Here is a 63,355-nt window from a genome sequence, read left to right as displayed (position 1 = left end):
TGATGAAGGCCACCCCACTCACAACGTTTGTTGATCTCACTCATCTCTCCCAGCCTCTGCCACAGCAGAAACTGCACAGGTTAGATTTGCAAAACAAAGTTATCTCTTCAAATATGCTGACAACTCAGCAATTTGATGAGCAGTATTTCCTGCAATGAAACCTCCTCTTGTAGGTATGATTCCTCCCCTGAAGATACATCCTTGTGTACTGCAGATTAATCTCTGTCCTATGGTCATGGTATTCCTTCATTTTTATTGTAGCAAATTATTTCCAGGAAAAATATTGTATAAGGAAATTAACTGTGCTACAGATGCTAAAAAATGCATCTTGTATGGCTTAAAGCAATCAGCATGGTCATTTTTCTACTCTACCCATTTTCAGTTCCTTGCCACCCTTAAAAATTATTGAAGAAGTTGTATAATAGAGGTGTGGCAATTTTGCCTTGAGGTCTTTACCTGTTCTTTAATTCAGTTAAATCCTCCACAGAATATTTTTTCAGTATCCATGACTTCAAAGCACTCTTGTTAAGTGCATCCTTTATAGTGTTCCTCACCATATAGGTGTCCCATGGACTTCACAAAGATTTTGGGGGGCACTTGGCAGCCCTTCCGCAAGGTTTAGCAGAGCCACACAGCTGGAGGGGCAGCTCTGGCCATCTCACAGGAAAAAAACATCAGCAGAGCAGTGTGCCAAAAACTCATGCTTCAGTTCCAAGCAAGAAAATCCAATAACATGCCACAAACATCTGTGCTCTTGCCTTGGCCAGGTGAAATGGGCTTCTAATTGGCCTCTCCCTGAAAATGATCCATGGCAGCAGTCCTGAGGATTGTGCAGTACAGATGGAGCAGCGGTTTTGTTCCTCAAAGTGCTCCCATCCAGGCAGTCCTACTCCTATGTGTTCACCAGTTGGGCTTGCAGTGGGCCACCTTCAGGCCTCCTAGATCAGCCAGGGTCACCCTATCTCCACTGAGGTCTGTCAGCCCAGGTCTGTCTTTGGAGGAGGTCTGATGGGCTGAGCCATTTGTCCTCCACGCTGTCCACAGAGACCCACCTGGGGCTGTCTGGAACACAGGGAACAGATCCTTCCTGTGATGGCTCACCTTGTCCTGCAGACACAGATCTCCTTTTGCTGGGGCCTGGTGATTAGAGAACTGTTCCCAGTGCCAGCTTCTCCTTTGTTTCCTGGCTGTATGCTGGGACACGCTGGCTTCATGTTCAGATTTTTTAAATATTTTGCATTGTGGTTTTCCATGCAGTGCTCAAGATATTTTGCAAAAGGCACCTTATAAATTGACTCAATAAATACACATAAAACACCATGTTTAATCCTTCCTTTCACATTCTTCTCTTCATTATTAAAATGTCCCAAACCTACTGACTCCTTCCCCACCCTGTGTTTAGGCCAGCCCAGTCCAACTTAAAATACTTTTGGCCTCCACAGGAAGACTGGAAAATGACTATTTTGTTTCAAGAAAGCTTGTTTTGGACTAAAATCAGACCTTGTTAATGGTCAAAGCAAAGAATGGCTGTACGGACTCTCACATCAGGTGCACAAAATAATCACAGCATTGGTGGTGTTTTCATGCCAAGGGACATGCCGAGGGACATGCCAGTGCCATACAGCAATGCCTCCACTCAGCAACCCTTCCTCATTGGGGCACTCTGAATGGGAAATCATCCGTACAAAAGAAAAAATTCTGAAGAATGGAGAGGCGAGCAGTATGGATACAGCCTTGGGGACAGTCAGGGCCTGCCACACCTCTGGAAGCATCAAAAAGGTGTCTGACTGCAGTGCATGAGTCCTAAAAAGTGGGTTCAGCCACTCGAAAAAGCAGGTGAGATGGGCATTGGTTTAGAATTGTCTTTTGAGGAAGATCTATCAAACCTGCTTTTGTTTCCTCATTTGTGTGATGTTTGCACTTTATCCAGCACCAGGGATGTTCAGCCATCCAACTCTCTGCTTTCAGCAGTCTCCAGGTCCCATTTTCTCCTTGCAGCCCAGCTGTGCTCAGCACCAAAAGCCCCTGGTTCAAGCACCAAGGACCAAGGTTCTCCATGTATTAAAAAAATGAATGGGCCGAGGAAACAAGAAGTGGTGAAGGTCAGACTGTGATGGTGGCACTTTATCCTGCACTGACCTGTGCTCTGCACCTCAGAGGTTTTCTTCAGCAGCTGAGAGATGGAGAGCTAAGTATCAGAAGAGCATTTTGTATATCATGGGTAGTACCTGAGCATTCAGGATTTGTCACCAGGGGACAGAACCTCATCTGAAAATACATGAACTAAGCTATGCTATCTGCAGCACAGCCACAGGGCACAGTGGGAGACTCACACCACCTATAGGGGCAGGAGGGCACCCTCACCTGACAGGGCACAAGTCCCAGAGGATGATATCCATGCTCTTTAACAAAACTGCAAATAAGGTCTCATCAGGTCACAGGTCTCTCGGAACAGCTGAGAGACCACATGAGCCCAGATTTTGTCCTGGAGCCCTAACCCTGTGGTTCAACTTTCTTAAGAGATTTCTCTAAGGATCACAATGTTCTGGACAAAAGACCTTTGGGACCTCTTGGGTAAATGTGGGCATTTTTTGTATTCATTACCAGCCTCTGGCTGCATTAATACCTTAGCTATTTCATCACAGGCCTCTCATGCCTGTTAATATGTCTTTTGGACTCATTTCAGCCCACAAGCCTTCCAGTTCCACAGTTCTGCTGTACAGCCTTGCCCTTTTTCAGAAGAAGCTGAGCGCTGTGGTCTGGAGGTTAAGGCCCTGGAGACTTGTGCATGGGACAGCTGGCTTCCATGCCTGGCTTGCTACAGCCTTTTACCCTTTGCATCCCTCTGAGCCCAGTGGAGGAATTTTGGTGTTGGAAGGAGAGGGAATTACCTGTGCATGAGCACATCCATCTGCATCCAACGTTCTCGCTTCTTCACGGATAACCCCAAAACATCATGGTAGCAGTGAGGCCAGGCAGAACGCTGGCTCAGCCAGCCATATCCTATACTTGTACAGCTTTAGTGTACAAGACCTGAATAAAAGAGAGATCAGGCTGTTTTGTTTGATAAATGAAGGGACAGACTCATCTTTTGACATAACTCGGTTTAAAAATGGCCACAGGCCCAAATGGAGCTTTGTATTCAGCGTCTAAAAGGGAAAGTTCTTTTCACAGTATTTTTTTTTACTTTTCTTTGCAGAAATATCTTGGTCCAGGGGTTAGGAAGAGCCTGTGTGTAGAGCCGGAGATAGCAAACCCAGACCCATGCACTTAATGAAAACCAAGCCTTGAGGAGAGGGCATGATGATGACCTTCCATGCCTTCTGTGGGAGGAAGATGCACAGAGCAGCAAAGAACCTGCTCCCTGTCCAGTACAGTCCCTGCTCCATGAGCTCCTGGCGGTTTCCCTGCCCATCTCCCAAGACAGATGGAGATGATGCATTGGAGGTTTTGTTCCTCTTCAAGGCTTTTAACAGTATTTTAGTGAACAATTAGTAAAGCTGTTCAGGAAAAAAGGTTGTTAAAATGTTGCTTTTTGCTGCTAAAAATTGTCATTACCCTTGACTTCTTTTTAATATGTTTCTCAGGTTTAAGATGAAGAAATAAAACCTACAAGGTTTTCAGCAAAGGCCTATAAATTTGATTTAAAAGAAAACAACCTCAGAGTTGGGTTATTTGGTCAGTTTCCCATGGAAAATCTATGGGAAAAGTCCTCAGAGAGAGATGTACCCTGTTGAAATGCTTAGTTTCACAAAAAGGACTGGTTTTCATAATAGGAAAACAATTTATGTAAGAAAATAAGAAACATATCTGATGAGAGAGTTCATATGGGTTTGGCTCAATAGGAGCCACTGGATCTGGTATTCTTATATTCTTACCCTGTCACACTCTTTCTGAAACTGTCAGTAAAGGATCTTGAATTCTATAACCAGGTAACTAAACAAGATTGACATGTCTTTCCTCTTTCCATTAGAGGCATGGATTTGTTGTTGTTCTTGAAGGCCTTCATTTGCAGTATTCAACAATTTAACAATTTCCCCATGCCTTCTGCTCATTAATTACATCAATGAAAGGAATGTATTTGATTTGATGCAGATTATATCCATCTACATCAAAAAAACAACATGAGTGACACTTTCTAACATGAACAATGTATTCAGCAATAAGAGAAATGTCACAGTCCTTTCCAGGATGACAATAAACTGATAGATCTTGGAGTTTTTAAAGCAGAGATAAGGTAAATTAATTCAGATTGTTCCTCCCAGTGCCAAGTCTGAAGCTGATGCCTTGCCAAATCTACTATAGAAGTGCAAATTGGTGAGGAAAAGCAATGAAAGATATGAACTTGTCACTTGTTTTCCTGTTGCTCCAGACAGTATTTCAAACCACCTTCTCCAAAACAGCTGCCTCTGTGGCACACACATCCTACCCATAGAGAAATCCTTGAAGGAAGTTTCCAACATGGTTTACCCAAGCACTCCTTTTTTCCTCAGCTTCCACCAAGGGAACAAGTACACATCTCTCCTGAGAGTGAGCTGCAGGTGATAATTTCAAGGACCTTACCTATGGGTAGTAGCACAAGGAGGGAGGAACTGGAAAGGATGTGGAGGCACCTGGAGGCCCAGTGAAACCTCTCACAAGACCAGAGAAGCAGATAAACTGACTTACTGCTATCCAAAAGGTACAGCACTCCTGCCCTCACTTTTCAGGAAAGGACCAGAGGTAGCACTAGGCAGACAATGTCTGGTTCAAAAGAACTATCTGACCATGCTTTTACCTATCAGCAAGCTCATAGGATACCCTATATCTGCTTGCCTTTCTTCCCATAAATGTTGTTGTGCAGGTCCAATCACAGCAAATAGTTTCACAGTGGTGGCTCTGGAAACTTAATCCATTTTTGCCTAGAGGAGAAGTCATCCAGTTGAGCCAGCAGAAGTTTCAGTGCAGCCAGGAACAAAGAAAGAGGAACCTGTCTTTTACCAGTGCTTCTGCAGACACATTTGTTGGGCTGAGTTTTGAATGTGGGTCTGAAGTACATGGGAAAGAAAATTACTGAGGACAAAAGACAGGGGAGGAGAGATTCCTTATGAGATCTGCTCTTACAGTCCTGAAAAATTCCAGCTCTGGAACTGTTCAGAAGACTGGATGACCAGTGTCCCCTTCATCTTACCTGAGCCACTGCCCAGCCAGCTGTGGTGGACCACTTGAGATGACCAAGACAATCAGTCCATTAAAAAGAAATGGTCATCTACATTTTGGTGAGGGACTCTGATTCAGCACCAGGCTCCTGAACAATGCAGCTTGCTGCCCAGGTATTACTCTCCCTTTGCCTAACCCATAAGCACAGAAACCAGCCAGAAGAGACTAGAACAATCACTCAGTCTGAACTCTTACACAAAACAGACCACAGAGCCCGCCCCAGTAATTCCTGCATGAATACACTGCAGTCCTCTGGAGCCACTGGGAATACAGGGATGGAAACAATAGCTTCGAAAGAACAAATCAAACTTATAAAACAAAACAAAAAGGGGGGGGATGGGAGCAATAAAAGTCACAATGAGTCAAGGAGGTAATTATGTGTGATAGCAGGGTTCCTTTGGCTGGGGACCAGCAAGAGACACTGTCTGCATCCAACCCCTGGGATGAGCATGACAGAGCAGTTTGAGCTGCAGAGAATTAAGTCTCCAGACAGGAGAAAGGCAGCCATCCGAGACTGGGCCAGGCCTAACTCAGACACGCACAAGTCATTAAGCTAATGTCTCTTAGCTAATTGCACACACAGAGACATATCCTGCAAGGAAAACAGCCTGAGAAACAGCCTCACGGAATGGGCATTAAACAAACGCATTAAGCAGGGGAACAGTAATCCTTCCTTGGTGCCAGCAGGGTGTGAGGCATTTCTCATCCACAGGACCACAGCCATTCAGTCATGCTCAGCCCACAGGAATCCCACAGAAGCAAGAAACTGCAAGAAGCTACAAGCCCCTCATCACTGCTTTGTGTACAAAGGCTCAGGGCAAAGAGGAAGAGATGTGGCTGACGATACGTGTATGCTGTTAAACACACCTCCCTGGAAGGGACTGTGAGCCCCAAGTTTAGATTCAGTAATGAAATCATGAAACGTGAGCAGCAGAAGGAGCCCAGGACTTCTGGCTATTTGCAGCTCTGCCTGTTTGCTCAGTGATTCAACACAGCATTACTGGGCTTCTTAGAAAAGGGCCATGAGTCATCCACACCATTGGTTCCTTCCCTCTCCAGAAAACCCCCAAACCAAGAGAGTGAACATGGGAGAACAACAGTTTTCTGAATGGAACCAGCTGGCCTCCCAGATTCCCCCATCTTTTGTCATGCCAGTTATCTGTGAGCCTCAGTATCCTCCAAGCGGAAAAGGAGGATGCATAGCCTGATGTGCTCAAATGTCAGTGCTTGAGAGTTAAGAGCTGATGGTTTTTAAAGTCAAAACCAGAAGAGACATCAGAAGGACATTCTGCTTTCCCTCCTTCAAACACTGACAGCTCTCCCCAAGCCACTTCTGACAAATGCTTGCCTAATCTCCAATTTGGAACTTCCAAATGTGACATTACTATCGCCTCACTTCATCACTGTGTTGCCATCCTTATTGCAGGGAAATTGTTCCTATCACAGAATTTCAGAATTTTATTGCTGGAAAGGACCTCTGGAAGGCTCTGCTCCACCCCCAACTCAAAGCAAGGCCAGATCTACTTGGCCAGAAGATGTCCAACCAAGACTTAACTCGCTGCTGGAGTTTCAGTCATCACTTCTTGCCAGGTCTGCAGTGAATACAGAGAACCAATGAGGCCATTTCACCTTATAGCAAAATATCTTGTGTATTTAAAAACAAATGTTTTCAAAAAGGCTTTCCTTTTTCAGATCCTTTAGCCTTTCCTCATAGGTCAGGTGTTTGAGACTGATGATCTTTTATCCTACTTCCCACAAATAATTGCCAGTCTCCAGCCACACAGATCCTGGAGCTGCCAACCTCATGAAGACTGCTGTGACTGTAGATGAGAAGAGTCAGATGCCTCCATGGTCTCCTCCATGGAGAGGAGAAACAGAAGAAAGGCTGGCAAAGCAGAAACAGCTCATCAGATGCTCTGAACACCAGTCATCCCTTGGATCCCTTCGCCTCACATCTCTGACAACCTCAAGCATGAAGATGTGCGAAAACTCCACGTGCTCAGTTCAGCTGTTGTACTTCTTGCTGTGCCAATGTTCCATGTGTTCCAGCTCTTCCCCAGAGCTAACATCATAGAAGAGTGGAAAACCTAACTCATGAGGCCATAAATGTTACTGTTATCTAACTGGACCATGCTAAAAAACCCTCCAGCCAGAGGAGAGTCCTTTTGTCCCATGAACAGGCCGAACACAGGCCAACTGCTGACCAGCAAACTGGGAGGAGAAATACTCCTGGCAAGATGTGTTCCTCGGGACCCAGACAAACTAGGACCAGGTTTCCCTTGGCTGTAAGCCCACTCTTGGGTATCCCCTGCTCTGCAAATTCCTTTGTGGCATAACCCTCATCCTCTTGCCAGTCCTGTCTTGGGAGGTGTGCTTCACCATCCCTCCTTGCCTGCTCCTATCCCCCAGAGCACTTGTTACTTTCCCGACCATGAGAAAAACCCTCATTCTACTACTCTTCAACCTACCCTAGTCCTGTGTACTCTCCACATCCTCCCCCTCCCCAAACATGTGCATTTTAGGACAAAGAAATTCCTCTGAAACAGGAGGTGCTTGAGGACAACAGGACTTTGAAAAGAAAGGGCCTTGCCACGTTAACTAGAGGTGCCTTCCAGCCAACAGCCCAGCCTCTGAACACAAGCAATTTTGACCTCACATAGTGAAATTTCCTAGAACTTTAAACCTTTGTTGTTGTTGTTGTTGTTGTTGTGTCATTGTCATCCTCTCTCTGGCTCTGTCTTGCTTTTCAATTTTCCACTTGGCAACCGCGTTGAAATGATGCAAGGGAGCAGCCGCTGCTCAACTGCAAATTATTAATTAGCTGCCAAGGAGTCTGTGCATGACTGCACGCAGGGCAAGGGGGGCTCTGTCCTACATTACAAAATCAACTGACTGGCTTGGCACTGCTTTTCTGCCCAGAGATATAATTTAGTGGTGAGTCTCCATTTGTTCCAGAGCTGATTCCTAAAAGAGAAGGCACTTGCACAGTCTGCTGAGGGGGAGAGGGGGAGGATAAAACCAAAACAACACCCCGCCCTTGGTGACCAAGAACTGATCCTTTAGCTGTTGAAACTCTTTCAGAAGAGCCTCAGTTGCTGTTAGAACAAACACTAATTGTTCTCAGCTAGGGGCTGGCTATATATAGCCTGAACAGGCCATTCTGCTGTGAAATATCAATCTGATAAAGCTGGGAACGACTTCAGGTGCTCAGAGCTACTCAAGTCTCCAAGTTTTCCTAAGACTTATTGCCACCCCAGTAGGAGCAGACACCCCCGTGCTGAGACAGCATGTCTGGCCACATGTGCCCTCCTGAACTGCTGCAACACAACTGAGAGTAGGTTTGCACAAGCCGTGGCTGAAGGCACTGAGGTTTTCGGTGCTGTACATACACTTTGCCCTAGACACGTCTCTGCTCACAGAACCTCATAGTTTAAATACTGAAGACCAACAAACATCCCAGGGGGGATCTGTTCCAATGGGTAATTGCCCTTATTGTTAAAAATTAACAACAAAACAATAATCGTAGACAGCTGGGCCTTTCGTGACTTTTATAGCAACATTCCCACAGCTCCGAGACATTGTTTGGGATTCACAAATAAATTTTCACCCCAAATCAGGATAAATCTTTAGTTGACCGTTTCAAATACCTTCCCAAGAGGGAACGGTCACTTCCCATGTCACTCACCATGGAATATCTTCCTGGCATGCACATCTCTGACAGCAGGGCTTGGGGGCTTCAGTGCTTGTAGGAGCCAACCTCCAGACAATTCTTGTACCCCCAGAGCTGCTGCATCCCTCGTTTTCTTTGTGTTTTAACTCACACCATTTCCTGGCCTTGACACCGACAGAGACTTGTGAGCTTTTGGTCTCCCCATTCTTCCAAAAGATCACCTGGTGGCAGATGGCCCAAGGCAAAGGGAGGCTCAAGGGGAAGCGTAAGCATACAAAAAGCTGCAGCTAGTTCATCTTCTAGGAGGCAGGCAGGGGTGACCAGGAGATGGACTTGAACTGAGCAGAGAAACAACTCCAGCTCCTGCAAGCCAAGCTGGTACCTAGGAGAAGACTAATGAGAAGGGTGGAGGGAGGTTGGTCAGCTGCGATGATCTGCATCCTACAAAGCCAAAAAAGCACCCTTGGCTTGGAGCGCTCCAAGTACCAAACCTGAAGTGGTCTTGAGACTGTTATTCGAAGGCAGACCTCAGCTGCACCCTGCTTGTCTCAGGCTTGGGTGTCTCCATCTTCTACCACTCATAACAATTTGTATTTCTGTATGCCAGGAAGTGCTAACCAAGACTGAGGGCGCAGGCTTGCAAAGCCTCCTGCAGCTCCCTGAGATGCTGTGGCTGATGTCTGACACCCCACAGCCTGACATGCAACCACAGCAGGGTGATGCAAACCATCACATAGAACCCTGTCGGCATCAGCAGGAACAGCCAGTCCTCAATTCCTGCCCTGAGAATCAGAAACTTGGTAGTCCAGACCAAGAAACATCCCTGGGGAATCTGCTCCACTGATTAATCGACATCACACTTAAAAATTAATAAGAAAATAATAGTAGTAGGCAGCTGTACTTTTCCTGCCTTTTATAGTAACATTCCCACAGCACAATGGGGGACATTGTTTTGAGTTCACAAACAGCTTCTGGGACATTTACACACCTTTATCTCTTTTTCCATGGCTTACCTCGTACCTGCTGGACCAGCCTGCAATAAATCTAACTGTCTGGCAGAAAAGTACACGGGTTTGCATGGCACGGTTTTGATAGCAGGGGTGGCTTCTGTGATAAGCTTCCAGAAGCTTCCCCCGTGTCCAACAGAGCCAATGTCAGCCAGCTCCAAGATGGATCCACCTCTGGCCAAGGCTGAGCCCATCCACAATGGTGGCAGCACCTCTGAGATAACTGATTTAGGAAGGGAAAGAAAAGAAGTTACTGCACAGCAGCATTTGCTGCCAGAGAGAGGAATGAGAACATGTGAGAGGAACAGGCACCCAGGTCAGTGAAGAAGGAGGGGCAGGAGGTGCTCCAGGTCATGGAGCTGAGATTCCCCTGCAGCCCATGGGGAAGACCATGGTGAGCAGTGCTGCCCCTGAGGCCATGGAGGAGGGAGAGAAAATCAGTTATGCTGGGGAAAGAAGTGAGGGGTGGGAGGAAGGTGTTTTAAGAGTTTGGTTTTCATTTTCTCCTTACCCCACAATGGTTTGACTGGCAATAAATTAAATTAATTTTCCCAAGTCAAGCAGCTTTGGTGGGCACCTGGCAGCCAGCCAGAGTTGGACCACCACACAGACACATGCAGCAAGCTTGGTCCTAGCTTGGGTGAAGATTAGCATTCCTTCACATCCAGGGATATGGAAAGAGTTGCTCAAACCAGGCTCATAGCAACCTTTTAGACGTCGCACTCAGAGTTATGTAAAATATTTTTCCTGCTTTGGTAGCTGGCAAACTTTGTTTTATAAGACAAATGGAATTTATTAATGCAAAATATTTATCAAGTCTTTTTACTTATTTTCCCAAGGGAGTAGAGAGGTTGACCAGGAGTCTTTCATCTTTGTTGGCTTCTGAATGTTAAAAATGCAGTTGATTTAGAGCAAAACCACAAGTCAGAGTCTGTCTCATTTCTATGCAACCCCTTTTTCTGCAAGTGATGGCAAGTTTTCCTTTTGACAAAGGTACCACCTTCCTGCTGCGATGGCAGGGAGTGCTCCTGAAATGTCTTCTCAAAGGCTTGGGTGACCTCCATGCTCCAGATGAACAGAGGTAACAGGGAGCATGCAGGATCCTCTGCGCTCAGCTTGCCCCAGTGGGCAGAACAAGAAGATATTCCATGCCTTAAGGGCCTCACAACATGGAGAAGAGTCCATGAAAGGTGAGAACACACCAAAGAAAGAAGGGATGCAGTGGGAAAGGGCAGGAAAGTACATTGACCAAACAAGGTAGTCTGATTACCATGTACAATCACTCTCTACCCTTTGAAAGCAAAAAAGTAACAACCAGCCCCTCTACCACCATTTCTTATGCCTTGGATTCTCCAACTAAGCAATGTGAAATGACTTATCAGTGATTAAGGTTTATATTGTAAAACCTTCCTCACCTGCTAAGCACTGGTGCAGTAATAATGGTCCAAACCAAAGTAATGGCCAGGCTGCTGATGGGCTCAGATAACAAGCCTGGTTTTAGAGCTGTGAATCTTCCATATCTGTTTGACTGCTTACCATCTTCTATCTTTTCCTTGGACTTTTTTGTTCTTTGTTTTGACAGGTACCAGCATAGTCTTCACCTGAGGTTCCCAAGGAGCACCACAGCATACACAGCATTTCTGTCAGAGGTGGACCTACTTTGGAACAAGCATCTCCTGCTTCCTACAGGAACTTGCATTTCTTTGTTTCATATTCCTCATGCACAAAGGAAAATACATCTTCAGCTGACTAAGGTTAAAAATTAATTGTTTAATGCCTAGATTATTTATTTGTTCCTCTTCTTTCCTTGCATTGGGTTGCATTCCCCCTTTCCTTGGGTCTATTTTTCATTTAAGGATTTTTTTAATGTTCCCTTTACAGATTTGCCTTTTAATCTCAAATCTAATCCATCATAGTAATAGTAGGGACAGTTTCAAATGCATAGTAAGGACAGTTTTAAATGCAGCCGCTTGAATGGAAACAGACATGACTGATAGAGCCCAAGATCCTATCTTCAAGCAATCAACTTGGCCTCACAGCTGGGATATCAGAGACAATCCCTCCTTGCATCAGAACTTCTTCCTTCAAAGGTGAGGCCCCAGTAGTGGGTGGCAACTTGAAAGAAGAATATTCAGTGAAAAAGGCAGGTGTCCTCTTGGCCCATCACTTAGCATCAAGTATATTTACTTGAAGGAATCAGTTTCCCTCTCCACATTTGCAGAGAGCTGAAGCTGTTCCAGAATTGCCTGAAGGGCAGAGCAAAGCTGTGACTTGCAGGACATGTGTCTCAGGGTGGGGAAGGACTGCAAAATAAAACGCTCCTCTTACAAAAGGAGGTTTAATCAAAGAAATGGAGAAGAGTCACAGAGCAAATTCCTGAAACTAAACTCATGAGTTATAAATAAATATTTCTCAGTGTGAACAGAGGTCCCTTCAATAACACCCACTGCTCATTCCAGGCTGCAGTGTGATGCACTCAGGCCCTCTGGCCCCACAACTCAATTCCTCTGCAGCACATTCCCTGCATCCCACACTGAGCATCCTCTCCATGAAGACGAGGTAGGACTGAGCACAGGGAGGGGAATCCAGCATCCCAACCTGAACACAAAGGCTTGCTCCCAAGGTGTGTCCATCAGATGATTGAAGGCCAGGAAAGCAAGTCAGGGGCAAAGCTCTCCAAATGCTTGTGCAAGATTGTCTGCAGTGAAGCCAAAGGGAGATGTATAACCTCATACTGATTGATGAATGGCCATGTCCTAGGGTAAGCTTCCTTTAGGGAAACATTGAGGTTTTCAGAGGTGCTGCACTGGCTTCTCACTGCTTTCTTTGCTTTGTAAATTCCAGATGCCAGAGCAGCGTTGCTCTTTGCCTGGGGCAGAGGGAGAGGAGCAGCCCAGTCTGAAGCTCTAATCTATGGGTCCTGCCCGGCTGCAGGCACCACCTCCAGGGCTGCTTCTGCACCCGGATAAGCACTGGGGAGGAAACAAAAGGGAAGCATGACAGCCTCATTCACTTGCTAATAGGCTACTGGAAGAAAGACATCAAATCTACGATTACCATGCAAGGACACAGTCCAGCTTGCTAAGAACAGAGGAAAAGCAAGAATGGCAAAGGAGGAGAAGAAATGGATTAGGTTTTCCACAAGCACCCCAAAATCCACGCTTCCTACTCAACAGGAGCCCCGGGAGGTTGAGCAGGGCTGTGACACCAAACTGTTGAACACGAATCAAGCACTTTTTTTGGCTCTGGTTAGAAAAATCCTTTCTTGCAGAGCTGCCATAGTTCATGTGCTTAGAGCAACAGTGTACAAAAAGAAGGGTTGGGGTTTTTTGGGAAGGAAGGTGGAAAAAAAAAGAGCACAAACCCTGCACTGGGAAAGCCACACCGATGAGCTTGTTAACATTTGAAGAGACTGCTTGGCATGATTCCTTACACAGATTCCTGCCAAGAATTTGCAAGAGGAAAGTATATTTAGCAATCCAAGGCATGCCAAAGCCTTGACAAGAGAAAAAAAAAACCCTTTTTGAATATGTGGAATAGCAATTAGACATTTTCTAAGCAGCCATTTTCAAAATGCATCCAGGCATCTAATAAGGGCACCTGAGGCATATCCACAACTCTGCCACACTCCGTGGCTCAAAAGACATCCGCTGAGATCAAATACTTGGAGGAAGGATGTGTTACTGATGGCAACTGCCCACTTCCAGAGCACTGGGGCCAGTTTCAAGCAGGCACCTCAAGCCGTTGGAAATACACAATCTAATGCCACTGCAAATCATTGTGTAGCATCCTTTAAGGAACCATTTCTCCAAGGAAAGCTGGGAGTCCCACTGCATTGCTGGGCAGCAGAGAGTTGTCACCCACCCACTTCATCCATAGGAGCTGGGCCAGCTCTGTAATGCAATTTTTCCCCATAGGGAGCTGCTGAAAATCTAGGTAGGATGAGCAGCAGGTGGAAGCTGGGATAATACGTAAAATCAGATAGTGTCTTGCAGCCCATTAAAGTGCTGCTCACATCATTCTCTAAATCTGGCTGCTTCTCTTGTTGTCTGAGTGTTCTGAGCTGCATGCAAAGCCAGCAATAAACTTCATCCCTGCTTTCTTTCTAGGGAGAGACGTAGAAGATAGTCCCAAGACAGGGTTAGCCTGCACCAGGAAGGTGACTCACCTGCATCAGTCACTCTTGTTTCTGAAGTGCCATTGCAATCTCCTTGGGATGCAGCATGGAGGAAGGAGCTGACCATACAAGAACAAAACATTTAATGGTCATGAAAGTTAGAAATCACACGGGAATATGCTCCTTAAAACATGGTGCCCATTGCTTATAACTACCAGGCTGTGTTGCAGTCAAATTCCTAAGACACCAAGCCAAAAGGGAGCACCTGCACACAGGCTGAGTTCACACCACCCTTAAGTCAGGACATGCAGGAAGGGCAACCAACCCCTGTAGCTGGGGTTTCTCATTCCTGTAAGCCCTAAATTCCCAGTCTTTAATATGGGGCATAACACCAGTTATGCTCCCAAGACATGGCATCATGATCCCCTACAGACCAAACAAGGTGTCGGTGACCAAGAGGGGGCAGGAAGCACAAAGGGGGTAAAGCCAAAACAATTATTTTGTTTTGGAAACAAAGAAATATTTAACAGAAATCAGAATGAGGGTATCTGCCCTGAGCTTGTTCAGTTTTTATTTCCAAGTTTCTTTGGGCTCCTGAAACACCTTTTGGTACCTGAAATGCCATGCTTATTACAGCTATCATCCCCTTAGGGGGATGATATCCTTGATCCTGAAAGAAAAATCCCATGGGACTGACAGATTGCTCTGAGAAGGAAGTGCCCTTCTCACTTGCTCTTCAAAAGCAACCAAGATAAACTAACCTGCACAGCTACATCTACAGAACATTCAGTCAGATTTTAAAACCTCAGTTTCCATCAAACCCTTCTGCAATATCCAGAGCTGTTGTAATCCAGATGGGTCTGGCATTCCCATAAACTCACACCTTCCAGAACAGGTATCAGCTCTCTGCTTCTACAACATCTAAGACAACTCTATCCAAGTTCCTGACTAAGGCTTATCAGCAAATGTACTGAAAGCAGTAAGCAATATTGTTTAGAATTCTTGTTTTCACCCTAGATTCCCAGAGGAAACAACAAATTTGGAGGCTCACTTGGCCGAATCACATTGTTGTCAACACAAATTTCTCCTAGTATATACACAGCATTTGGACTGAGCACTGACAAATTCAGCTTTGCTAGAGGTGACAAATGACTGCAAAATCCTCACGTCCAACCTGCCCGTTCCTATTTTAACCTCCTGATGTCTTTTGTCACAGACAATGGAAAAGACTGCCATGGTCTGTTTTGGGGGGGAGCAGGAGCCGCGGAGCTGGGCCGCTGCGGCAGGAGCGCAGAGGCGGGCGGAGGGGATGCAGCGCCGCGCAGCAGAGCGGCAGTGGCGCCCGCTGGCCGCTCGCTGCATTGCCGGCGCATCCCTCCTCCGCCCCGCCTCGAAGAGTCACCCACACAAAATGCCTCTGCCGAGGAGCACGCCGGGCTACCACGGCACAAGAAGCCCAGGGATCTGCGGGCACAGCCCATCCCACAGGGATGCAGGTAGGACCACACAATCCAGGTCAAAAAGGTCGTCTGCGGTGAATACTTTATGGGTGGAGACGCGAATCTTGACTCTATGTTTCAGAAGGCTGGTTTATTATCTTATGATATATATTATATTGAAATGCTATACTAAAAACTATGCTAAAAGAATAGAGAGAAAAGGATTCATCAGAAGGCTAGAAAGAACAAGAAATGGAATGAATAAAAAAGACTTGTGACTCTCGAGAGTCCGAGTCAGCTGCATCTGTGATTGGCCATTAATTAGAAACAACCAAAATGCACCAATCACAGCTGCACCTGTTGCATTCCACAGCAGCAGATAGTTATTGTTTACATTTCTCTCCTGAGGCTCCTCAGCTTCCCAGGAGGGAAAAATCCTAGCAATGGATTTTTCATAAAATATCATGGTAACATTCATCTCACATCCTTATCTTCTCTTTGTATTTCTACCCTGCCCAGCTTCCACCCTCTGCAAATATATATCCAAAGGGTAACTAATAACCTCCTCAACAGGAATAGAAGTCATCTCAGATAAGATACCAGCGCAGCCATCCTGGGATATCAACACAGTGAAACACATCCTCTGCACCTGTTAATGAACAGCCATTCATACTTCACAGCAGTTGAGACAGCTCCATCAGAAACCTGTAATTCAGTTACGACCTCTGCATTAATGAAGAAAGCACAGAGGTGTGCAGAGTCATGTCTCACCACATGGAAATGTGGCCCAAGCACACTGAATCAAGAATAAAAAGCAATATGCAGAACCACACTGTCCTCCATGAGAGGAAGCAGAGGGGCAGGGGCTGATCTCTCTGGTGATCAGCAATAGGACCCAAAGGCATGTAATTAAGTTGTGTCAGGGGAGGTTTAAGGTGGATATTAAGAAAAGGTTCTTCACCCAGAGGGTGGCTGGGCACTGCAACTGGCTTCCCAGGGAAGTGGTTACATCACCAAGCCAGGTGGGATATGAGGATATGCAGATTGATATCAATGACAGCAGATACCTGAATACATTAATTGACTTTAGTAAGGGAAATCTGAAGCACCAAATTAAAAGGAAAAACAAAAAGTTTGGAAAACAAGTTCAGGGTCACTGAAGTCAAACTTGTGAGCCACAGACTTTTTGCAACTTGGGAAAAAGTTCCTACTTAGGTCCAGCTTTGAATTAATCTTTTGAAGATGTCAGGCTCATTAATGAATCATTATTGCTGTGGCTTATCACTACCCAAATCCATGTAAAGCTTAATTTGGAGTAAGAATAAGCAACCCCTCTGCTACTTCCTTGCTATTTTCCCTCCAGCAGAAAAATTTGTTTATAAATTTTGTTAATAACCGAAGTTATTAACAAGACTTTCTTTTTCTGACCTGTATTGTTAGGGTTGGGAGATGCAGCCACCAAAAACCCCCCTGATAAAACCAAATTGAAAGTCACAAGTCAGACCATAAAAGATACTCCAGCATCTTGACAATTTAAATGGATTATTTGGAGGCAATTATTAACTCAAACAGCAGCTTTTTCACCAAGACTGAATGTCCAAAGGATGAAAATTTATTTTTGCAACTCAGTGTGGATAAGGTGACTCAAACATCTGGACATGAGTGTGAGATTCACATTTTTTGAATTTGAAAGAAATAGTGAGAGAAGTAGAGAAAAGAATGATTAAAATAATTTTTATATTGTATTCTACTTTGATACAAACACAGGTGTAGTAAATGAGATAAGAATTGTTTTGATCATTCTTTTCTCTGCTTCTCTCTCTGCTTCTTTGAGGTTCAGAGAATGTGAATCTCACATGAGAGCCACACAACAGAACATGCCACAGGCTGTGGTACACAGCTATCTGTGGGTGGTGCTGAAGGATTAGCAGCACCAGCCAGCAGCAGAGCACGAGTTGCTTTTACCATTCCAGTCAAAATGCTCTTTTTCTCTCCATCTTGCAGCACATGGCCCAGTCCCTTGAGGAAATGGGAGGGCAGAGAGATGTTTTATCTGTTCTGTCTTCCCCACCTTACATCTGCCCATTCTTCCACTCGTGGAGCTCTATGCTGTTCCTCAAGGCACAGATGTGAAGGACATACCAAGATGAGCCAAGCTTCTTTAAGTTAAGCTTTCCTCAGATTCACCTCAGCGCATTCAAGCAACAAAATGTGCAATTAACTAGAAAAGAAGTGGATTTTAATGGCTTCACCAGTAGCCAGGGCCACTCAAACTACTGGATAGCACTACTAGTGTCTCCATTTACACCTGTAAATACAGAACAGTGCACTGGGTTTGCATGGCAAGGTTTTGGCAGTGGGAGGGCTACAGGGGCAGCCTCTGGGAGAAGCTGCCAGAAGCCTCCCCTGTGTCTGACAGAACCAATGTCAGCCCACTCCAGCACGGACCACCACTCACCAAGGAGGAGCCCACTGGCAGTGATGGTAGTGTCTGGGGTAACAGATTAAAGGAGAAAAAAAAACCAAAAGCAATTGCAGCCAGAGCGGAGTGAGAGAGGAACAGATCTGCAGGTACCCAGGCCACTGCAGCAGAAACAGGAGCTGCTACAGGCACCTTTGGGAGACTGAAATTGTAAGGGTTAATGATGCAAACAATCAGCCTTTTCAAAAGCAGCTGATGAGGTGCACAACTTTAAACCAGCTTTTGTTTAGCAACAAACTGTTTTTGAGCCAGATGAGGGAGAAGGGCATTAAGAAGCAGATCCTTCGAGATGGGAATACGCTTTTTATAATGCAAACACCCTCCCTTACACCACTGGCAGAGATGTAAAACTCCTCCTCCCTTCCCCCTATCCCCTGGAAGGTACTGGGACATTCACAAGCACACATAGACATGACAGCATTCATTCCTGGCTCAGCTAGGATGATGTGAGGCAGCTGTCATGGCTTGGTCATAAACCATCAAAAACCCCAGAAGAACCCCCAGACCCATTTAGGGCCTGGACTGCACACGACCCACGCTGTTACATCAGACACTGGAAACCCCACCCCCTTCAGGGGAGGAACCTGGGCATTCATTCCCACCACACCTGAAGGTACTCACCCAGCGAACTTTTGTTTCAGAGGCTCCTCCACCTCCCACAGACCAACACTGTGACCATCACCTAGACTAAGGGACACTGAAGTCACCCACAATCAAGTCTTTGTCACTGGATCCCTGGGTGGTGGTATTTTTTGTATTTTCCTCTTTTTTACCCATTATTTGCTTATATATGTATTTTTTATATTTTTATGTTGCTATTTCTATAGCTGACCAAAACAGCTACATACCTCGATTCCACTGCAACCAAATGATTCTAGAACAAATCTGCCATCCCAGTCCTACAGCCCAGGAGGGCTCCATGCTGAAGCAGGGCTGTCCAAAGGAGGCTGTGACACTGTAGGAAGCTTTAGTGCAGCAGGCCTGTGGCAGGACCTGTGCCTTGCAGAGAGAGGAGCCCATGCTGGGGCAGGTTTGCTAGGACTTGACTCCATGAGGGACCCACGCTGCAGCAGAGGAACTGAGAGGAGCCCTCCCTCTGAGGAAGCTGGAGCAGCAGAGTCAGCATGTGATGGACTCAGCCCCCATTCCTCATCCCCCTGTGCAGCTGCTGAGGAGGGCAAGAAAATCAAGAGTAAAGTTGAGGCTGGGAAGAAGGGAGGGGTGATTGGAATTAACATTTGGTTTTATTTCTCATTATCCTACTCTGATACAACTGGTAATAAATTAAACTGGTTTCCCCAAGTCAGGTCTGTTTCGCCCATGACAGCAGCTGGTGAGGCATCTCTCCCTGCCCTTATCTCAACCCACAGACCTTTCATTCTATTTTCTCTCCCTTGTCCAGTAGAGGAAGGCAGTGATGGTGCAGCTTTGGTGGACACCTGGCACTCACCATACATAACAGACAGGACTTTTTGCAGAAAAGACAAAAATTATTCCACGCCATCATCACCCTTTTATTGATAAAAGGACAGATCTTGACAGTGCAGAAAAAAGGATGTTTCACAAGGAGAACAGGAAGTAGCTTCTACTGGTCTTTCAGTTCCTTCAGTCTTCTGATGGCAGATTTGACTGTCACTGCAGAGGTGGTACTGGAGGAAGAAGCAGAGTCATTAGAATGTGGCAGAACGACGGTGCTGGTGTTGTTTATTTTTGAGAAAGCACTTCTCACTTCAAACTGTTATCATCTGACTGTGCTGTCAAACAGGGTCTAACTCCACTTTTACTTTCCCGACAACAAAGCGTAGGCCTGGGTCCACAAAGCACAGGAACTTCACAGGCTACACCCCAACCCAAACCTCCCAGTCATGCACCCACCACGTGCACCAGCGTGTGGGCTCAGATCCCTCACGACTGCTACGCGTGGGGCAGGAGTGTCCTCTACAGAACTGTGGGGGAAGGAGCAAGGATGGGGAGTAAGCAACAGCACCCTCACAATAAAGGTTATTTATAATTCCATTTTTTTTGCTTTTACAACGAAAGGAAAACATGAAAATAACTTTTCTTGGAATAAATCTGGCTTTGTCTATTGCAAAGAATAGCAATCAAATTGACTTTGATCCACAGCAATGAAATTTTACAGAACAGGCAACTTCCCCCATCACTATCTCAAGACAGATCTACTTAATGATCAGTAGATCAAAATTAAAAAAAAAAAAAGAAGATAAAAAGTCAAAAGCTGTATTATGCTACAGCTATGTGAGAATAAATACTGATTGGAGCTTCTTCATTTCCTTACTTGTAAGTCCAGGCACCACCAGCAACTGTCTTCATGCAGGATCCACAGTGCCAGATACCCACAGCCTTCCTCTTCATTTTGGTCTGGAACAGAAGAAAAAAGGAAAAAAATAAAGTCACTCTCCATCAGCTGAAAAAGCCAAACAAGAAACTTCAGGCAAGGCCTTCACAGCACTCCTATAAGCCAAGTTTAGACAAGAAAGGGACAGGCAATGCTTTTACTCAAATTCTGCAGACGCTTCTGAAGCACTTTCCTATTCCGATATGAACCGGATCATTTCCCAAGGCATAATCAAAACTTCAGCTTATTTTGAAGGAGAAAAATAGCAAGGAGCTACCTTGGTTATAACAACTGATATTCTCACTGGTTTGGTGCTCAGGTAACACCACTGTTCCCAGGACCCCCCCTGGCAAGCCCAGCCTGCTCAACCCAGACCCACTTCCAAGAGCATCTGAAGAGTGAGTGGTGGGTACAGAACTCCCTCCCCCAGGCAGGGATCCCTCACCTTGCAGAGGTGACAACAGGCTTGCCCACACCTATGCCTGATTTAGGCAGCTCTGCAGACAAGACTATCAACATTCTCACTTCATACATGAAAGGCACCAAGTTAAAAACAAACAAAAACCCAACAACAAATCAAAGCAAGTAAAAACCCCATGACGAGAATATTTTAAAATTTCCAGACACTTTAAAGATTCCTACTCTACAGACTGCAATAAAAAATATCTGTGCAAAGCATAAGCTGATGGACCTTTCAAACTGTCAGAAACTAGATTTAACAGCAGATTTTAATTATGTACACACACAGTTAAGATTACTTCCTATCAGAACTTCTTCCCCATCCAGAGTTACACAGCACACCAAAGTAAGCAACTGCCACCAGAACTTTAAAGTGGGAAAAGCAAGCTCTGTTCCTCTGCCAGGTATGCTGTAAAAAGTTACTGAAGGGGAAAAAAAGTCCAAGTCAAGCCTTAATTATCAAGATAACAACTGTGATGCTTTAATTCTGCCAGGTCAATTTTATTAATTTTGTAAAGCATATAACATGGCAACATTGCTCACTCTTTTGTATCATGAAATGTAATAATGTTTGTTTTCATTTAACTGCTACTAAACATACATGTGAAGTGTCTACTCTCTTTTTCAAGGACTCTGACAGCAGCCCAAAGCTCACGACACACTAGTCCCTGCCTTGGAACTAGGCACGTTTCTCTTCAGTGCAAAAATTACTGAAGCATCAAATCACCTTTCTAGCATCAGTAACAATGTGATTTTTAAAGACATTTGGCGAGGGAAAGAGATCTCTCACCTTGCCGCAGAAGGAGCAGGTATACTTGGCATGCTGGCTGATTTCAATCTTCTTCACCATTTTCCTAAGGGATGCACCATAACGGGTCCCATATTTACCGACGATCCCGACCTTCTTGGTACGCTTGGCCTGTGGGGAGGCAAACCAGAATGAGCTCCAGCTCTACAGAGACAGCCTTCTCCTCGCTGCTCCCCTCTCCCAGCACGGCAGCTGAGCGCTGAGCACCCTACAGCCGGGCTGCAGCCTCCCCTGCCGCTGGGAAAACTGAGGATTCACAGCGTCAGGGAATGCCTCAGGCTGGAAGGGACCACCTGGTCCAACCTGCCTGCTCAAGCAGCATGGGCCCGGGCACACGGCACAGGACTGCATCCAGACGGGTCCTGAGGATCTCCACTGAGGGAGGGAGACCCCACACCCTCCTGCGCAGCCTGTCCAGGGCTCGGTCACTGCCAGGAAAGTTCTGCCCCGTGCTCAGGTGGGACTGACTCTGTGCATGGGCTTCTGCCCGTTTGTCCTACGGCTCGGCACCACCGAGAAGAGCCCGGCTCTTGCCTCTTGACAGGAGATGAGATATAGATTCGTAGGCTATTTTAACTATTTAATGATATATATTTATAGTGAGATCCCCTCTCAATCGCCTCTTCTGAGGCTGAACAGGCCTAACTCGCTCAGCCGGTGCTCGTGAGAGCTGTTCCAGTCCTCCAATCCTCCTCGCCGCCCTCCCCTGGAGCATTACCGATGGAACGCCACCGGGCTGGCGCCGCTGCAGCCCCGCAGCTCCTGCCGGGGCACTTGGGGCCGCCGGGAGCGAGCAGAGCCCCGTCCGTCCCGGGGCCAGCCGGCGGTGGCACGGAGCGCTGCAGCCCCTCTGTCCCCCGCGCCCCGGCTGCCATTGCCCTCACCCAGGCCGCCTCCCTCCGGCCGCCCGAACCGAGCGAGCCGCTGTCGCAGCGCGGAGCCGGGGCCGGCTCGGTGATGCGGCGCACCCCCGGCCCCGGCTCCGCGCTGCCCCGGGCGCGCCCTGCGGCGGTCCCGGCGCGGATGGCGGCGGATGGCGCCGGACGGGCCCGGCCTCACTCACCATCTTCCGCCGGCGCCGACACGGAGAGGGAGAGAGAGCGGCAGTGCGCAGGCGCGGGAGGCCGGCGCGGGCGGAAGTGACGCGCGGAGCCCGGCGGCGGATGGCGGCCCGGCCTGGCGCGGGTGGCGGCGCGGCGCAGCCCGGCCCGCGGGAAGGACACGCTGCCACCGAGCGTGAGGGGCTCCGAGAGCCTGAGGGGCTCCCTCACTGCAGACACTGCCAAACGCCTGCGTGCAGTCCCGTGCCGTGTGCTCCGCCATGGCCCTGCTTCCAGCCTGGCCCAGCCTGCGGAGCCCGCTGTGACACCAGGCCGTGCGTGAGCGCCAGCGCCGCCCGAGCTCAGAGACCTGGGGCTCCAGCGAGGCAAGTCACAGCAGAAAAGGAGACGGGGCAGTTCCATTCACTCACCTCGTTTTTAAAGAGGATAAACAGCAAGTCAAAACGGACAGAAAACGTGCCCAGAACTGCAGAAAAAGTAAATAATAATATATATGTAAATCAGAAAGGATGAATTCTTATCATAAAACATACCAGCCCTAAACCATGAGGTTTCAAGAATTTCCACATCAGGTCAGGTCTTAACCTGATTTCCTAATTTCCTTGGGGTTACCCAGTGCTGAAACACCAGCCCTGAAAGCCCTCGTGTGCTGCTTCAGAGGTGATTCCCAGCACCAAAACACGGAGGGAAAAATACACCAGTGCCACTGATAGCCTGAGAGCTTTTCCATGCACAGAGGCAGCTACGGCTCATCCCCTCCTGGCAGGAAAGGGCCAGAGCTTCCCAGTACACCTAGAGAATTGTCCCCAGGTAATCGCTGCAGGTTGTTTTTCTCCATACCCACCCTGGCTGCCTTGAACAATGACAGCACTCTTCACCTGCAGTCTGTTTAGTGAAGAGGGAATCAAGGAATCGAGTGTACCCAGCCACTGTGTTCCCTTCCCTGGCTGGGGTCTGTACTTTAAGAGATGCTCATGGACAGATGTCACATCCCTTCTTGGCTCTTGCTCTCAGGGTTTGAACACCAACATTTTTAATTCCCTCTGTCATGCCAGGCTTCTCATTCCCTGATCATCCCTGCAAGCTCTTCTGGGAGCTGGTGGGCCAGAGCAATGTTTGAGATGAGGGCTCAGCAAGACTTTAGGCAATGGTATTTTTATCTCCCTCAGTTGAATCAAAATTTCATTTGATATATCCTACGAATATATCTGCCCTTTTCAGATCCTCGTCACAATGATGACTCACAGGATACAGCTTTGTTACCAACGTATTAGAAAACAGAAAAAAGTAATTTCCTTTGGCTGCCTAGTGACGATATGGTTAAAAGAAATATAAACTGTCAGTCAACACATCCAGAGAATCTACTGCTACTCTCTGGTCTGTATCTACAGAGTTCAGGTTTGCTGTGACAGTACAGCACATGGTCATATCCATCATCCACCAGTGTCACAGAGAGCTCTGGCAACAACCAAACCCAGCCACCCTGGGAGACAGCTGTTCCCAGCACTGCCAAAGTAGACACACATTTCCAAGGGACTGAGAAGATAAAGGACACAGACAGGCCACCCCCTTGAACTCTTCAGCTCATGAAGCTAGCCAGCCTGGGGCATACAGAACACTTAGTTTAACTGCTCCAGCTTATTGTTGATATATTTTAACTTGTTGTTGCTGTTTTAGCATCCTTCTTGAAAACACACAGGTGGGAGCACTGATGCAGGTGTACACGCAGGCATCCAGCCACAGTAAGATGCTCCAAGATCCAGTGAGATGGGTCCTTCCCTTTCTCTGCTGGTTTTAGATAGTGCCAAAAAGATACAGCTCTATCATCTTCAGCTGGCAGGTGCAAGAGGCCCAGGAGTGCTCCATGTTCCTGAGCCTGCTGTGAGTCTCACTGGCATCCTGCACACTGCCTTGCAGAGGTTCTTCAGCAAGCCTTGGAGATCCTGTCTGAGCCTGCTGCCAGCTGCCCAGCCACCTCCTCACCACATAAATGATGGACTAATGGTGCCATTGGGATAAGGCCTGCAGTCTCTCCAGTCCCTAGAAGTTATCACTAACAGCACTTTCCTGCTAGGTTCTTCTCCTCTTTTTCATGTAGTAAGGATAATGTAGATCTCAGGTGTGTTTGAAAAACCTCTGTATCTGGGCAGCAAACCAGCTGAGATTTTATATGTCCTAACAAAGGGAAGGTTTCTCTGGCATTCCTCCAGCAGGGCTGGGATTTATCAACATACAGACAAGATGAATCAAGTTAATAAGAAGCAGAATTCTCCAAGGGTACTTTCAGTGTATCTCAGAAAAGTACTGTTTTGAAACAGCTGCAGCTTTACAAAGAACTACTTCTACAGGAGACAACAATATGGGTACACAAATAATGCCTTTTGCATTTTTTTTTTAGACAGCAATCAGACCCCTTACTCAGAACAACCCACTTTGCAAGTAGAAATATCACTCATCCTACAGGCAGATTAAATACTCTGTGTTCAAGATGACAGACATTTAAAAATGTCAAAAAGCGTGTCTTCATCACCTGGCCAGCTGTTGAAGTAAGAGCAGTGATGGTTAACTCAGCCTCAAACCCAGAGATAAAACATTTCTTCCAGCTGCCCAGTCACAACACCCCTTGCTACTGCTCACACCCCAATGCACCATCTGCAGTCACAAATGAAATGCAGTTCTCCACCCAGCACAATTGTACATGCAGCCTGTGGGGCATTTCCATGACGACACCAGCTGAAAATGGAACAATCAAACCCTTCAATGCACGAAAAAATACCTAATGTTACCAGGTTGATCTTACAGCACAAACATTTTTCTCCTCTGCCTTGCAAGAGAGGTATTTTTGTCAGTGTCTGGTACTTGCACAGAGCCAAGCACATCACCTCCACAGCACGTCAGCTACTGGCCTCCAGGAGCTAAATGTAAGCCTTCAGTTTGCCACCTTTTCTACAGATCAGCTGTAAAACACAGCTAGGTGGGAGATGGAATGCTAAAATACAGAAAGTAGCAAAAGCTTGGGAATCACAGCTTAGAACAACTTATTATTTAAACAAGAGCAGAAGTCTGCCTGTGTCCCCTTCTCATTCACCTGTAGAAATCAGTCAAGTCTTGAAGAAAACACACACCCCCCCACCCCATCTCCCTGAGAAGTCAGGGTTAATCCCTGGCAGTCAGCACAAGCTTCCCCCTCCACTGACAGAAGAAGCACTTGCCATGGAGCAGGTCCTAATACTCAGCATGAGGCCAGAGATGAGTGTGCAGAGGCAGGCATGTGCCTAAAACAGGCAATGCACACTTACTGGCACACAGCTACATTACTTAGCTCAAGGTGGTAACTTCCTCTTTTCCCTCCTCTTCCCCACCTCCACAAAACATCAAGGTCTGTTTGGATCTTTTTTCTTCATGGCCAAACGGAATACCCAAGAGCCAGTCTGTGAGTGAACCAAGTAATGGCCCGATTTGCCAGTGAACAAACTCCTAGAAATACAGACTCTTGAAAATTGAAAACATTGTTAAAAACACTCTGCAGCTGCAGACGAGTTAGTTTTCTCAAGAGTTCTGCCCTGGGGACAGACAACCATTATCTGCTTTTTAAACAAAACAACTGTGGAAGCTGATATGCTGAAACACAGCAGAATGATATTTGCCCATGTCCATTCAGTCACTGGCAAAACCAGGACTGCAAACCCTGCAGGCTGCCAGGTGTGTGCTGCACATCTGTCACACTGTCAGACTGCCTTCTCATCCTTTGAGATGAAACATGCCAGAGATACAGAAAATTTGAAGTCTTTTATTTTCAAAAGTTCAAAAAATAATATGTGATTGCTTTTGGTTTTTCTTTTTAATAAAAAAAATATATGTCTTAGCTGCTATTTTTAGCTGTGACCATTCACACTTCCTCAATACGCCGCTTTTTTTTGGGACTCACTGAACATGTCTCTGCTTCTCTGTCTTGCAAGGCACTGCCAGAGTCAAACTCACAGCCAGCATCAGCTGCCTCCAAAAACAAAACATCATCAGCATCATCTCTGCTCTCAGAGAAGGTCGTCTGGAAAAGGTCATAGATAGTCTTCTGCTTTGGATCTGGCTGAGGAAACAGAACAGAACAGGATCTACATCCACACTGTCACGTAAAACACAGTGAGCAAAATCAGAGGACACTCCCCTTACACAGTGCACATGTGCGTATAGATCATGCTATACATCATACACACCCATATGTATCTCATACATTATATACTCAAAGACATATATACGACATGGATGCTAACAGGTCTCCTTGCAAGCAGCAGGCTTGGAACTTCTGTGGAGAGTGCAAGCCAAGGTGTGGATCCTGGGAGGAGTTGAACAATCTGGTCTGTGACATTCAAGGCAGAACAGGTGTAAGGTCACCTGTGCCAATCTAGATGTACACAAGCCAAAGCCCATTCAGCCTCTCCCAGGGACCACCAATGTTCTTTCAGGTCAATTACCTTAGGACAGTAATTAGTTGACTCAGCTGTTTCAGAGAAATTGGTTTCTGAAAGACCAGCTTCACCCAGCACTTTGATCTTCTCCTGAATCATTGGCCTAGGAGTGATAAACGGATATTACTGAAAGGAAAAAAATCAAGGACACAGCTTCATTTACTATGTGTAGATTAAAAAAGGATACAACTGGGAATAAAGATGGCTTTTCTACCAAACTTTGTTGGTTCCTTGACCTGTCCTGCTCTTGGTTATAATCACTGTATGCTGTCTTGAGATATCAATCCATTAAATTGGTAACAATTAGAGGATTTTGGGCTATAAACATTTGGAGAACACATATGTCCAATAGAGAAACTAGCTGACTGAGGTAACACCAATGGTATGAAGCCAGACTGAGACGATGCAGCTAAAAGGACTTCTAGTAGCCTGTGTGCTCAGTCTCTAAGGCAAGCAATGGTAAACCCCAAAAACAGATGCACCAGCATTTCAAGGATAATTCCCAATGTACAGCAGGAGGAAGAATCCATCACTGGCTCAAGAGGCTGAGAGGTCCCGGCCACACCTGCACACTGGACACTGAAAGATGCCAAGGCCACAGCACAATTAGTGCATTTACCAAATAGCCTTGTCCTCTTGTTCTTTTTCTTGTCTTTAAAAAGATGCCACTGTCCTTTAAAGAGCCATATTTCTTCCCCATTAAGCACTAATGACTGCACAGACAGCATTTCACAAATAAAGGCAGAATTACTGTCATTAACTTTCCATGAAATTTGGGTGATGCATCAGTTTCCAGATCCTTGCATTGTAGGGTTATAATTACTTGCCATCATGATATTCTGGGAACTGCACAAGTTCACTTAGTTCATTCATTCCTTTAAACAAGGTAATAAAGATGTAATTTTGGATTTAAATGAAGCAGCTGGTAGATAATTTCTTGTCATCATTTGCAGGTCAGCTCCCTTGCAGCACTAAAAATTCCTCAGATCCTGTCCACCCCCAGATGTCAGATTCCCCAGTCCTAAGGACTAATGTCCACTGGTAACTCTCACAGGAGGCAAAAAGCCTCACACCACAACTATCCAGAGGTGGGTCAATAGCACCTTTTTAATCTGTCTGAAGGGCTCACTGAAGAGCAAGAGGAAGGCAGCAGTGCAGTCCTCCTCCACAGCTCCCTGTCCGAGCACACAGCAGCCCGACTGCTCATCAGAACTGATCTACAATACAATGAACCATCTCCAGTGTCTGCTGACTTCGTTTACAGAACCCTAGCACAGGAATGTTCTGGGCTGGTATCTAAGACAATTCCTCCTCCTTACACAGAGACTGTGAAGGTTTTAGATGCATCAGCTCTCCCACAATTTCTCTTGAGAGCCCTTTCTTTGTCAGATTACTACTTTTATTCCTCCTGCTTGTCAGCCACTCAGTCATGTCTACTGCAGCCAGGCCATGCCACCAGCTTGCAGCAGCCCTGGCACATCTTGATCCTTCCCTCACAGGCTGTGGAAATCAGCATTAACCCCTCACACCAAGTATGTTACAGTGGAAACACATGTCAGGGGAACCAAAGTTTCTTTCTCACTTCTTACCATAGGTAGTCATCTGCTGTGCCTTTAGCCACCAGGTAGTGAACATTAACAGAGCTGGTCTGTCCAATTCGGTGTGCCCGATCTTCTGCTTGGATCAAAATCTTAAAGTAAAAACATGACAAAAAGTGAAAACTGCAACATCTGAGAAACAGTGTAAGCACCAGAGAACAGAGGATATCATTTCTTCTGCTTAGCAACTCTTTCTTATCTGGATCCTGTTAAGACCTGTATTCTCAGAGTAAGCCAAGAAGTAATCTGGTACACCAGGTTCCCAAAAGGCACTGAACAGTTTTCCAAAGCAGAGGGTCAGCGCTGATGTTGGACCCTTTCAGGTGTTGGCTAGACAAACCCTTAAGAGCTCTGTCAAATAAAGACAGAAGCCTGTTTCCCTTTTGTGCCACCTTCCCCTGCCAGCAAGCTGTGTAAACCAGCCTCACAAGTACAAGCCCAAGAACCTGTGGTTGCAGAGCCAGCAGACATCATAAAGAGACAAACCCTAGAGAAAGTTACCTGCCCGTTATATCTCTTAATCAGCAACATTTCTGCTCTCCAGGGAACATCCCACCCTTGTCCCCTCCAGGACACTCACCCCTGGGTTCCAGAAGAGCTCTGCAAACACCACCAGATCTGCAGCAGACAATGTCAGGCCCATGTTTGCAGCAGTGAGGGAAAGGACAGCCACAGCCTGCTTCTCTGAGAACTGGAACTTCTGGCACAGAGACTGCCGCTCAGCTGAAGATGTGGAGCCGTCGATGCGAATGTGCTCGACATGCTGTGAAAAGGCAGAAGATGCTGTTTAGAGACCTGGTGTCCTCCTTCTTGTATACTCCTTCCATGTTTTAGTGCATCCCACGTCCAGTGCTGCCACTGAGCTAAGTCACCAGTGCCACTGTTGGTTATAGTCCAGAATGTTATCTTAAATCATTCTTCACACTGCTCCAGCATGCTTTAGGAGCATCAATGGAAATCTCACATGAAAAGTTAGACAAACAAGGGAAGTCAAGAGAAATGACTGGCAGGTCTATCAACTCTCCCTACAGTATCTCAGTTCAAAAATGTAAGAGCATCACAGAGGTAAAGGCTGGCAGGGATGGTGGGCTTGGTTAGTCTCATTCTCCCTCTCAGGAAAGCCTAGAGAACGGCTACACAGGGTAACACAAGAATTCACAAGCTCCAGTGCAGACAGTGGAATTAAAGAACATTAAATACAATAAAAGCCATTCAGCTAATACAGAGTGCATGTTGTGAGGCATTCACCCTGACAGCTCAGCTCCCTTGGTGAAGGGCACACTCAGCAGCACAGCAAGTAGAAATCATCTCTGTCACTAACTGCCCTAAACTATCTGACCAGCCATAAATCCAGGGGGCTGTTCAACAACTTTGAAGCTGGAACAGTGATAAAGTTAAGACAAACCAGTCACTTACTTTCTTCTTCAGCTCTGCAACTACTGCATCCAGCATTATCTTGTGATGAGCAAACACCAGGAATTTATTATTCCCGCTTTCCAGTAACTCCAGGATGTACTCTCTACATGAAAAAGGAAAAACACCAAAACACTATAAAATTACGTGCTGAGAGAATACAGACTCTGCTCATAACAAATTTTGAAGATACTGCCCATTTATACACAAACACTAGGAAACAGGCTAGCATAAAAAGCTGCAGTAAAGTGCAAGCAGCAAGTCAAGTCTTCTATAGATTAAAATACAGAAAGGAAAATTCCCTCAGTTTTTCTTCATCACAAGCAGACAGCTGCCTACATTATACTTGGGTGTCAAAGAGAATCAGTTTATTATAACCTACTTGGAAGATGACATTCCAGGCCAATCGACTGAAGGTCATCTATACTTAATTACAATCTCACCCATCTGTATTTCTAACTTCTGTACAATCACAATACACTAAAGTAATCTGTATGCAGTTAAACTTCCTGGGTTTACTTGGGATTGTTTTTACATCAGAAGAAAACACCTCTAAACACACTGATCAGAAAAAAAATACCTTTTCTTGCAAGGGTTCCCACTGACAATTTACTCCAGCTTAAATATCTAAATTTGTCAGCTATTTCTAGGAGTTATCCACATGCATATAGGCTAATGGCCAATAAGAGGCAACAAGGCTCCTTTTAAATGACTTAAATGAAAACATTCCCATGGACTGGCAGCAGAGCTACAGAACCCATTTCTATGTAGTAACTTGCATTACAATCAGGTTAACTGGAGCCTGAGGAACACTTTTAAGCCCATACAGATGACGTCATTTTTTTCTTTGGAACAGCAAAGTTGTTGAGAAGATCAGGAATACCAAACCTTTACTAAAGTCAACACACCTAGGTCAGCAGCATCTTTCACAAAAGTCCTAGAAGGATTTCTAGCACTTTATTAAGACAGCAGACAACTTTGCAGGGCTCATAATATTCAGATGCCCATTACATGACAATATTATTTTAATAAAGAAATCTGGGAGAGAAGTGGGGCTGCAGTATTTGAAAACAAGTATCAAAGTAAACATTCAGAGTAGTAAGCAGACGCCAACCAAAACATCACAATCATTTTATATCTCATTCCCACATTCTATTTAACAAGTGGCAAGTAATTTCAGTGGAAGCAATGGAAGATAAGACATTAAGGGTAGGAAGTGCTGATGATCACAGGACAGTATCATTAGATGTGACTGAGAAATCACACAGTGCACACAGTAATTGGTCCTTACATTCCACAGTAATTGGTCCTTACATTCAGAGAGCTGTGGAAAGTAAACTATTTTCATATTATTACCATATTACTTATTAGAAAGTTATGCTATGACCTAAAGCAACTCCTTTGCAGTCTCAGCAAAAAGGCTAAGGATGAAAGGACACAGAAAGGCATTACTTGTAGGGAAGAAAGAGTTAAAAGCACACCTGTGGTACAAAAATTTTACTACTGAGGTCCCACATGAGCCCTGTGGAAGAGCCAAGAACTTCAGTGGGAGCTGTGAGATTCCTAAAGCACACTACAACTAAATCTAAGCCCATCTCCTAAGCTTTTTGGTTCAGGATTTCCGCTGCAGCAGAACTGCAGTGTTTGTCTTCTCAAATTCTGTTGATGCTTTTAGTTTCATTATTTCCCTGCTCCTTAAATTGAAAAAGGGTCCAGGGAAAAAGGGTCCTTGAAAAAGACCAGGGAATTTGATCCAAGCCCCATACACAAAGTCATTCTAAATGGTTCAAATGACAGTATAGATTTGTATCTGGAATGAAATCAGAAGACTTATTTAGCCAAAGAACCCCAAGAGAAGAAAATGCTTAGTGCATTGTAATTACAATCAAGTTTTTCTAGGCTGACTTGTGGCTATGCTTCATGTCCCTGAACTGTTATCTCTAAGGCACCATCTCTCTGTTCTCAGCAGAAAACCACATTTTACTGGGCAAGAATGAAGCAGTGACACGGAGCTTACACGACTGAGTGGATTTTAGCTTCTGCTGTTCTGCTGAAGTAGACGAGAAGAGCTTCCTTCTCCTGTTGTTTCTGTAGAAGGAAGAGATAAACAAATCTGAGTCTCAGAAATGCCTTTTCTCCTTCTTGCTTACAGATATTTCTGCTGCTGCCAATAAACACTTTGCTAGGAAAAAAAAATCAGCCTAAAAAAGCACAACAATAGAGGCCTGGAGGGGAAGTCTCCTACTCGCCATTAGGTACAGCAGATACTCACACAGCCCTGACACCTCCCTCCCTACCTCCTACTCAACTCCTACCAGCTGGATGACAAGTGTATCACAAATGGAGCTGTAGTTGAGAAAGCGTGTCCCAGCTAAAATGGCAAGGAAAAACACCCAAGTTCTTACAGAACTGTATTAGCAACCTAGGAGCCTAGAACATGCATTTTTCACACAAGGAAAACAAACAAGAAAAGCAAAAATAAACTCTTTGCATTTTTGGCTACTGCTCAGTTCACAACACAACTCAAATAAATCTGTTTTTGTAGGCTGAATGAGATTGCAAGGCTAGACAGGAGAGTAGGTAGAGAGGCAGGAGATATGAAAGACAATTAAAAATTACTAACAAGAAAGAAAAAAAGAGAGGAAATGGTATTTCATACAAAGGGACAAAGTAGACCACTTAGATCAAAAGCAAATCAGGCTGAGCTAGTTTTGGTTGTGCTGTACACTCATTTAAAACTGTGCCTTCACATAAAGGTGTGGGTCTGACCTTTGGAACTCAGGGTACCGTTTTTTCACAAAAAGGTTTTTTAAAATAAAAGTACCTGAAGCAGCAATGGCTCATTGTGAAAATAAGTTTCTGACTTACACTGTCATATCCTTTGGCCATCTTCTTTGCTTCAGCTGCCAAGGCAGCTTTGGTCTTTGCACTAATGCGTTCAGGAGCCACCACAACCATTTTGCGTTGCTTTGCTGGAAGCTGGGAAAGCACATCTGATTTCAGACGTCGGATCATGATGGACTCTTCCAGCAAAATTTTCAGTTCAGTTAAGTTGGATGATCCAGAATAGTCCCAACCCCATGGCATCTGGGAAAGATCAAAGCAGTTATCGGTGTCAAACCTGTAAGACACTGCTCTGCATACAATCCAAAAGCAGAATAAATTTCTAGGGAATCCGGACAAGGCAAGAACTGGATGGTCAGCAGGAGATTTGACAACAATGGCAATAAGGTAGAAGCATACAAACTAATCCACTCAACATGAAAAGGTTACTTACAAGCTCCCCTTCTTCCTACCTACAAGAGCCCAGAGAGGTGCAGGAAAGAAGACTATGCAGAAAGGTGGCAGGAATCCCTTCTCCAGCCCTGTGTCCTGATACTCACTTTCACATAGCAAGGAATTGCTGCTCTCCACTTGCAGCTTTGAGCAGGCCAAAAGAATTCACCGCAGTTCTATGCATGCACATTTATCTCAGCTTTAAGCAGAGAGACACACAAAAATATTCTCTAACAGCATGAGGACAAACATCCTTAACCCAGATGCCTTCACAGAGTTGTTACACTTGTCTGACATGCTAGGTCAGAAGTGTCTGTTCTCCACTGTGACCTGACTCCTGCTCTGCTCCCTGGCATACTCTATTTCTGCCATTACTGTGTTTGGCTCAGACTCAAGCTAAACAGAAATAAACTGTGGCCCAGAAGACATTTCTCCAAACATTGTTTCTTCGAAGCATCATCACTTCAAAGCTCCTCTGAACAAGACATTCATTTACTCCTCCTTGAAGCACTCCTCTGAACCTGGCCTATCCTCCAAGATCCTGTGTGCAAGCAATATACACCTGTTCAATTAATCTCAGCTCATCACTTCTCCTACCAGCAACCCCACAGCCTATCTTTTGTTCACTGAGAAAGAACAACAGTGGCATCAAAATTGGTACATTCTCCAAAAGAAGCATCTTTCAAACGTCTGTCTTCCAGAGAACAGACCAATACAGTTTTAATGCTGAAGCAAGGGAAAAAAAGGAAACCTTTCTGCTGCAATTTCACAAATAAGTATAGGGAATACAGCTGCAGGAATACCAAAGACCAAGGTGGGGAGAGAGGTGACTTCTCATAGCTCTAGTTCTAAATAATATTGGCAGTGTCCAAAAATACAACCTCTGGTCTTGGAATAACAATCCAAAGTAAGCCACTACATACACCCTCCTGAAATGCATATAATGGAGATTGTGAGGAGACTCAGCACCTTGATCAGCTACATTAATTGATAAAATAGACTTAATATCTATATTGATTTTGTCTTCCCCAAGAGAAAACTGCTACAACACATAAAGAAATGGAAGTAAATGAGAAAGATTCACTGCATCCTCCATCTTCTCCTAGAATGCATGAGGCAAAAAATAAAACATACCAGCCATAAGGTTAGTCATGCTACTGACTGTATTAAGGGGTGGTGCTTGGATGAACTGGGATGAGAACATGCTGTGGGACAGGACGAGGAGGAATCAAAAAGCTTATAGGGAAGTAAGACCTCTCTGGTATCCAAAAGTGAATGCTCCTACTTCAGGTTGAGATAAAACAATCTGCAATCCTATTGCCATATTGTACTGATGTGAACCATTAACTGACTTCAAATTCTGGTACTTATGGCCATCATTAAACTCATCTGACTTAATCTATTCCTATGTAATTACGGCACCATCTGATTAGCTACAGTTGGTTCATTAAAGCAGGAAACAACTCAAACCCTTAATACATAGCCAGATTGAATCCTGTAGAATTAAAACTTTGGCTCAGCCCAGTAGTGTAGGGCTAGATCTGGATCTCAGCCAAGCCCTCAAAAGACCAACATGAGTATCACTGCTCTGCTTTCCTGAAACCAAGAGTGCAAGACAGATGCATCCCTCAGGTCCACAGAAAGCTAGCTCAAGTCTACCAGGGTTTATTAGCTTCAGGCATGAAAGCTGACACTGCTGAGCCACAGCCTTTATGCTCCCTTTCTGCATTTCTCAGGCTCTGTGGGCCCAGCAGAGCACATGGACAGAAACAAGAAGGACCCCCCTGGTGCTGTGCCCAGCCTCCAAAGCCCGCTGCCCACACTGCTCAGCGCACTGGTAGGTGAGTAGGAAGGACCAACACGATTAGGCTGCTCTGCAAGGCCTCCTGTGGGGCCTGGATATCCCTTGGGCTACCGCTTTCCACTTAAAAGCCTGTGTTTTCCCACTTTCCACTTCCATAACAAGCAAGTATACATATTCTTTGTGTCCACGTAGCCAAACTGGCTACAAGCATGCTCCTAAGAAGAGCAGCATCCTCCTAAGGGAAAGAACAAGGCACACACAGAGCCAAGACACCATCTACTGTCATGTTAAAAAGCACACACAGGCAGAGTCCCCACAGCATGTTTAGGTTATATATTGCTTATGGTGCTGGAACAATTTGCAAACAAGGAAACATTCTAGCTCTGTGCTGCACCTAGCTAGTTATAAAGAGATAACTACTTTTGGAATTATTAAAATTTACTTTTGTATGCCCTATTGTGGAAAAGAAAAGAGAGAAAAAAGAGGGACATTTATTTTGCCAAAATACACATCTGGCTTTGATCCATAACATTCCAGAACACATGCTTCCAACTGTGATTTTCTTACCAAAGTGTTACAGCATCTTACATGAGTCAGTAAACTTATTACAGTGTTAGCAGAAGCTGCCAAACTCTTACAAATTCAGAGCATGTGCTCAGATAGAAATTACTTAATATTTGCCAACATCAGCCAATTTGAAAAATGAATTCACAGCATGTATTTTGGGAAACAGTCTTGGGACATCTTATAAACAACAGGTGACATTTCACTTGCTGCATTTTTAAAAGTACAGATGCTGGGAGGTTGAATTAATAAAAATGTATAAACGTCTATAACTTTTCTAATCAGATCTGTCAGATATTTGCAATCTTCTGTCATAAAAATCTTGAAACAGAAACTAGTCAGACTTTAGTTTTAAATTGAATGAATCAGTTTTGCCAATTTTTCTTTAATCTTATAATACAATTGGATTTATTATTAATACCAAAACATTTTTACATAACACCTTTCATCCTTACACATCTTCAAAAGCCTTGCAAAGCCTCTCTGGTTCTGTGCAATTCTTCCTCCACTCATAATGCTGCAAATTTCAGGACAGAAAAGCAAAACTTATTTGAGTATTGACAGCAGAAGTACCACAACAGTTCTTCAGAGAGGATGCAACTCCTAACACAGTCTTAGGTTAAGCTACAGCAACAAATGTCAGGGATACTCTACAGTCATGAAGGAACCAATTACAATCACCTTTTAAATTTTTTCATTGCCAAGTGGATCTATGGCAACCCATATTCAGCAGTCACGTCTTTTTCTCTAATACTATCTACATCTCTTAATTTCCAGCAGCCCCAATTCTCCAACCAACCAAATTCCTCCTAGGTTCTTGCTATCGTTTACTGACATTAACTGTAACAAAATGTCCCAGATGAGCATAGAGAAAACCAACAATGTTCAACTATCTAGGAGAGGCAGGTCAGAAGGTCAGACATAGGAAGAAAATTGTGCTAGAAATCCTGACAAGGTTTCAAAGGGAGGCTGACATAGATTGTGACCTCCATGCTGAATATCACTGAAGGTTGAAAAGTCATTTACACTGGACACACTGCTACAACCTGGATCCTGTAAAACAATTTTATTTCTTTGATCCAAGGTCCATCTGCCTCATAATTGAAATGACAGCTACTTGTGCAGAACTTTACCCTTAACAGGGCTTATCAAACTCCAAACCTACTTAGACTCACATGCTGCAAATCAGCTTTCCTTTTTACTGCAGAAAACAAAGAAGATTAAACTGTATCGCTTCATTTACCTGTAGGAACCATTCTGAAAGGAATGCTCAGGAAGGAATCTTTCAGTTTCAAAGACAATGAAGCTTACCAGAAGATGTGGCCTCTCCCTCCATATGATTCCTACTATGGATGGAGACCCAGGACTGATGCTCTGTGATTCTGCATGCTAATGGCCTTTCTCTGATCAGTGGCACCAGCACATGACTACCAAAGCCAATTAAGTGCTCCTCTGACTTGCACACTTGGACATACACAGAACAGCACTACACTGGCTATGAAAGCAAGTGGGCATTCAGATCTAGGAAAAAGGGGATTCAAGAATTTTATATGAGACTGCAGTAAGAATCTTCTTGGTGGAAACATTAGATACCCCAAACAGAAAAGAAAACAAACACAAAAGCCCTACAAATAGCTGTAACTATTTTTATGGCATACACTGATGATGTTCAGCTCTTCAGTAAATATTTTTCAACACTGAAATGGTCATTTGGTGTTTCCAACCACTTTGCTGAATACTCTGAATTAGAGCTGTAGGGAGATTTGAGTCCCTCTTTTGTGCCTATGCAACAACACAGAAGATCCTAGAGCCTCTGTGCACAAGAAGCAACAGCTCTTATCTTAGCAGTGTGTGTTCCAACATACACAACAGCTCTTGGGATGGCAAATCCAAGTACAGGTGAGTTGCCCATACCTTGGCAGCAAGGCAGACATTTGCTATTGTGGCTGTAAATGCTGGCTTCACGCAAAGTCAAATTCTTGCAGTGGTTGGACTCAGTAACTCTGTGGAAACAACTGCTGAGCAGCTGGCAGAGGAGTTATTTTCAAAATATGCTGAGGATTGCATCCATTTTCTAAATTAGAAGAGGGTGGAATACAAAGATATACTTACAGTCTTCAATTTTTTACTTTCCTGGAGGTATAAAATCCAGAATCCCAAGCAACAAAGTCCTTTATCAAAAAGTGGCTAAGACTAGAAACTAGGTTTCTTTGTTGTTTTTTACTTTTTAAAAAATCAATTAGCCCAAATCTACAACTGCTTAAAGGCTCCTTAGTTACTCTACCCCTTTAAAAAACTCAGGTGGGGACAAGATCTGATAAGAATAGGATCCTTTCACCAGTTATGGCCACATTTGTTTGGGGATTTTTTCCCCCCATTTTTTATTTCCATGGCTTTCAAGGCAAGAAACACTACTGCCTTCATGTCTCAGGCCCACAACTGCAGCACCTACACCTCCTCAGCTTATGAATTTTCCAAATATTACTCTGAAGAGAAACTTTCTCTAAAAGAGATACAATATCATGCACAAAGAAGAAGGAAGGAAAAGCCTCCACATTTTGAAAAAACCAGTGCTATTTGCAGAGTCCCAGTTGGCCACTTTCCCAGGGCAGTACCTTCCTGGCATCGCAGTAGCGCAGCCCGAAGGAGTGGAACTGCGGGAAGAAGCTCGGCTGCACAGCGGCGATCTGCGTGTAGAGCTCCGCGGGCCGCGACACGGCTGGCGTTCCCGAAAGCAGGATCACTCTCTTGGCAGCCTGGGAAAACCAAGCAGGGCATCATTACCATGCAGCTTACAACAGAGCAGAACTTAAGAGTCACCACAGTCCTGAAAGAAAATCCCAGACTCCCAGTTCAAGTACCCTAAATGGAAGAGTGCTTCACCTTCACAGGTGCTTTCAGCTATCGCTGCCTGAAGACATTCAAACCCAGTACTTCAAACTTCCAGGGAACAGGACAAGCCACACAGTTTCTTAATACCCATCCACATGCTCTAAGAGAAAGGTGCATCCATTTTTACTACAGTACTTTCTGAATCAGCATTTACCCACTAGACACAACTTATGCCTGGCTCAACTTTTCATTTGGCATCAGCTCTCAGAGGAAAATGACACACCCTCGCAGGTACATCCCCACCTCCAAAATAAATTCTCTCATAATAAACCTGCCACAGCAAGCCACAAGCAGACTGTCTTTCTCACAAAAGCAGAAGAGATACAAGGAAGAAGGATTTTTTTTTCTTACTTCTTTGTTCATTAAAAAAAAATAAATTATACTAGCAAGGAGAAAAAAATGAAGCTCTCTGAAGCAGGGCCAGAAGAAGATCTGACAGCCAATGGTGAGTGTAGGCACCTGTGGCTGGATGCTAGAGCATGAGAGAATAAATACAAATCATGTAAGAAGATTGTAAAATGTGTTGTAGAGGAGACAGGAAGAGGACAGAAAGCCTGCATCTAAAGCAGGTGCTCCCAAGAAGAAGCGGCAAAAATTACACTTTAAAGTCTCCAAGATACACTTCTACCTTCCTACTGCCACTATTACCTAATTCTATTATTAGATAAAAGCTATGCATTTCTACTGCTGTAAATTCACATACTGTAGTTAAATTACTTGTGCCTTGCAATTTCCTACATGGTTTAATGCAGGTTCATTAAAATAACAAAGAGATTGTTGAGTGACATCTGTACCAACAGCTCATTCACATTTAAATGAAAAAGAAAATTAAATTCTTTTATCATTTCACTGAGATCAACAAGTCATCCAGATCTATTCAGCTGTTTCATCCACTTACCAACCAAATCTGGTGGAAAAAGAGTTCCGGAAATTAATTCAAGACTCTATCAGCTATTTATATATAGGTTGTGATCAAGGTGGGACTTGCTTCTCCAATAATCCCTACTAAACAGATCAGAGGGAAATGTGATCACCACCAGGATCAGACAATTCCCTTGAACAGCTAAAAAAGCAGAATAGTTACTGAACTAAGTAAGAGGAGAGGTCAAACCTTTGAGCATGTCAGAAGGTGAAAGGTTGCACACAACAGAGGTGCTGATGCTACTCAGAAGAGGAAGGAGTCACAGAGACCAGAGATACCATATCCCATGAGGAAACTGATCAAGCAGAAATTAGGTCCTTTTTAAAAGTTAAGGTAACACTAGAGGACAACTGAACAAAACCTAGACAGTATCTGAAACCTAGCAGAAACCTTTGAGGAAGAAACTGACACTACCCTGAGAAACCTACTAAAAAGCAAGACAAGCAAGTCCTACAAGTGCATGAAACCTCCAAATAAAACTTGTTCCTCATGGACCAACAGAAGGCAACTGCCAGAAAAAGGGAAACATGAAGGCATGGGATGACAGACATCTCATGTAAGAAAACTCTGGATCAAGCTAAAGCAAGAACACACTCAAAACAGACCAGGGACATAATAAATGCAACATAAACCCAACTGTGTTGAAAGGGTTTGTGCTGTTCTCAAGGCTCTCACTTCTCAGAGGGTGTTCCCTGGGAGCTGCACAGAAGAGGTTGGAACACTAATTCCCCAGTAGTTAAAACAATTATTCAGGCTCCTTTCCCAGTCTCTAAACAGGTGTCAAAAGAGAGGATGATGAAGTTACAGGTTATTTGAATTCTAAACTTGTCCAGCTGCTGTTTTGCTGTGTGTAACTTATTTCTGAACAGAGAGGGTATTCAACCACTGCAAGCTCTTACTAAGGGCTGTGACATGTCTTCTAATTAACTATATAAAGCAAACTGAAAAGTAAAAAAAACCAATAAAAATAACAACAACAACACCACCAACCAACCAACCAAATTCCAAAGACACTAACCCTACAAGAGCTGTGAAGAACTTCAGAAATTAATTCCAGAAAATTTCATGGAACATAGGTGGTCTAACTCATTATCCCAAAGGTCCCTTTCAGTTTTAAAACCTGTGACAGATGGAGCTCAAGAAAGAACAGAAGGAAAAAAAACCCTAGGACGACAAATTTCCAAGTGTTGAAGGCTGACTTAAATTCTGGATGAAAGAAATGGCTTTGATTCCCATTTCTTTTTCTAGTGGCAACTCATCTTGAATAGATGCCAATAAAGATTTGCTCCTGCAGAGAAGTCTCTACTGATCACTGCTTAATTCTTGTTTCCTGCTGAACCTTCTGTGCTGCCAAGAGTGAGCACGTAGCCTCCTTCTTCAAAGGTCTGTAACAACAATATGGAACAACGCCACAGAAAATAAGATTGCAGGGGCTAGAAAGGACTTTCTAGCAAAATCAGATCTTGTAATCAATTGATACATATTTCCACACAGATGAACTAACATTAGCTGCTCAGTTGCATTTAGGCATGAAGTTCACAGAACTGGTGGAGACCTGGTCTGCAGTTCTCATTTACTAAGTAGCCTAAGACAAATGTGGCTTTGTAGCATTACATAATACACCAGCCAGAATTAATTCCACAGCTGTGAAAACATTTACCAAGTCACTTCTGAAAGTCAAAGAATAATTTATGAAATGATGGCACTTACTCTAGAGGTCAAGACCCAGCAAGCATCGATTCAAAGGGGAGTAGGCGAGGCAGAGGGATTATGTGACAGACAAATAATTGAACACACGAAGAGCCTCATTAACATACAATGACTGTCTCTGTGTTAAATGGATTTCCCAGCAGGAGCTATGCCATATGCTATCAGACTGACATACTTTTTTAAGTAAGTGTGGCTGGTTCTGGCTGTACATTTACTTGTGTCCCCAGTTTTTGCTTACTGTGTAATTTTAAACTGCTTAGGAATAGCTTATCCTGCAGAATGAAAAATCTGAGAAGGACTATAATAAAATAATCACCTGATGAAACAGAAGATGTGGTAAAGGGGAAGAGTAGCAGCTGCTTTCAGGAGTCTGTTTCTCTACTTGGACAAGAGATCAGGCTCCACATTTCATAAGATTAAATTATTCCAAAAAAATATAAATACTTTTCCCTGCTGTTAACCGACATCTAGACAGACAATGTGTGTCAAACAGCAGTGATAAGCTATGACTGAAGCAAATTAAACTGCCTTCCTATTCCAAGAAGGAAAAAAAAAATGGAAGGTAAGAGCAGATCTGAAGATGAAGCCCTGAGGGCCCACAGCTTCTTCAGTTTCAAGATGAAGTTCCTTCTCTCAGCAGGTGACAATAAGGAAATGTTTATTTATGTAATCCATACAGATTTGTAATACCTGAAAACAGCTGCTGTTTATTTTCCAACAGAAATAGAAATTTTTGTGTTCCCTCCTCACCTTCTACCTTCAGGACCTGTTTCTGTCCACTATTTTGAATCTGCTCTATGGCAACAAGCATAAAAGGTTTCCATTCCAGCCACACAGTGTGTTTGGACTCCCATAACAAAAACAAAGACCTTTAACCCTGCAAACATCAGGATGTGTATCAGACTATTAACTGGAACAGCAACTCAATGGGAACAATCAAATCAGTAATATTATCGATGTGTTGGAAAGCAATGCTCACAGAGACCACAAAGAGTATAAGAACATTTAATGCCACTGGAATTTTTGATTAGATAGTACCTTTTATTTATCAGTTTCCAGTGCAGTTCTTTACTACCTATTGTCATGCTTCCAAAAAACTCATCCATTTTCCATTGGGACCTTCCCTAGTTTCCATGCCTTGCAGTATTCCATGCAGTTACAGAAAAATAAAGACCATGCAGCATCTTGGCTGGTCAAAATAAGTAGAATCCTTTCCACTCTGGTACCCAAGAGATCCCACTACAGATCAGTGAGAAACTTGTGTTTTGTGTTTCTTCTCCATTCACATCCCTGAGGCTTCGCTGGTTTAAGGATATTGGTGTTATGTATACTCCCTCTCCTATGTTTATATCTCCAAGCCAGCCGAATCTTAGAAGAAAAAACCAAAATGTATAACAAGTATAACACTATTGACACCTTCTGCCTCTGAGGGAAGCAGATCCAGGGCAGAGGTGATGGGAACAACCAGTATGTCAGTATGCTTAGGAGAACTTAGTCCCAAACACGAGACTACAGAAAAAAACAGCAAGATGACAAGTAGGTCCTATTACCAATTGACACAGCTTTGAGCTAGGGGGAAGGACATGCCAGGCCTAACAAGACCTTTTGGTGACTCAACTACAGCCCAACAGTATGAAGCTATTCTCACTTTGATGTGCATGGAATCAAGACACAAAGACCACTTTGAACACAGCAACCTCTAGCCCCTGACTACTGTGAGAGCTGCTGCAGCTGGGGACAAATCTCAGGCAGCTGCCAGCACAGACCTGCTGGTGTGAAAGCTGGCTGACTTTGAAAGCAGCATTTTTGCCACATGACCAAACATCAAAGGACTGTTTTCTACTACAGCTTGCAATCCATCCTTCTCCATAATTCTGCAGGGATGCACACAGACTGTGTGCAAACTCTACCACCTCCTTTCACTTAGGCAGACAGAGCATTCTCCCTCACGTACAAGTCTGCACACCCACAAGTTTGCACATCACTGGAACATGAAGGGAATAAGATATATGGCCTAAACATCTTGCTGCTGCTATTTCACTCTATCTTACTGCTCATGCAATTTTAAGTTCCCCTCAAAGTTCTGTCCACTAATAGTGAATTTACCATAACATGTTTATATATTTACTCTAAACTCATGACAACCTGGGGTAAGCCATGAGGCAGTGAGCACAGCCACTGCATACATCCAGCCATTACAACATTTCTTACTCTGTCTCAAGTAAAACTTTTCTGAATCTCTGTCAAGGTAGCAGCTAAGTATGTCAGAAAAGATACTCAGTGCTGCACACAAAAAATTTGCGGCATTTGTTAATATCAAAAAGATGTCTAAAAATCCCCAATGGGCAAACTTAGGTGACATGTTTAATACATGGCTTTGCTTGACAATTCCATACCATACTTGCGCTGCAATATATACAAGAGAGCAGGAAAAGATGAATTGTGACTGACTGGCTAAAAACACCACTTCATTTTGAAAACCTGTCAATATCAGACATAAAAACTAAAATAAGGCTTTAAATACTGTAACAATGAGATAAAGATTTGAGAGGTGGAGATTCAGTCTGGCTATCTAACAAGACAAATTAGAAACTAATATCCAAGGTATGTCATCTTTATTATCAATGCACCAATTTAATCCAATTATTGTGCAGTTCTGTATAAACACTTGCAACTTACGTATTTAATTTATTATTCAAATGGAGAAGTCAAAAGTGCAGATTCTATCAAGATAGAAAGAATTAATTAAGTATGGATAGAACTGACAAACATTTCTGTCTCCAAAACATTTTAACTTAGATCTGTCCAGTGTCATTATGGACTCACAAATATTTGTAGCATGTAAGGACCAAGGATCACATTTCTTAAGTAGATTTCTTTTTTTCTGTCCCCAAAAGTCAGTTAAAGCATTTATGCTTTAGAGCATTGAGATCCTCATAGGAAATACCAGCAACTACGGCAATTTCAGACAGTTTAAAGCAGTATTATGCTAAGTTAGAAATGACAATGCTCAGAAGGTTGACAAACAAGGTCTGCATTAGCTCCAGGGCCTCTGGTTACAGCACAGGCACAGCTGCACACTGTAACCTTAAGGTAGGGACTGAGGTACTAGAAGCAGTTTACCTCTCAAGGACTTGCCACAGTTCCACCTTTTTCTGGTCTCTTCTAAGAGCCCTACTGCTGCTCAAATCCTTTTAACATAAAGAAGGCAAGAACAAGAATATTATCCTCAGCAGCATGTTTAGCCACACCTCTTATTCAGTAATTTCAAGGTATCATGTAAAATAATGAAAATACTCCCATTTCTATCCCACTGGCTACTTACTGTAAGTATCACATAGTATAGTTGTTAGATTCAGTATTTAAGTGATGAAAGCTCCTACTATTTTGGCAATTATTTCAAATACAAAAATATTGGTGTGATGTGTTGTGGCAGAAGTGACCACAGCATCACTCACAAGGAGATGAAGACACAGCTGCCAAAGGGGATAGTTCTAGAGCAAAAAGGCCTATGTTGGAAAGCAAGGACAGAAAAATGTCTATTACAGCAAATACTTCAGAAATTTTAGTCAGCAACCAGGCAAACAGAATTTACCTGAACATCTAACACAAAACATCTGGTACTGCATGCTCATTGCAGGTGAGATAATGCACAATATGAATATAAAACTCTTAATGCTTTCAGAAGACTGAAATTCAGTTTCAGAAGCATCAGCTCTCAATTCTTTAAGACCAGTGATGTGAGAGCATAAAACTGTAAATTCTCAGGAAGTGTATACAGGCAATTAACCTCTGCCTGACAACTACCATCTTTCACTCTCATATCTTGCAGCCTGCAAATAATTTTGACAAGCTGATCCTTACAAAGCTTCAAGTCGTAAAGGATGAGGCTGTTTTCTGAGCATTTAATCAAAATGAGGGCAAATCTGTTATTTTCCACGATTTTCAGACATACACCCTAATTACTGTATTTCAAACTGCCGCAGAATTGGACCTCCTACTTAAGCTTCCAAACATTTAAAAGCCTGAAGTGATTTGAAAACCAAGAGAAGACACGAGTCAGGCCTTTAAGGAGAACAACCAAGTTATTCAAGGACAACCATCTTCAGCATGCCTTTAAGAATCTTGCATGTTAAAGGTGGTTGCTGTAAAGCCATCACAGACCAGGTCTTCTCTATATACATACTGTTGGTTAATTGCTGAAAAGGAACTGCATCTACCTTCTTCCAATGTGCAGACCCTGCAGTGTCTAGAAACTACCCATAACTCTAATCTGTATGTTAGAGGCTACCAGGATGAGTTTGATTCTTTGATCCCAGGACAACAGGCAAACATTAAAATTTACATTTCTCCTGGTATCTTATAATTGACTACTGCCTGCCTTCTGTGGGCCACCTGTCCCACTAACCTCACATTCTGCCATTTCCCAGTAGCTCTGTACATGTAACCAGCAGGAATGCTCCTAAGCCCCAGCCACACAAATACACTGGAAGGCTGCAGTAAAACCAGGGAAGGGCCCCAGACAATGCCATTCTGACATGCAGCAGCAATTTGTGTGCCGAGAAGTAACTGATAATGATTATTCTCATTTAACAAGCTATTTTGACACCACTATATTCTGTCTACTCTCTCTGAACACATTCAGTAAGTTCTGACATTCCCTTTTCCCTGTCATCACAGAACTCATTAGTGGCAGTATCACAATTATATCAAGCTTTTGAAGTTGTTTTGTTAGGTTTTACCATCTAATATTTGTACGGAAACAAGTGGTAAAGCCAAATTTCAGTCTTGGATCTACACTATTACCTGGATTTCCCCTTACAGATCACAAGAATCCAGCTGCTGGCTCCTAAAGCTTGTAAGTGGAGCTACACTGCCCCAGGAGCCTGAGGTTAGCAATCAGAGCTTTGGCACCCAGCACACACACCTTGAGTAGAGGCATGGCAGCTTGGCAGCGTGCAGTTTTTGTGTTCTTCAGGAAATGAGATTCATCCTGAAACAAAACAAGCATGAAAGCAGAGTCAGTTCAGATGCATAGTCAAAATGCAGGTTACAGAACAAATTCCCAGTATTCTCAGCTATCTAGTATTACAGGCCTTTCATTCAGGATATTTCAGGCATTGGGATAGTCACATCAAATTCTAAACAAAATGACAGGATGCAGAGTAGCAGGCTTCCTGCACTCAAACCTGCAGCTGCAAGCAAACAGAACAAAAATCAAACCTTGCAGGCATGAATCATAAATGAACACAAAAAAAAAATCTGAGCAGAGGGGGCTGGAGAGGGAAGGAGAAAGAGGAATATTATTTCCATAACTGATATTCATTTGCCCCTATGTATCTTTTAAATGCAGAAAACATAGGAGACCTATACAGTGCCAGTTCCCTTAATAATGGGTTAATGCAAATGATAAGAAAAAAAGAAATCTAATTAAGATCCAACTGTTCTGCTGATAGGGCTCACCAGGTGGGTAATAGTCTCCTACTTCAGACATCACCCTCAAATGGGCTTCACTTCTACTGCTATAGTAAGGCAGAATTTAAAGCACAAAAAGCAGCTGGCATCCTCCAAGGGTATATTCTCATCTTTCTGTGTGTGTAGAAACAAGGAGGCAAAGACAATGTAACTGCTTAGCCTCTCAGACACAAGCCTTCTCCCTCCTAAATAACAAATAAGCTACATTAATTTTCCCAGCCACCAAAAGAAGAGAAGAAAAAAGAGGAAAGCTCAGCACGCAGTAGGACTACTATCATCTGTTAAAACCTACCAAGGGTCCAAATTTGAACATATAAACACACAGAAAGAATATATGCCAGTTCAGGGCTGTTAAAAGTTCCAAGGTAGTAGCCTTGAGCCTACAAAAATAATAATCTGCATTTCCACCTTGACAGAATGTTTAGTCAGTGTGTGTAGGAGACAAAATATAAAAATGAGAAAGATCAGTTCCCCTATGAGTAGCTTGGTGTCCAAAGAACTCCATCTATTACCACATTCCCATCTGATGCTGAGAAACAGAAAGATTAATATGTTCCAGTTGTCATGATCTTTGGGCAGGCGTGTGTGTGATGAAAACCAGACTGAGAACATCAAATACTCATAGTAAGCTATATGTACACTTTTGTTCTCTATTGATCCAAGCTGGATTTGAAACGCTAGATGATTTGAATCTGAAAATCTAGAAAAATGCCATTTACTGTGTCTCTGTAAAAAGATAAAAACTGGAATTTGAAGTAATTTATGAAAGAAACTATACAAATGATCAAAGAAGGCTTAATGCAGATTGTCAGTGGAACACAAGCTAAGGGAGATTTTTTTGATGCTTTACCCACATACTTGATGTTGAAAGGTTATCTGGTTTACTGGATAAACACTAACACCACCCTGAAGTCCAAGAGTTAAGAAGATACAATTCCATGACTACTGTATTGACACACCACATTAAACACTTCTCTCTCCAGCAGAGGACATGACCAAGCACAATGAAATCAGAGGGGCACCATAACCAGTAAAAGTGAAAACACAACCCTAGAAATCACAAAGAAATTACACTCTACTAGTTATTTCAAAAGGTTTCAGAGAAACCTCATGCTTGTACACATGAACACAGCTGTGATCACAGCCACAATTACAAGATACTTTCAGTCCTAAATAAGGCCCACTTCACACTTCTTTGCTGTACAAAGGCTACATTTGCAGCATACAATTAACTTGAAAATTTTCATGTACCACTTACAACAATAACTACTTGGAATGTGCTCTTAAGTTGCTTGTCCATCCTGCTGAGGAGATCAAAACTGATGATGTTGATCAAGCTTCCTGTGAGGCTGTCTTTTCCACTCACTATGACATTGGTGCTTCCTGGACTCAAGGATGGAAGCCACCTGTGAAATGCCTGGAGGAAGAGGAAAGAAATTCATTGCATTCTGGTGCTTATCTTCTTTGTCAAGATCCCAAAGCACTACACAGAACATCCTCATGAATACTTAGGACATGGACCCACCCCATCCACCATTAGACATCACTTTGGAGGTAAGCAGCCTTCCCATGGCAACCTCCCTGGTAATGGGAACATCAAGAACAGAACTCAGGCTACAAGGCAGCATCTACTTTACATAGCAAGGAAAGCTCAAACCCTATTCCTTCTTACTGGGGGAAAAAAAAACAAAAACCCAAACAACCAACAAACAAAAGAAAAACACATTACCAACCCCAGTAATACCCCAAAAACCCAAACAAAAATGTGATCTTTAGTGGAAGTGTGCATAACCTCCTGAGAAAGGTACCTGCTATGCTCAGAGCCAGGGAATACTGTGACCACTGCTTACAGGGAAATTTAGTTTTCCCACTCAACAGGAAACCTATAGTTGTGAAACACAGACTTCTAAGCAGTAAACATCTATGACTATAGCAATGTTTACTCCATGGTGAGGGTGAAGTACAACTCATCCAAATGAACAAAACTCTTCCACTACCTCCTCTTCTTAAAATGTCCACCAAAAAAAAAACCCCAAAACCGAAAAAACAAAACCAAATTAAAAGATCAAGTTGACAACACACCAGCTGCTCTATGACAGCAGCTGAAATTCATGTGGTAATTGTCATTCAATCAACCTCTTGAAATGCTCCACACACCAGAGCAAGATATCCTCCCCCAAACCCATCTGTTAGCCAGACCACCCACCATTTCCCCTGTAATTCTGTCCCCAGTGACACCAAGCTCTCTGCAACACTTGAGTTCTGCTGATGTTGCTCTGCGGAAAACTGTCTGGGCCCATCAGGATCTGGTCCCTACAGAAACGTAACCAAATGGTGATGAGACATGGCATCTCTGTCTCTAGGAGCTTTGCCTGTTGAAATCCCCCAACCACAATCAATCCTCTCCACTGTTCAGCAACCTCATCAGCAGGAGGAGCAGTTAAAATGCGAGCTTCTCACATTTCTCAGTATGTGAGAAAGTAACAATGAACTATCCTTCTGCACTTACTGAAAGCACCACCAAATGAGTGAACGTGCAGGTAAGGTTAGGTACCACCCAAAAAGTATGTGCTGGACACCACATCAGAATTTAACACAAAGGTAGCAGCAAAAGGGAAGTACCTGGAAACTCCTACTGTACTGCCCTCTCCTTTTATAAAGGCATGTGACTAATTTACACCATAAAATTGATCCTGAATTTTTCACAGCGTGCTGACCTTAGTCCACAAAAAGTTCTATGAAACTACCCTGTCAATTATTTAAGTTTCAAGGCTGAACTCTAAATGCACGTGGGTGCAACACTTCAGACCCAAGAGTACCTTGCTCCTTCACACCAGCTTCCCATGGAACCTTGACTGTAAAGTCACTCAGTGGCCTGAGTGCCAAAATACAACACTGATATCAGTAAGATGAAGTAAATTTCTGCTGATTTGGTTTGAGACACCACAAAAGCTTGTACCACTACAGTAAAACACATCTGTACAAAAATGAACTGAGTAGATTACAGACTATAATAAATTTCACCTACTGAATTTCTGTGACACATTTTTCTTACATCTGCATCCATCATATACTCAGAAATCAAACAGACCCCTAAAGCAAGTGTCCTAACGAAACATCTCCCACAAAAGCCTCCTGGGCAGCTGGGAGTAGGGGAAGGAAGAAATCAGGAACTCAAATTTAAAAAAAAACAAACCAAAACAACCAGACAGAAATGCCTTGTATTTCTTAAATCTCCTGAAGCAGAATGTAGAAGTTTATTTGCAGTTGCCCAATACTTCAGGAAACCTAGGCCCAAATTGTTCTGGGTAGATATCCCACAGAAGTGATGGATTCAGGTTAGGTGTTGTCCCACAGGTCTTTAGACCTTGAGATTTCAAGTATGATGAGCATCACTCCCTTTCTCAGTAAACAACTTTATCATCTTCTTTTCACCCTGCATTTTGTTGCACTACTGGATAATAAAACACACACCAAGATGCTCTAACAACCTGGTTATAGCACAAAACCAGTAAATCCAAATCAATACTTTTCTCATCAATGCCATATTCCACGAAAAGCTAAACTCCTACCTCCTCTTCCTCTGGAAAGAATTCACTGACCTAAAAGCTCTGGCTCACCTTTTTCTCCCATACTGATCATTTCACTAGCCTGTGGCAACCCAACAGCCTCAGTGTACAAACTATGGCAGTGATTTAACATTACTCAACCATACAAGCTTTCTTGGGCTTTGACCAACATTAATAAAAGATTCAGAAGTCATCAGCATACACTGGACAGGCCAAAAGACATCCTGTGACAGACAATGATGATGATAATGGGGCTTTTTGAACAGAATGGAGAATCCCAGCATCTGGGACTCCGTTCCAGCCAAGGCAAATACTGCTGTGATGGGCTCAAATACAAGATAATTGCTTGAATGTAACTATTATCTTTGACACTGATGAGTAAAATGCCTACTTGGAGCCAAGTGACTTGCAGGAAAAAAGTTAGCAGAAGGTCAGAGGACACACTTTCTCTAGCAGTCCCTTTTCCAAACAGATCAGCTGGACTACAAAAAGAAAATCAGCCAATGGAAAAAAATTAGGCATATCCCATACAGTCAATGCCAAGCATTTTCCCACCATCAAGTTTCTAAATCAGTATAATTTTTTGTTTCTTTGCCTTAATACGTTTAGAAGTTTAACTTTTGCAAAGCACAACACAGTCTAACCATCACACAGGCTCTTCACTGACCCTGTGCACATGGCCAAGCTCACAGTACCTCTGCCCATGTAAACCTCACAGAAGAAGGAGTGACCACCAGCAAGGGCCATTCCTGCTGGTAATAGGCAGCAATGCAGATGGCCTGGATGGTCTTGCCCAGGCCCATGTCATCCGCGAGGAGCAAACGCCCGTTCCTGGAGATAGCAAAACTAGGGAAAACAGAAAGGGAAAGAGGAGTGAAGAAATGGGTTACTATCTGGCAAACAAGATGAGCACAAATCATGACTGAGCCTCTGACGTGGAAAAACCTGAAGTGATCTGGGTTCTTCAGCAAACCTGGATTTTCTCCCTTAGTCTTTACACAAGCAAGCAACTCCCACAAATCTCTCAAAGCCTGAAAACTCCTGAACAGAGTAGTTCAGCTCAGTTCTTAAGAGATTTTGATTTCATATGAGAAGTAGTCTCAGGACCTTACAATTATTTAAAGCACATTTTTTCCATGATATTACTCACATTGTGTTCCAGAGTTTATTCTGGCTGAGCTAAGAAATTATTACTAAAAACAGTAGCAATTTAAGACCATTAAGTACAGACTGTCCTGGACTGCATATTGAAATCAACAACTATTGATCATATATGATGGGGACAGGGACATTTAAACTTTTATCTGTACACAGAATTAGTAATTTTAAATGTCTTAGGGCTTAGGTCCCATTTCCTGGTCCCTTCCCATGTGTATTTAATATTCAAACAACAACAACAACAGAAGAGATGCACTTGGGAAAAAAAACAAATTACCTTACAAAATAAAAAATCATATGACAATTATGTATATACTGAATCACAAGAGGGAGATCAGAGATGTATCATTTGATCAATTTTTTAGACTAGCAAAATACTACTTTCCACCTGACTCATGATGAATTCTATCCAGAAATAAAACAGATGTGTCACCCCAAAAATAATAAAATTTTTTTTAAAAATCCCTAACAAACCATCCTATACCAAACAATCAAAAGCCCAAAGTGCCAGAGTTTAATCGACCTAGACTCTGGAGAAATATAAAACCCTCCATGGACAAGAAGGCAATCTGGGCACCAATATAAAAGACACAATTCTAAACAAGAACTAGCACTTAACAGCATGTAAAAAGGACATACTTCACACCTTCCCGCTGAAAGGGCATGAGGCTTGTCACAATTTTGGAGTCCACTACTGAAAGGTCAGCATCAGGAATGTCTGTCAGTGATGGAGATCTCTGCAGTTGAGCAGCAAAGGTCTTAATTATTGCTTCGGGCAGTGGCTCCACTTCTACAGACACGAGGCTCAGTAACACTTGCACTGCAAAGAACAGAGCAGATTATTAACTGAAGGGACAGCATACAACTTCCATCGTGGATCTCAGGACACAACCCTCAGCCTCATTAAAAATATCATTTCCTATCCTGAAACAGCTCACAGAAATCATGGCATCATGCACAGGTGGTAGCCTGGACTCTTCCTTAAAATCTATTTCAGAACTATATGATGAATCACATCTCTTCCCTTCTTACTTAGACTTGATTATAAAAAACTGCAACTCTGATGCCATCATTCAGAGACGATTGCTACTAATACAGCTGGAGCTGGATTATTCATGCTGAGGGCAGCTTAGGGCACACTTTAGTCAGAAATGAAGTACAGATTTGAACAACAGAGCTCCTGAAGCCTAGAAAGCAGGGGCATCTTTACCTTGACCTTGGGATTCTATTCCTCTGGGGTTTCCACCATGCCAAAACCATCAGAAGTGACCCAAGACAGTCACCTAAAGAATATAATTAATCTTGAATTTTGAAAATCCTCTTTTCCTGCTGTTCCCTGAATTCACACAGTTGGGTTCTGCCTCCACTTTACCATGCTTATTTACCACATTGGGTAAGAAAACAGGAAGCACCTCAAGAATCAGAGAAACAGCTCTTGTATCATCAGCAGCAGCATTCCAACAGCCATCCTTCAGGACCTACAGCCTGCTCAGCTGGTGGCCACTGCTCTTCTCCTGGACAGAAGTAGCTTACAGGCCAGAACCAGCTTACAGGCAGCTACTTCAGCTCCTCAGTACTAGTGTCCCTTCACCCACGAAGGCTCACAACTTCTCAGTTCAACTAAAGGGATCTCCAGAATCCATTATACCAAGACCTCAGAGCCTTCACCTTTTCAACCCACACATCATAACAACCAGAGCATCTAGCCAATTCTCCTCCTGGGCAACCTTATTTTAGTCCTCTCCAGCAACCTCTCTATCCCATCCCCCACAAAAATAAGTGTTTCTTTTTAATCCAACAGTTAAATTCTAAGCAAATTAACATCAGTTTTAAACATGCAGTGAGCTGTGACCAGGAAAACTCATTTAATAATTTTTGTCCAGTGACTATGAAATCAAAGACACCTCTACACTAGGAACACAAATGCAGGTGCACAAATTTTTACTGCAGGAAGCAATTTCCATTTTTTTCTTTAGTAGCCACTTTGTGTATGAAGTCCAGAAGACAAAAAAAATCTGCTTGGAAAAATAACTAAAATAAGAGCTCACTATAGCAGCAGTAAATGCACTAGAATTCAGTTAGGTATTTTTGTTTCAGTCATCTCCAAGAGGAAAACAGCAGGATGGACCCCTGCCATATAAAGGGCGAAATCAATTCCAAGAAATATACATATGAAAAGATTTCCATTTGTGGTTGGGCAATGACCAAACTTTTTAAACTCTCTGGTTTAATTTATGCTTCTTCAATAGCAGGAACTCTCTCCATCCAAAGAACAGCACAAGCTTGTTATTACACTCACAGACTGAGCTGAGTGTTGGCATAATTGCTACAATTTGCTCACTGATAATTCTGTTGCTATTGTTCTGTACATGAGCTGGGAGAGTGATTAAGATATATCTGCCACCAGCATGATTCATCCAACAGACAGTTTTTAGTGAAGTGACCTTTATATAAAGATGACTGAGCAACTAGGCAAAGAGACATTAACCTCTACAAACAGCTCTCAGCTAACAGATCTCTCTGCTGGAAATGGCAACCAGCCTAAATTCTCTTTTTTTAATTTTGATGTAGGCAAATGAACAGGCAACAAAGCAAATGCTGTTCCTCTAAAAGGCACGTGCTGGAATCCTCAAATGCCCTCACAAATTACACTCTGCAAGATTCATGGAATTATTTTCCTTTCCTCAGATCTGTGGGATTCTGAATACCTCATGTAAAGTGTACAACTCCCAGCCAGCGTGACTGATCCTATGACAGACTAGGAGGTGATGTGTCTGCTCAGGCTGCCTGGCACATGCTACAGGATCAGGCCCTTTGCATGTACAAAAGGCCTTCTGACCAAATTGTGAGTGATCATCAGCACTCACCAAAATCAGGAATGTCAACATCCCAACCCTACAGTTTCATAACAGTCTCCTCCAAGACACACTCACTTGTTTTCAAGACCTGGCCTTCCTACATGGCCCCACCATATGGCCTTCAGCCCTACAACCATTACTAATGTTGTTAAGATACGCATCATAGAAGCAGGCACTTACTTAATTACTAAACACACTCTGGTATCCCATACTGGAGAGCAAGTACTCTGAGAAACAGCATTTCAGCTCTGAAACACAATTCCTAAGGATGTGCATAGAGCACCTGGCTCATTATCCTTCTGAAACTTACCCCAACCAAATTCCACAGCCACAAACCCTCACATGAGCACCGAAGCGAACACAGCATGCTGACTGGGATGAAAAATAACAGCTACAATCCATAGGACTTGTGTAATGCTATTCATCTCAAAGCACTCTATAAACTTCATTAAACATAAAAACCCAAGAAGCAGATGTGCTAGAAGCAAGCTGCAGAGACTGGCTGATTCTGATTAGGAAAAAAAAAAACATACCAAAACACAGGTCGACATTTCAGTTTGGCAAGTCACAGTTCCAGCAGTATTACACAGATACATAAAGGCAAAAGACAACAGTCAGAAACTGATGCACAGGAAGTTCTCCTTCACTGGAGAACACAGCTACTCACTTAGTTTGGGGTAATCCTCCAGCAGGAAATTCCACTTTCTGGTATTCATATCTGCAATAGTTACAAACACTGCCATAAGTCTCTTTTAAAAAAAGACTGAGTTCTCTGCCCGTTTTAGAAGACCTATCACCCTGATCAAAATCAATTATCTATTTGCTGTCATGTTAAGCAGTTAGTTTGGAGAAAATTTAAAAGCATGACCATACATCTAGAAATTGTGGTATCACCAGAGCAAGCCAAGATCAACTCTCCTAATGAACCCACCTGCTCAAGGATTTTGGCAACCACTTTCATCTTCATGGCAAGAAGGGATGAAGAATGTGTGCCAAGTTTCTGCTTGTGAACCAACAAACTCTGACTTCAGTCAGTAAAACAAACACTTTCAGTTGTGCCTCTGTACCCTATAGTCAAAGTGCTCAGGAGGGTACAGGAGGAAATTCATCAATACCCAAAATGTAACATCAATGCCAGACCTATCTGGCAGGCTTATCCATGGGCAGCACTTGTGTGCAACATCCAGGGAAAGAAGACTGAATTCAGAGTCAGGTGAAGGCACAATGAGGAGTGGGGCCCTGCCCAAAGAACTAGAGCTCCAGAATTTCTTCTCCATGCTGTCTCTGACCTTCTGAGACACTGTGCATGTCACCTCATCACTGTGTCTCATTTCCCAAATTACAAGTGGAAAATAATTGTATTTACCATTGAAATCTGAATGCCAGCATCAAAAGTGCTCTACAGCTACACCTGCCTTGAAAACACTGGTAAAGCTCCTGGTAAATCAAATCTGCTCAGGCAGTTGCAGCCACTATACACTACAGTAAAGCAGAAGTAAGAGAACATCCAACTGCATTTGATAATAAAGGCAAGAACTTTGCATGGTCTCCATACTGCTGGCAAATTATCAGCACAATCCACCTCACTTACAGTAAATGTAAATGTAATCATGCTGAAATCTGAAATATCATTGGCTAACAGGCTGAGGACATGTTCAGTCTTGGGATAAAGCGCTGGACATGGATACTAGAACTACAAGATATTTCAAAATCTTCACCAAAGCATATTCTCTTGTGCTCTTTCAGAGGGATGTACTCTCACAACCTCTCTTCTGTAAAGCAAGAACAGCCCCAACAAGGCCATTATTAAAAAGCAGACACAGCAGGAGACTCACCATAATTTCTGGAATCCATCTTTTTGAACACCTCAATCACTTCTGCAGAATACCCAATATCGACCTCAAATCGCAGGCGAGAGATAAGCACACACTTCCCTCTGACAAGGGCTGAGGACTTCTTCCAGTTCCTACACATCTTCAAGAGGGACTGCACATCAACCCTACTGCCAACAAAATGAGAGCCTGATGCCAAGCCAACCAGATTTTCTCCTTCCAGTGGTGCCAGAATTACTGATGAAAGTTGATTTGCTGCTTCCACTAGGGAGAATAGAGATATAGAAAAGAATTAATAACAAAGAACCCTCACAAGTTTAAAAGGAATGATGATTCCCTGCTTTCATTCACAGGGACAAAGAACAGAGAAAGCAATGACCTGGAGGAGGAGGTTGGTGGGATTTTCCACAGAGAATACAGCAGGGGCAAAGGGAACATATGATAGTAAATGAACAAGGGCCTGTCCAGCATTGTGACTGCACTCAGTTCCCTCTCTGTCAGCAATTCTAAAATGTAGTTCCCTCGTCCAGGACAAGCAATCTGCAGAAGCACATTTAGCATTAAACTGCACACAGCCTTACAGTGCTTTCACTCAGAAAATCACAGGGACAGGGGTATGATAATCAATAGCATGTGTCTGAAAAGATGGGAAGGTGCTTCTGTAAACAGCAAAGGAGAACAATTAAAAAATATCTGCCTCTGCCTCACGTCAATGTCTGATAGACAATCCATCTAGGAGCAATGCTGTAGGAAGGAATCTAGTCCAAACTCCTAAATCTCTTGTTACAATTTAAGTTCATTACCCTTTATTCTGTGTCTTACAGTTAGACTTGCACTTCCACCCAGCCATCTGCACTCCTGTCTTACCCATCACCAGCAATCACCTCTGACACAATGCCAGGGCACGCAGGGTGGAGGGACACAGCATTTTACAGATGTTAGCCTGAGATCACAGCTATCCACAGAAATAAACATGCCACTTACCCCTGTGTTTCTCTGACAATCTATACCCATGTGCTGCCTTTATTATTACAACTGAACTCCAGTGGTTTAGGAATGGGAATACTATTTCTTACACTTTTTACAGCACCAAAATAGTGGAGTTTGTCCCCAAGCCTCCACCTCACAGATACCACAGTAATACAAAGATTCATTAACATCTCCAGAGTCCATTAGACTCAAAAGCAGGGGACCATTAAGCACACTCTGCCTTCAAGTACTTGTGGAAGGCAACTTCCCCTCTCTGGGAGATGTTTAGAATAAACCCAGGTGAATCTAGTCCTTTAAGCACTGAGCTGCACATCATGATCCTCTCTGCTTCTGTTTAAGTAGTCCAGAAAACTGATACACAACAAAAAAAGTACAAACTTTAAGTCCAGTGGTCAAGATGTGAAAATGGAGAAAAAAATTCAGACAATTTCTTCCCAATCAACTAATAAATAAACCATTTGGGTATCATCCAACCTTGTTTTAAAATAAGTGACTTCCTGAATAAATCCAAGCATTTGAGATTTCTACTCCAAATAAAAAGTTTAAGAGTACCCACTGAAAATAATTTTTAAATTACAGGGACTGGAAAACACCAATTTATACCTTCTCCTCCCAATGCACCAAGGAAAAGATTTCAGATGCTACTGGTTTAGCATTGTGTAGTTAGAGGTCACCTCTACAACTAAAACTGAAAGAAACTAGGGAGGAAAAAAGCATATTTTACTCTTTTATTTCAACATTTGTTTCTAGGCTTGACTGCATGTTTAATTTACAGTACAAGGGGAAAAAAAGGTGACACAGGATGACATTATTCAGAAAAACTAAATTACAAGTGGGAACTTTAAAAGTAATTGTTTTACACTTTCACTCTTACATTTTCAAGGCCCTTTTAAGTTAGTTCCCTTTTCTCAGGCTATTTTCCCCAATGTCACAGGCCAGTGTTGGTCACATACTGTCTTCACTTGTAAACAGGACCTTTCCACAGAGTACTCAGGTATTTCATAGCTCTAAAGAAAAATGCTTGATTTCTAAAAACCATTCTCTTCATTTGCAGGCTCCTTGGTACAGAAACTCTGCTCTCATCTGTACTTGATACACTTCAAGCAAGCCAACAGCATTTAAATTATAAATGTGTGGCAACCCACATGGGAAGCTAAAATACCAGCACTCAACTGTGGTTTTTTAAAGTGCTCAACACAGGCCTAATTCTGTTCCCACTGAAATCAATAGTGATTTATCACTCACTTCAATACAGTGTGCTTCTGAAAAGCCTACCTGAAGTGTTTGCCTCTATAATCTCTCAATCTTTCCAGAATAACATGACAGGAGAGGAAAAAAAAGACAAACCCACTCTTGCTATACCAAAAAAAAAGGCAAATTCCTTTTCAGTCTCACTCAAAACCCCAGAGAACCACCCTTTATCCTTTTCTGAAACACAAAATGAACAATATGTTTATATATTATATGTTTATATAAGAGCTATTTTAAAAGAAAATACATTAATGGACCCAGAAATTAAGCATCAGCCACTGGAACACACTCAGTTTTCAAAACAAATTCAAAACAAGTACCAGCACAGCAGATAATTTTCCTATTATCTTGTTGGTTGATGAAAAATTCTATGGTGGAGAAAGTGCAACCTGTGCTTGGTATTTAGATTACATGAAAAATTAAATTATTTCTAATCAACTACAAGCCATCAGAAAAATGTTATGAGTTAGATGCCTAAAAGATGGGCATTATCTTTAAGTAAAACTGCTTTTATTACTCAAGACACTAACAAAGCAAAATAATAACAATAATAAAACAATAATATGGAAAACATGGGAAGGAGGGGGTGTCAAGATTCTGCTTGTTTTTTATCATTCAACATTTACTTACAGACACTGCTGTAATCGCCCATGCTGAAATTCCATTTCTTCATAGCAGGATCTAAAGTAGGGCAAGAGTAATAGGGTAGAATATGAATCATTTGGGGCAGAAAAAAAGTGGTGGCATGAAATGTTCATGTGAGGTAAGAGCATTCAACCTACTCATGCAAACTTTTTGCCACACATCTGAAAAACACTTACACCCAAGTTTACAGCTACATGACAACAGAAAAATCCATGAGGAATATGAATACTAAGACAACAATGCAACAGCCATCCACAGGGATCAGCAACATATGAGGGAAAACAAAAAAAGAATATAACAAAGATAATGATAAAAGATCAGATTCCACTGCTCTCTGTAACCCAGGAAACAGAATCAGCTCATAACTCTGAACTACAGCTGAAGTGACCCATTTTCACATCCCAGTTTATGAATAACTTTGCTTCCTTCACTTCCAACAAACTGACCAGCTGCTGCCACTAAACTTCTCAGAGCACTGCTCATAAAGCAAGTCTTCAGACTTCTCTAAATCCAAGCTCAAGGTATTTATGTCCAGAATTTCTATCCACTTTAATTTGTATTTACTCCTTTAATCCCCCATTAATGCCACATATTCCACCCCAGCAACAGGTACACTGGGAAGAGGAAGTAGCAACTACAAAAGCAGCAGATGCCAAAACTTCAACCCAATTTAAAACAGAGATAAAGAAAACAAACAATTCTTACCATAGGCTTTGCTTGGTACCTTCTTAAACACAGCAATAAGTTCAGCATTGTACCCTATTTCAACCTGGAATCGGTCTTCCCCATATTTCACGCATTTTCCTTTTGTAACATTAATTGCTTTTTTATGAGAGGCAGCTTCAAAGGCAGAGCCCACACCAGCAGAGCTGGTCAGCTTCTGCATCCCACCAGTGGCCTGAGAGACAAAACCTCCCCCTGTTCTTTCTGTCAGTCCGTTTATGCTCATCAGCATTTCTGAATCGCTCAGGGCGGCACTGCTTGGTGGTGAGACGTATTTAACGGCAGATTTGCTCTGAGTGTGTAAATCTTTACTACCGTCAGGGTGCCCGTTATCAGTGAATCTTGGATGAGGTGGTCCTGTGGGGTTTTTGAAAGCTGGGTAGCATTTGGGCTGCTGGAATGTTCCATGATTAACTGAAGTGTGTTGTCCATGTTCCTGACTACCAGCATCCAAGTAATGTTTATGGGAATAACTCAGAGAATTCGGGGTCATGGCAGGGAACTGCTTTAGGCCACTTGCTTGTTCGGAGTCCTCTGAACAACTCTTTTGCTGCTCTCTGTGCGAGCCAGCCATCTGTTGCTTTGCGGTGTAAGGGTTATAGCCTTTCTGGAGACAGCTCCTCTGCTCCACAGGCGTGTTTGGATTGTGTCGGTGCTGGCTGGCGAGCCCGACATGATTGTTTTCCTCCTTTGAGCTTGCCGGATTGCCCAGCCTCTGCTCTCCCAGCGGAGGTGCAGCGATGCCCACGTGCCCAGCTCCCTGGGCTGCCAGCCTCTCCGCTCTCCTAGCCAAAGCCAGCCGGCGGTTCTCTTCAATCCTTCTCTTCTGCTCCTCTGTAAGGCCTGATGACATCTTCAACAATTCCAACAACAAATCTGTACCAAAACTACATTGGGAATTAATCACAGAGGCAACTGCTTCTTTAGAGGAAAAGAGGCCAGTCTACAGGAAAAAAAAAAATTATTATTGTATTGATAACTTAGCATTATTAGTGATGTGAGTATTACTGTAACTAATCCTACATGAATCTGGCAGTTCAGCAAAGCTGCCACACAAATGCTGAGCCATTATCAGCTAGTAGATGGTGGCAGACACTGATGAGGCCTTGCATGCCAGTCCTGCAGGGATAAAACATATGGAAAAAAGAGAAAATTCCTATTCAAAACCTGCTCTGAGTACTCTTCTCTGCCATTGCCAGCCGAACTAATAAAATAGCAAAGCACGGGAACACCCTGCACTGCAGAGCCAGCCCTGCAAAGGCACCTGGAAGCAAAGGATTACATCCCTGCACAGTCTTTGGTGTTAGCGTGTCCCATTTCGGGTACCTTTTAGCAAAGATGGGACGATGCCCATCTTCCCTGTTCACCTTCGGTTCCTGGGTATCTCACAGAGCGTGGCAGATACCTGCTGAACCCCACAGGACAGAGCCAGCTCCTCCTGAGAAACCTGCATTCGCAGGTCCCGGACCTTCAAACAGAAGCGAGGAGCTGGCTCCCGTCACTTCTCCCGGCAGCCCGCCTCGCTCCATGCGCTCGCTGCCCGTGTCCTGCGGGATGCCCGCTCCCTCCGTTCCTCAGCTTCCTGCGGGCGGTGGGGCTCACCCTCTGCCCCCTCCTCTCCCAGGAGCCGCGCAGGCTCCCGTCCCAAACTCCACGGCGGTCCCGACCCGTCCCTCGGGCCCCCCTGCCACCCCCGTGGACCCGAAGGTCAGGATTTCTTCCCCGCGCGCCCCGCGGCTCCGCCGCCCGCTCACCGCCGGCGGGCACGGCCCAGAGTGCCGTGGAGGGACTACAGCTCCCAGCAGGCCCTGCGCTACCGCCCGGTGGCACGGAGCGGCCAGGAGTGCACAGCACGCCGGGAGATAAGAGTGGCGCGCGGGGCGCGCGGGGCATTGGGAAATGTAGTCTTCCGGTCGCGGCGCCATCTCGGGGGTTCGGGGGTTGCGGCGTTCCGGGGAGGGAGCCGGGACCCCGGGGCCGCCCTTGTCACCCATTCGGGCGTGCGGGGACTCTGGTGCCGGTCCCTGGCTGAAGCCTTGCCCAGCCAGCTCCTAGCGCTGTACGGCCTGGGCGGACCCTCTGGCTGGCTACCGCTGGTGTGTGGGTCTGACGCGCCAGTGTGTGGTGTTGCTGAATGGTGACTGAGGAGGAATGGACAGCGGAGCTGATGTGTGAGAACGGGTGGCGGCACTTGTCAGCACTGAGGAGGAATCTGCCCCCGGGGTTAGGAGCAGCAGCTGGCATTGGTGCAAGCTGCTATTTTGTCATTTTTTTAATATCGATGGTAGGTTGGAAAATAATCTCTGAGATCATCGAGTCCAGCCTATGACCAAACACCACCATGTCAACCGCACCATGGCACTGAGTGCTACGTTCAGTCTTTCCTTAAACATCTCCAGGGATGGTGACTCCAGCACCTCCCTGGGCAGCCCATTCCAGTGTCTAATCACCTGTTCTGTGAAGAAATTCTTCTAATGTCCCACCTTAACCTCACCTGGTGCCGTTTGAGATTATGTCCTCTCATCCTGTCCCTGGCTGCCTGGGAGAAGAGCCCTATCTCCATTAGCTGCAATCTCTTTTCAGGTGGTTTCAGAGAGTGGTAAGGTCTCCCCTGAGCCTCCTTTTCTCCAGGCTGGACACCCCCAGCTCCCCCAGCTGCTCCTCAGCTGCTCCAGACCCATCACAGCTCTGTTGCCCTGGTCTGGGCTCACTCCAGCACCTCAGTGTCCTTCCTGAGGTGAGGGGCTCAGGAATGGTCACAGCACTCAAGATGTGGCCTCACCGGTGCTGCATACAGGGGGACAATCACTGCCCTGGTCCTGCTGGCCACACTATTCCTGATACAGGCCCGGTGCCATTGGCCTTCTTGGCCATTTGGGCACAGACTGGCTCATGTTCAGCTGCTGTCATCCAGCACCCCCGGTCCTTTTCCACAAGGCAGCTTTCCAGCCACTCTGCCACTCCTGTAGTGCTGCTTGGGGTGGCTGTGGGTGAAGTGCAGGGCCTGGCACTTGGTCATGTTGAATGTCATACCCTGGGCTCAGCCCATTCATCCAACCTGTCCAGCTTTCTCTGCAGAGTGACAGTCCAACCCAACTTGGTGCCATCCACAAATTTGCTAATGGTGAATTCGATCCTCTCATCCAGATTGCCAATAAACAGGACTGGCCCAACACTGATCCCTGGGGACACTACTAGTGACCAGACAGATGAGGGGATGTGCCTGGAGGCTGGAAGAGGATAGATGTGAGGGCTTTCTACAAGCAGAACACAAAAGAGGACACAGGAAACTATGGGCCCATTAGTATTACTCCAGGCCCTTGGAAAGTGGTACAGTCTTCCAAGAAACTGTCACAAAGCAAATGAAGTAGGTGATTGGGAAAGCCAGCACAGGTTTATTAGACAGAAATCATGGCAGATTGACCTGATCACCTTCTACAGCCCAGTGACATTTTCTGTCTACATGGGAAGAGTAGTGGAGGTAGTTAACCTGGACTTCAGCACAATATTTGACCATGTTTCCCATGGCCTCTTCCTGGATGAGTTGACCAGATAGGCTGAAGGAGGGAGATCTGTGAGATGGGGAGGGAATTGGCTCCCAGGTCACAGCA

The 63,355-nt window shown here is 44.0% G+C and overlaps 2 protein-coding genes across 5 annotated transcripts; both read right to left on the bottom strand.

Moving 5' to 3' along the window:
* Nucleotides 1-19,407: 19,407 nt before the first annotated feature.
* On the bottom strand, nt 19,408-22,699 carry RPL37A (ribosomal protein L37a). Its single transcript, XM_041473481.1, has 4 exons — nt 22,601-22,699; nt 21,520-21,648; nt 20,211-20,293; nt 19,408-19,563 (listed from the first exon to the last, which is right to left on the bottom strand). The coding sequence occupies exons 1-4, from the start codon at nt 22,601-22,603 to the stop codon at nt 19,500-19,502; spliced, it is 279 nt and encodes a 92-aa protein (XP_041329415.1). The 5' UTR covers nt 22,604-22,699; the 3' UTR covers nt 19,408-19,499.
* Nucleotides 22,700-26,425: 3,726 nt separating this feature from the next.
* SMARCAL1 (SWI/SNF related, matrix associated, actin dependent regulator of chromatin, subfamily a like 1) lies at nt 26,426-61,572 on the bottom strand. 4 transcript variants are annotated; one of them, XM_041473414.1, is made up of 17 exons: nt 61,499-61,572; nt 59,727-60,687; nt 59,007-59,057; nt 56,139-56,399; nt 54,971-55,021; nt 52,085-52,265; nt 50,983-51,133; nt 47,977-48,135; nt 46,171-46,236; nt 38,335-38,475; nt 32,944-33,162; nt 32,093-32,163; nt 30,079-30,181; nt 29,243-29,425; nt 28,654-28,754; nt 27,071-27,167; nt 26,426-26,685 (listed from the first exon to the last, which is right to left on the bottom strand). In XM_041473414.1, exons 2-17 carry the CDS (start codon nt 60,595-60,597, stop codon nt 26,488-26,490), a joined length of 2,904 nt encoding a protein of 967 aa, XP_041329348.1. In that variant the 5' UTR covers nt 60,598-60,687; nt 61,499-61,572; the 3' UTR covers nt 26,426-26,487. The 4 variants fall into 4 exon arrangements, with proteins under 4 accessions (XP_041329348.1, XP_041329346.1, XP_041329347.1 ...); XM_041473412.1 differs by having other exon boundaries at nt 61,071-61,519; XM_041473413.1 differs by having other exon boundaries at nt 61,112-61,519.
* Nucleotides 61,573-63,355: the final 1,783 nt, after the last annotated feature.

The sequence above is a fragment of the Pyrgilauda ruficollis genome, unplaced genomic scaffold (genome assembly GCF_017590135.1).
Source record: "Pyrgilauda ruficollis isolate IOZ18807 unplaced genomic scaffold, ASM1759013v1 scaffold3, whole genome shotgun sequence".
Lineage (NCBI taxonomy): Eukaryota > Metazoa > Chordata > Aves > Passeriformes > Passeridae > Pyrgilauda > Pyrgilauda ruficollis.
The sequence above is the reverse complement of the archived record's forward strand: the minus strand, read 5'-3'. Positions and strand labels throughout refer to the sequence as shown.

Bases quoted from the DNA above. Each gene is read 5' to 3' on its own strand.
- SMARCAL1 (XM_041473411.1), bottom strand. From the start codon at position 61,197: ATGCAGGTTTCTCAGGAGGAGCTGGCTCTGTCCTGTGGGGTTCAGCAG. The intron at 28,755-29,242 runs GTGAGTGTCCTG...TTTTACTTTAAG, and splicing joins AGCTCTTCTGGAACCCAGGG to ATTTTGATCCAAGCAGAAGA. The intron at 27,168-28,653 runs GTAAGAAGTGAG...TATCACTCCTAG, and splicing joins ACAGCAGATGACTACCTATG to GCCAATGATTCAGGAGAAGA.
- RPL37A (XM_041473481.1), bottom strand. The intron at 20,294-21,519 runs GTGAGAGATCTC...CTTCTGTTCCAG, and splicing joins CCTGCTCCTTCTGCGGCAAG to ACCAAAATGAAGAGGAAGGC. The intron at 19,564-20,210 runs GTAAGGAAATGA...TTCTTCCTCCAG, and splicing joins GGTGGTGCCTGGACTTACAA to TACCACCTCTGCAGTGACAG.